The sequence below is a fragment of the Triticum aestivum genome, chromosome 5D (genome assembly GCF_018294505.1).
Source record: "Triticum aestivum cultivar Chinese Spring chromosome 5D, IWGSC CS RefSeq v2.1, whole genome shotgun sequence".
In the NCBI taxonomy this organism is placed as follows: domain Eukaryota; kingdom Viridiplantae; phylum Streptophyta; class Magnoliopsida; order Poales; family Poaceae; genus Triticum; species Triticum aestivum.
Window position 1 is genome coordinate 373,887,739 of NC_057808.1, and position 72,089 is coordinate 373,959,827.

At 46.5% G+C, this 72,089-nt stretch overlaps 3 protein-coding genes, 1 long non-coding RNA gene and 1 pseudogene across 5 annotated transcripts; 3 read left to right on the forward strand and 2 right to left on the reverse strand.

The window, feature by feature from the left end:
* Positions 1–16,810: 16,810 nt before the first annotated feature.
* LOC123120649 (uncharacterized) lies at positions 16,811–17,852 on the forward strand. The gene has a single exon (XM_044540647.1). The coding sequence runs from the start codon at positions 16,821–16,823 to the stop codon at positions 17,850–17,852; it is 1,032 nt and encodes a 343-aa protein (XP_044396582.1). The 5' UTR covers positions 16,811–16,820.
* A 2,591-nt stretch (positions 17,853–20,443) lies between these two features.
* LOC123120650 (uncharacterized) lies at positions 20,444–21,565 on the forward strand (annotated as a pseudogene).
* A 3,018-nt stretch (positions 21,566–24,583) lies between these two features.
* LOC123124993 (uncharacterized) lies at positions 24,584–26,215 on the forward strand. Its single transcript, XM_044545540.1, has 2 exons — positions 24,584–24,816; positions 24,909–26,215. Exon 2 carries the CDS (start codon positions 24,955–24,957, stop codon positions 26,083–26,085), a length of 1,131 nt encoding a protein of 376 aa, XP_044401475.1. The 5' UTR covers positions 24,584–24,816; positions 24,909–24,954; the 3' UTR covers positions 26,086–26,215.
* A 1,737-nt stretch (positions 26,216–27,952) lies between these two features.
* On the reverse strand, positions 27,953–30,524 carry LOC123124994 (uncharacterized). Its single transcript, XM_044545541.1, has 2 exons — positions 30,410–30,524; positions 27,953–29,194 (listed from the first exon to the last, which is right to left on the reverse strand). Exons 1-2 carry the CDS (start codon positions 30,509–30,511, stop codon positions 28,049–28,051), a joined length of 1,248 nt encoding a protein of 415 aa, XP_044401476.1. The 5' UTR covers positions 30,512–30,524; the 3' UTR covers positions 27,953–28,048.
* A 3,239-nt stretch (positions 30,525–33,763) lies between these two features.
* On the reverse strand, positions 33,764–38,688 carry LOC123121881 (uncharacterized). 2 transcript variants are annotated; one of them, XR_006459926.1, is made up of 6 exons: positions 38,193–38,688; positions 37,279–37,464; positions 36,645–36,885; positions 35,564–35,652; positions 35,370–35,481; positions 33,764–34,133 (listed from the first exon to the last, which is right to left on the reverse strand). It is a non-coding gene; the product is annotated as an uncharacterized lncRNA (long non-coding RNA). The 2 variants fall into 2 exon arrangements; XR_006459925.1 differs by having other exon boundaries at positions 38,420–38,676.
* Positions 38,689–72,089: the final 33,401 nt, after the last annotated feature.

Below are 72,089 nucleotides of genomic sequence, written 5' to 3' on the forward strand. Positions count from 1 at the left end.
TTACTAGAGTCAACAATCTAGTTCACATCACTATGTGATTAACACTCAATGAGTTCTGATTTGATCATGTTATGCTTGTGAGAGAGGTTATTAGTCAACGGGTCTGAACCTTTCAGATCCGTGTGTGCTTTACGAATATCTATGTCATCTTGTGGATGCTACCACGCGCCACTTGGAGCCATTTCAAGTAATTGCTCTACTATACGAATCCGGTTTACTACTCAGAGTCATCCGGATTAGTGTCAAGGTTCGCATCGACGTAACCCTTTACGACGAACCCCTTTCACCTCCATAATCGAGAAAATTCCTTAGTCCACTAGGTACTAAGGATAAGTTCGACCGCTGTCATGTGATCCTTTCCCGGATCACTATTGTACCCTCTTGACCAACTCATGGCAAGGCACACTACATGTGCGGTACACAGCATAGCATACTATAGAGCCTACGTCTAAAGCATAGGGGACGACCTTCGTCCTTTCTCTCTCTTCTGCTGTGGTCAGGTCTTGAGTCTTACTCAATACTCACACCTTGTAACACAGCCAAGAACTCCTTCTTTGCTGATCTATTTTGAACTCTTTCAAAATCATGTCAAGGTGTGCGTTCTTTGAAAGTATCATCAGGCGTCTTGATCTATCTCTATAGATCTTGATGCCCAATATGTAAGCAGCTTTATCCAGGTCTTCCTTTGAAAAACTCCTTTCAAACAACCCTTTATGCTTTCCAGAAATTTTACATCATTTCGGATCAACAATATGGCATTCACATATACTTATCAGAAATGTTGTAGCGCTCCCACTCACTTTATTGTAAATACAAGTTTCTAACAAACTTTGTATAAACCCAAAAACTTTGATCACTCCATCAAAGCGTATATTTTGACTCTGAGATGCTTGCTCTAGTCCATGGAAGGATCGCTGGAGCTAGCATACCTTTTAGCATCCTTAGGATCGACAAAACCTTTTTGATTGTATCACATACAACCTTTCCTTACGAAAACTGGTAAGGAAACTTGTTTTGACATCCATCTGCCAGATTTCATAAATGCAGCTAATGCTAACATGATTCCGACGGACTTAAGCATCGCTACGGATGAGAAAATCTCATCGTAGTCAACTCCTTGAACTTGTGAAAATACTCTTTGCCACAAGTCGAGCTTCATAGACGGTAACATTACCGTCCACACCATTGTCAACCTATGTAGTAGTCAATAAACGAGAGAATTGCACAAGAAGCGGCCGATAGCTGGGACCAAGCAGCGCAAGCAGTATTTGTGTTTTTGAGGTGTGAGCACTGCAGAGTTTTTTGATGTTTAGCCCAGATATTAATTTTTCTCCTCTGAACAACAACGAAAACATCGCTGCAGGTATTAACTGGGCGGGCTGTGGCCCGTCTAGCCCAGGCCAGATATCCAGCCCAGATATTAATTTTTTTTCAAGCTGAAAATGGCTAGCCCAGCTATACTTTTTTTTAGGAATACCCAGGCAAGGTCAAGTTGTTATTCTCCGCCCCGCTGGGCTGCAAATCTTTCCTAGGAGGGATGCATTAGGCTTAACAAGAAAATGGGCTTTAAGAAATAATAAATGAGATGTAATTATAAAAACTGGGCAGTAACTATAAAAAATGCACCAAACACGTGATTACTTTATAAAATATTATTTTTGGATATTGAAAATTTTAATTTCATTAATTGTTGCGAGCGCAATGTTTCGTTGGATTTTTACGTAATATAAATTTATATTAAAATTTTATTTAATCTGACTAGAAATTTCGGGATATAAATATTTCGGATCCCATCAAAATGTGGGAAATTTTATTGAATTCTGTTTTGAACGGTTGGTTGAAATGGGTTGTACTTTTAACAAACTGTAAATGGGCTGTAGTAAATTCCATTAGAATTCAAAAATGGGCTACACATTCTTACAAATCTCAAATGGGCTATAAGTTCTCTGCCACACACTTCTGGCCTTACTAAGTTGATGCGTCCCCTAAAAAAACAGAGTTGACGCGTATGCAAGGCTTTGTCAACTTATAGTCAACACACGGTTCTAGCAGTATTGGCCGTTGGATGTCCATCCAACTGATGCCGTGCTTCTTCTTCAATCTCGGATATTCTAGCTTCACCCGCCCAAAAAATGATTCCTCCCCCTGACATCTGGGGCGCACCGTTTCGGAAGCTGACCTGTGGGCCTACTAAGCTGATTTGCATGCATTCAAAAAAAAGTTGACGTACCAAGGGCTTTGTCAACTTAGTTAATATAAACGATTCTAGCTGCAGTGACCGTACGATGTCCATCCAACGACCGTCGTGCTTCTTCAACGTCTCGTCTTCTTGCTCCAGCCGCCCAAAGCAGGGCCGGTCGTGCCGCCTGCTCCTGCCTCCCGTGGCCGGCTGTGCTGCCGCGGAGGCCTCACCGCCCCCTACTACTCCCACCGCTGGCCAGGTCATCCCTCCACTCACCCACACCCCCTGTTATTCTGCGGCGACGGCAGCCTCATAGCGCAGCCGAACCAGTGAACGCTCGTGCTCCTCTCCGCGTGGGCATCCACTGCCGCATCTTGCCTGGCTCCGCGTCGTCCCCTTCCTAGGCCTCGCCGTCGTCCACTGCCGTAGTGCTCTCGGCGCGGCGTGGTCAATGTGGTCAACGACCGACTTCCATCGGAAGAGTACTATACGTGGAGAGGCTGACAGCTGGGTCCACGGCAGCCGCAAGGAAGTGCCTCCTTATTACGCGGAAAATAATTATTCCTCCACCTGACAGCGGGGACCCACCGGACGGGCCACTAGTATTTTGCGAAAAAATCGTTTCCCCCTGACTGCTGGGACCCACCGGATGGGCCACCGTATTTCGCGAAAAAACGTTCCCCCCGCTATCAGCTCGGACCCACCAGAAGTGCCTCCTTATTACGCATAAAAAAATGAATACTCCCCCGGCTAGCTGGGACCCATCTTGGTGGGAGGCTGACTTGTGGGCCTACTAAGTTGACGGGGACGAAGGGCTTTGTCAACTTAGTCAATATGAACGATTCTAGCTCCAGTGACCGTACGATGTCCATCCAACGGCCGTAGTGCTTCTTCAACCTCTGGTCTTCTTGCTCCAGCCGCCCAAAGCAGCGCCAGTCGTGCCGCATGCTCCTGCCTCCCGTGGCCGGCTGTGTTGCCGCAGAGGCCTCACCGCCCCTACTATTCCCACCGCTGGCCAGGCCCTGCGGCGACGGCAGCCTCACACCGCAGCCGAACCAGTGAACCCTCGTACTCCTCTCTGCGCGGGCTTCCACTGCCGCGTCTTCCCCGGCTCCGCGTCGCCCCTTCCTAGGCCTCGCCGTCGTCCACCGCCGTGGTGCTCTCCGCGCGGCGTGGTCAACGTGGTCAAGGAACGACTTCCATCGGAAGAGTACTGTACGTGGAGAGGCTGACAGCTGGGTCCACGGCCACAGCCCAGCTTTTTTGTGATTTGCCAAGTAAGTCGCTTTGTCAGGCCTGTTGGGCTGCAAATCTTTCAAGACGAGGAGAGCTTTCATTCGGCTAGCCGAGAAAATGGCCCATCAGTAATGAGAAATGAGAAGTACATTATTAAAACACATCAAACCGGCAATTAGTTTCAAATATCTTTTTTTTCATTTCAAGATTTTAAATTACATTAATTTTTATGCGTGGAGAATTTGTTGGATTTTATATTGATATACATTTATTTTTAAAATCAGTTTGAATGTGAGTCGAAATTTCGGGATTAAAAACAGTTCGGACCGCACCGAAATATGCAAAATTTCGTATAATTTTTTAACCGTGACCACAATATGGGCTGTAATGCTAACAAAAAAATATGGGCTCAAAAAAACCTTAATATTAGCAAATGGGCTGTAAATTATTAGAAATAATGGCAGATGGGCTGTATGCTGTTTTCCATAGATTTGAGGCTTTCCTAAAAAAAGGTTGACGCACAAGCACTGACTGTTGGATGTCCATCCAACGGCCGTCGTGCTTCTTCAATCTCTGCTCTTCCTGCTCCAAACAAGCGTCGGCGGGGCTGCCTGCTCCCTCCTCCCCGCGGCCGGCTGTGCTGCCGCGCAGGCCTCACCGCCCCACCGTACTCCCATCGCTGGCCTAGCCATCCCTCTACTCACCCACACCTGCTGTTATTCTCCGGCGACGGCAGACGAACCAGTAAACCCTCGTATAGTCGTACTCCCCTCCGCGTGGGAAACAACTGCCAAGTCTTCCCTGCCTTCGTGTCGTCCCCTTCCTAGGCCTCGCCGTCGTCCACCGCCGTGGTGCTCCTGGCGCGGTGTGGTCAATGTGGTCAACAACCTACTTCCATCGGAAGAGTACTGTGCGTGGAGACGCTGACAACTGGGTCCACGGCCGCAGCAAGGAAGTGCCTCCTTATTACGCGCAAAATAATTATTCCTCCACCTGACAGCGGGGACCCACCGGACGGGCCACCGTATTTCGCAAAAAAAAGTTTCCCCCTGACTTCTGGGACCCACCAGCTACACCTTCGCACGCAAGGAAGTGCATCCGGGCAAAAAAAACAAAACGATTCGCCCCCCTGACTGCTGGGACCCACCAGCTACATCTTCGCACGCAAGGAAGTGCCTGACAATCGGGACCCACCTGGTTGAAGCGTACGTAGCGTTGTCATTCTGGTCGCGAACGTGTACGTACATATATACTGGTGGATGTAGAGGCGCGCACGTGTCGTAGTAGAGGCGCGCACGTAGCATGTACACGTACGTACAGCGGCCAGGGTGCAAGAAACAAAATACGGACACGTATGTGTGCATACGGGCGGGGTCTTGAACGCCTACTCGCGCATACGTACGGCGAGGGCTCGTTGACATGGCTGGGTCGGAACGGAGAAACAGCGTCGTCGTCGTGTTCATGGGGAGGCAACGGAATGCGTCGTGTTCATGGGGAGGCAACGGAATGCGTCATGTTCATCGGGAGGCAACGGAACGCGTGGGAGCCAACCGGCTGGGTCGGAACGGAATGCGTGGTCGTGTTCATCGGGAGGGCTTGGACGGAACAGGCGATGGAAACGAGGCCTGGCGTACCGCATAACGGAGGAAACGGACCTCCTACATTCGGAACGGGGTCCTGTTGATCGGGAGGGGTGTGGCTTACCGCAAAACGGAGGAAACGGACCTCCTACGGTCGAAACGGGGGTCCTGTTGATCGAGAGGGGTGTGGCGTACCGCAAAACGGACGAAACGGACCTCCTACGGTCGAAACATGGGTCCTGTTGATCGGAAGGGGTGTGGCGTACCGCAAAACGGACGAAACGGACCTCCTATGGTCAAAACGGGGGTCCTGTTCATCGGGAGGGGTGTGGCGTATCGCAAAACGGGACTCCACGAGATACTGTTCATCTCCACCGTCGACCTCCTCCAGCCTCCACGGGCTACCGTCGACCTCCTCCAGCCTCCACGGGCTCCTGTTCATCCAGCCTCCAGCGCGCGCTACTCCATCGGCTACTGTTCAACCACCCCTCCACGGGCACCCCTCCACCATCTACTATTCATCCAGCCCTCCACACCACGGGGTCCTGTTCAACCACCCCTCCACGGGAACCCCTCCACCGTCTACTGTTCATCCAGCCCTCCACACCACGGGGTCCAGTTCAACCACCCCTCCACGGGCACCCCTCCACCGTCTACTGTTCATCCAGCCCTCCACCACACCACGGGGTCCTGTTCATCCAGAGGCAACGCCACCGCTCACTGTTCATCCAAACCCCCCGCAATGCTCACTGTTCATCCCAGAGGCAGCATCGATCGGCTTCAGTTAGCAGCAGTAGCGAAGGAATCGCTCGATTGGGTTCAGTTAACAGCCATCGATCGATCGCTCGGGTTCAGTAACACGTAGCTTGCAGTGCAATCGCTCGGGTTCAGTTAGAGCCCAACGCCTCGCTCGGGTTCAGTTAGAGCCAACGCCTCGCACACATGCGCGTACGTGTACGAGAGAAACGCGCATCGCTCGACCCCCGACCTCCCACCGTAACCGGGAACTCCCCGAAATTTTCCTCGCCCTCGCTTCTACCATGGTTTTTTCCGTCATGGACGGCCCAAAGAATGTCATGCAGCTGCGTCTCCGGCCCGCCCAGGACGAAAAGCCCATTTTCTGTCATGATTTTTTGTCATAGAAGTAGGAGCCCACCACATCTATGATGATACCGGGTTTTGTCACAATTATCGTCATAGAAGTGTCATATGCATGACAGAAAAAAATTTCGTTCGGCCCAAAATGTCACGGATGTGTCTTTTTTTTGTAGTGGGCGCGGACCGACATTACGCGTACGCTTACGCGAGACTGGTTCAACCGACGTGCTTTGCACACAGGTGGCTAGCGGGTGTCAGTTTCTCCAACTTTAGTTGAACCGAGTGTGGCTACGCCCGGTCCTTGCGAAGGTTAAAACAGCACCAACTTGACAAATTATCATTGTGGTTTTGATGCGTAGGTAAGAACGGTTCTTGCTAAGCCCGTAGCAGCCACGTAAAACTTGCAACAACAAAGTAGAGGACGTCTAACTTGTTTTTGGAGGGCATGTTGTGATGTGATATGGTCAAAGCATGATGCTAAATTTTATTGTATGAGATGATCATGTTTTGTAACCGAGTTATCGGCAACTGGCAGGAGCCATATGGTTGTCGCTTTATTGTATGCAATGCAATTGCCCTGTAATGCTTTACTTTATCACTAAGCGGTAGCGATAGTCGTAGAAGCATAAGATTGGCGAGACAACAACGATGCTACGATGGAGATCAAGGTGTCGCGCCGGTGACGATGGTGATCATGACGGTGCTTCGGAGATGGAGATCACAAGCACAAGATGATGATGGCCATATCATATCACTTATATTGATTGCATGTGATGTTTATCTTTTATGCATCTTATCTTGCTTTGATTGACGGTAGCATTATAAGATGATCTCTCACTACATTTCAAGATAAAAGTGTTCTCCCTGAGTATGAACCGTTGCCAAAGTTCGTCGTGCCCAGACACCACGTGATGATCGGGTGTGATAAGCTCTACGTCCATCTACAACGGGTGAAAGCCAGTTTTGCACACGCAGAATACTCAGGTTAAACTTGACGAGCCTAGCATATGCAGATATAGCCTCGGAACACTGAGACCGAAAGGTCGAGCGTGAATCATATAGTAGATATGATCAACATAGTGATGTTCACCATTGAAAGCTACTCCATTTCACGTGATGATCGGTTATGGTTTAGTTGATATGGATCACGTGATCACTTAGAGGATTAGAGGGATGTCTATCTAAGTGGGAGTTCTTAAGTAATATGATTAATTGAAATTTAATTTATCATGAACTTAGTCCTGGTAGTATTAGCATATCTATGTTGTAGATCAATAGCTCGTGTTTAGCTCCCCTGTTTTATTTTGATATGTTCCTAGAGAAAACTGAGTTGAAAGATGTTAGTAGCAATGATGCGGATTGGATCCGTGATCTGAGGATTATCCTCATTGCTGCACAGAAGAATTATGTCCTTGATGCACCGCTAGGTGACAGACCTATTACAGGAGCAGATGCAGACGTTATGAACGTTTGACAAAAGCTCGGTATGATGACTACTTGATAGTTTAGTGCACCATGCTTTACGACTTAGAACCGGGACTTCAAAAATGTTTTGAAACGCCACAGAACATATAAGATGTTCGAAGAGTTGAAATTGGTATTTCATACTCATGCCCGTGTTGAGAGGTATTTGACCTCTGACAATATTTTGCCTACAAGATGGAGGAGAATTGCTCAGCTAGTGAGCATGTGCTCAGAATGTCTGAGTACTACAATCACTTGAATCAAGTGGGAGTTAATCTTCCAGATAAGATAGTGATTGACAGAGTTCTCTAGTCACTATCACCAAGTTACTAGAACTTCGTGATGAACTATAATATGCAAGGGATAACGGAAACGATTCCCAAGCTCTTCGTGATGCTGAAATCGACGAAGGTAGAAATCAAGAAAAACATCAAGTGTTGATGGTTGACAAGACCACTAGTTTCAAGAAAAGGGCAAAGGGAAGAAGGGGAACTTCAAGAAGAACGGCAAGCGAGTTGCTGCTCAAGTGAAGAAGCCCAAGTCTGGACCTAAGCCTGAGACAGAGTGATTCTACTGCAAAGGAACTGGTCACTGGAAGCGGAACTGCCCCAAGTATTTGGCGGATAAGAAGGATGGAAAAGTGAACAAAGGTATATTTGATATACATGTTATTGATGTGTACTTTACTAGTGTTTATAGCAACCCCTAAGTATTTGATACTAGTTTGCTATGATTAGTAACTCGAAACGAGAGTTGCAGAATAAACAGAGACTAGTTAAGGGTGTAGTGACGATGTGTGTTGGAAGTGGTTCCAACATTGATATGATCATCATCGCAGACTCCCTATACTTTCGGGATTAGTGTTGAACCTAAATAAGTGTTATTTGGTGTTTGCATTGAGCATGAATATGATTTGATCATGTTTATTGCAATATGATTATTCATTTAAGTTAGAGAACAATTGTTGTTCTGTTTACATGAACAAAACCTTCTATGGTCATACACACCAACGAAAATGGTTTGTTGGATCTCGATCGTAGAGATACACATATTCATAATATTGAAGCCAAAAAGATGCAAAGTTAATAATGATAGTGCAACTTATTTGTGGCACTGCCGTTTAGGTCACATTGGTGTAAAACGCATGAAGAAACTCCATGCTGATGGGATTTTGGAATCACTTGATTATGAATTACTTGATTCTTGCGAACCATGTCTCTTGGGCAAGATGACTAAAACGCCGTTCTCCGGAACAATGAAGCAAGCAACAGATTTGTTGGAAATCATACATACTAATGTATGTGGTCCGATAAGTGTTGAGGCTCGCGGCGGGTATCTTTATTTTCTGACCTTCACAGATGATTTGAGCAGATATGGGTATATCTACTTGATGAAACATAAGTCGGAAACATTTGAAAAGTTCAAAGAATTTCAGAGTGAAGTGGAAAATCATCGTGACAAGAGAATAAGGTTTCTACGATCTGATCGCGGAGACGAATATTTGAGTTACGAGTTTGGTCTTCAATTAAAACAATGTGGAATAGTTTCACAAATTCATGCCACCTGGAACACTACAGCATAACAGTGTATCCGAACATCATAACCGTATTTTATTGGATATAGTGCAATCTATGATGTCTCTTACCAATTTACCACTATCGTTTTTGGGTGATGCATTAGAGACAGCTGCATTCACGTTAAATAGGGCACCATCTAAATCCGTTGAGACGACACCATATGAACTATGGTTTGGCAAGAAACCAAAGTTGTCGTTTCTTAAAGTTTGGGATTGCAATGCTTATAAGAAAAAGTTTCATCCTGATAAGCTCAAACCCAAATCGGAGAAATGTGTCTTCATAGGATACCCAAAGGAGACAGTTGGGTACACCTTCTATCACAGATCCGAAGGCAAGATATTCATTGCTAAATTTGGATCCTTTCTAGAGAAGGAGTTTCTCTCGAAAGAAGTGAGTGGGAGGAAAGTAGAACTTGATGAGCTAACTGTACCTGCTCCCTTATTGGAAAGTAGTTCATCACAGAAACCAGTTCCTGTGAGTCCTACACCAATTATTAAGGAAGCTAATGATGATGATCATGTAACTTCAGATCAAGTTACTACCGAACCTCGTAGGTCAACCAGAGTGAGATCCACACCAGAGTGGTACGGTAATCCTATTCTGGAGGTCATGTTACTTGACCATGACGAACCTACGAACTATCAGGAAGCGATGATGAGCCCAGATTCCGCGAAATGGTTTGAGGCCATGAAATCTGAGATGGGATCCATGTATGAGAACAAAGTATGGACTTTGATTGACTTGCCCAAATGATCGGCGAGCCATTGAGATTAAATGGATCTTCAAGAGGAAGACGGACGCTGATAGTAGTGCTACTATCTACAAAGCTAGAATTGTCGCAAAAGGTTTTCGACAAATTCAAGGTGTTGACTACGATGAGAGTTTCTCACTCGTATCTATGCTTAAGTCTGTCCGAATCATGTTAGCAATTGCCGCATTTTATGAAATCTGGCAAATGGATAAACAGAACTGCATTCCTTAATGGATTTATTAAAGAAGAGTTGTATATGATGCAACCAGAAGGTTTTGTCGATCCTAAAGGTGTTAACAAAATGTGCAAGCTACAGCGATCCATCTATGGACTGGTGCAAGCATCTCGGAGTAGGAATATACGCTTTGATGAGTTGATCAAAGCATATAGTTTTATACAGACTTGCGGTGAAGCCTGTATTTACAAGAAAGTGAGTGGGAGCACTACAACATTTCTAATAAGTATATGTGAATGACATATTGTTGATCGGAAATAATGTAGAATTATTCTGCAAAGCATAAAGGAGTGTTTGAAAGGAGTTTTTTCAAAGAAAGACCTCGGTGAAGCTGCTTACATATTGAGCATCAAGATCTATAGAGATAGATCAAGACGCTTGATAAGTTTTTTCAATGAGTACATACCTTGACAAGATTTTGAAGTAGTTCAAAATGGAACAGTCAAAGAAAGAGTTCTTGCGTGTGTTACAAGGTGTGAAATTGAGTAAGACTCAAAACACGACCACGGCAGAAGATAGAAAGAGAATGAAAGTCATTCCCTATGCCTCAGCCATAGGTTCTATGAAGTATGCCATGCTATGTACCAGATCTATTGTATACCCTACACTGATTTTCGCAAGGGAGTACAATAGTGATCTAGGAGTAGATCACTTGACAGCGGTCAAAATTATCCTTAGTGGAATAAGGATATGTTTCTCGGTTATGGAGGTGATAAAGAGTTCGTTGTAAAGAGTTACGTCGATGCAAGCTTTGACACCGATCTAGATGACTCCGAGTCTCAATCTGGATACATATTGAAAGTGGGAGCATTTAGCTAGAGTAGCTCCGTGCAGAGCATTGTAGACATAGAATATTTGCAAAATACATACGGCTTTGAATATGACAGACCCGTTGACTAAGCTTCTCTCACAAGCAAAACATGATCACACCTTAGTACTCTTTGGGTGTTAATCACATCGCGATGTGAACTAGATTATTGACTCTAGTAAACCCTTTGGGTGTTGGTCACATGACGATGTGAACTATGGGTGTTAATCACATGGTGATGTGAACTATTGGTGTTAAATCACATGGCGATGTGAACTAGATTATTGACTCTAGTGCAAGTGGGAGACTGAAGGAAATATGCCCTAGAGGCAATAGTAAAGTTATTATTTATTTCCTTATTCTCATGATAAATTTTTATTATTCATGCTAGAATTGTATTAACCGGAAACGTAATACATGTGTGAATACATAGACAAACAGAGTGTCACTAGTATGCCTCTACTTGACTAGCTCGTTGATCAAAGATGGTTATGTTTCCTAGCCATAGACATGAGTTGTCACTTGATTAACGGGATCACATCATTAGGAGAATGATGTGATTGACTTGACCCATTCCGTTAGCTTAGCACTTGATTCTTTAGTATGTCGCTATTGCTTTCTTCATGACTTATACATGTTCCTATGACTATGAGATTATGCAACTCCCGTTTACCGGAGGAACACTTTGTGTGCTACCAAACGTCACAACGTAACTGGGTGATTATAAAGGTGCTCTACAGGTGTCTCCGAAGGTACTTGTTGGGTTGGCGTATTTCGAGATTAGGATTTGTCACTCCGATTGTCGGAGAGGTATCTCTGGGCCCACTCGGTAATGCACATCACTTAAGCCTTGCAAGCATTGCAACTAATGAGTTAGTTGCGGGATGATGTATTACGGAACGAGTAAAGAGACTTGCCGGTAACGAGATTGAACTAGGTATTGAGATATCGACGATCGAATCTCGGGCAAGTAACATACCGATGACAAAGGGAACAACATATGTGTTATGCGGTCTGACCGATAAAGATCTTCACAGAATATGTGGGAGCCAATATGAGCATCCAGGTTCCGCTATTGGTTATTCACCGGAGACGTGTCTCGGTCATGTCTACATAGTTCTCGAACCCGTAGGGTCCGCACACTTAACGTTTCGGTGACAGTTATATTATGAGTTTATATGTTTTGATGTACCGAAGGTTGTTCGGAGTCCCGGATGTGATCACGGACATGACGAGGAGTCTCGAAATGGTCGAGACATGAAGATTGATATATTGGAAGCCTATATTTGGATATCGGAAGTGTTCCGGGTGAAATCGGGATTTTACCGAAGTACCGGAGGGGTTACCGGAACCCCCCGGGGGTTAATGGGCCATAGTGGGCCTTAGTGGAGAAGAGGAGAGGCGGCCAGGGCAAGGGCCACGCGCCCCTCCCCCTAGTCCGAATAGGACAAGGAGAGGGGGGCGGCGCCCCCCCCCTTTCCTTCTTCTCCTCCACCTCTTTCCCCCTCTTCTCCTAATCCAACAAGGAAAAGGGAGGGAGTCCTACTCCCAGTGGGAGTAGGACTCCTCCTGGCGCACCCCCTCCTGGCCGGCCACACCTCCCCCCTTGCTCCTTTATATACGGGGGCAGGGGCACCCTAGAGACATAACAATTGATCGTTTGATCTTTTAGCCGTGTGCGGTGCCCCCCTCCACCATAGTCCACCTCGATAATACTGTAGCGGTGCTTAGGCGAAGCCCTGCGTCGGTATAACATCATCATCGTCACCACGCCGTCGTGTTGACGAAACTCTCCCTCAACACTTGGCTGGATCGGAGTTCGAGGGACGTCATCGGGCTGAACGTGTGCTGAACTCGGAGGTGTCGTACGTTTGTTACTTGATCGGTCGGATCGTGAAGACGTACGACTATATCAACCGTGTTGTGCTAACGCTTCCGCTTTCGGTCTACGAGGGTACGTGGACAACACTCTCCCCTCTCGTTGCTATGCATCACCATGATCTTGCGTGTGCGTAGGAATTTTTTGAAATTACTACGTTCCCCAACACATTCATAGTGGAACATGGTCACTGACGCCTCTACACTTTTATTCACGAAGACTTTATTGGACCTTCAAACATAGAGGACTGTAGGACAACAATAAATTTCTCCTAAGTGGATGGTTTAATGTTCATCAATCATGGGAGACATAGATTGAAAGTAGTCCCTCTGAAACAACCCTGCGAACAAATAAAAGTATTCTCTTGTGTTTCCAACACACCCTATACAATTGCCAGTTGTATAGATGCACTAGGTTGATAAAGATATTAATAATTTGTGTGATAGATTGGTAGTTTGGGTGGTAACAATATTTTTTTATTTTTGGAATAAATAAGGGAGCAAGATAAACAGTAGCAAACATGAGTAACAGTGTCTAGAAATAAGGCTTAGGGCTCATACTTTTACTATGGCCAACTCCCAACATAACTAACATAGTTAAACAACATGATATACCCTTAAAAAATGCAGTAAAGACTCACTCCAAAGTTCCCTCTTTTGTCGGATCAAAATAGGATGAAATCGCGTAGGTGCGCAAATATTCAACCACCTCAAAGCCCTCTATCTAATGTTAATCTATTGAACCACCGCAAATGCCCTCAAAAAATGCAGTAAAGAATCACTCTAGAGTTCCCTCTTTTGTCGGATCAAAGTAGAATGAAATCGCATAGGTGCGCAAATTGTCAACCACCTCAATGTCATCATAGGCAACCCTAGAAATTATATTATGGCAACACGAAATGATCTTTAACGTTCTAACCTATTATCCATAAAGTTACCCCCTGTGTCACTACGGGTCTCGTGAAGTTATATTAGACATGTATCATGTAATCTCAATGATTACCAAAAGATTCAATCCAACGTAAAGAATCCCATCAATGAGCAATATTCAATTCAGCAAAAACATAAATATGAGGGAGATACATCACATGATTCAAATCCATTAATAATGCCCATGATCACAATCACCATAAAAAAATTCTGATCAAGAGAAAGATATATCACATGACTACTAGTACATATTGATGGAGTCCTCGGCCTCTAAGGAAGACTACTCACACATCACCATGAGAAGGGAGAGAGAGTTGACAATGATGACGGAGGCGTCCCCGACAACATTTCGGCGCCACCGGATTTCACTTTAAAATATGTGTATTTTAGTGATGTGCAGATGTGAAACATGAATTCTAATGAAAAAAGGTGAAACTGATTTATCTTACAAAATATGCGAAACAAATTACTTCACTTCAAAAAGAAAGTGAAACGACTCACATCTTACAAAATATAAGAAACCAAATTCTTACAAAATCTATGAAGCAGGTTGTAATAAAAGTGTTTTCACACATTTGGAAAAACTTATTCCACTAATTTTCAATATTTCAATCATTTAATAAAATTTACACCTTTGAAAATACTGATTTCACTAAAAAAAAAACTTCAGTGTTAAAAAAACATGTTTCGCTTATTTGAAAAGAATAATATCAGTCAAATCAAAAACATATTTCTCTCGTTGGTCTTGTTCTAAGCAGTTCTCCAAACTGAAATAGATTGAATGAAATAAGTTGATTGAAACGTTGAAATTTTAATATGTTTGAATCCAAGATTGATCTTGCTCTAAGGCCCTGTTTGGTTCGGCTGTGGATTTCTAAAAGCAGTTGTGAAAAATCTGCTGCGGAAAATCTGATGTGAAAAAGATGTAGGTCATTTGGCAAACCAGCTGATATAGCTTTTTCAGATTTTGGCCCGCAGCGGAATCAGATTTTGTAAAGCTCGTCCTGGCTGCTTCCACTTTTGGTTCAGATTTTGGCAGCGGATTTCTGGAATCGGATTCTGCTGGGTTCGTCCTTTGGTTCAGATTCTGCTGCGCGGCAGCGGAATCCGTCGATAAAAGCTGAACCAAACAGGGCCTAAAGGTCTTGATGCCAAAAGTTCAATATATAGATTATTTCAAAAATAAATTATAATCTAAAAGATATGGATGATCGAAATTGTTAAAAAAACAGAGTTTGTTTTCTCCATGGCTTCATGTACGTGTGAGATATAGAGGAGAGAGAGGGGACCATACATCCGCCAGGTATTTGGTAGGGCCCATTGAGTGATTTGACTCAAACCAGATACGAAAGGTGCACTGTGAATACACGGTTATACAAAGCTTGCGGGTGTCTCCTTGCTCGAATCATAAAGCATGCGGATGACAGGAGATGTACCGCAACGTACCTTTGGCGTTAAAAGAGGTTTGCACCTGGTTAAGTTAATGGAGGTTCGTTGATTTATAAAAAAGCACTAAGTGCATCTCATCGATCCCTTAAAATTTAAGAGTATATGACCTCCTATCCTCTACAGGAGTATATTTGCTCTGGTAAATAAAAGTTGTTTCTAGTCGGTCTCGTAAACTTAACTCCTTACAAAAATTGAACATAATTTCGGTCCAAATTTGATTCAAAATAGTTCATCAAACTTGATTCAAATTTGATTCAGCGACTAGCATAAACTATTTTACATAACACTAAATAAAATCTGCACTAAGATTGGATTAAAACTAAACAAACCGGTTGCTAGCGGTGATCTCAGCCATCATCTTATCCCATCCTCATTGGTATACCTGGCCATGAGATACCCGGCCCAGCCGGCCTGACCCGACTCGGCCCAAAAAAGCCCGACCCGACCCAAACCCGATCTTGCCCGTGGGCTAGGCTTGGGCTTGCCCTTTTGCATTTTAGGGAAGGGGCCCGACTTGAGGCCCGAGGTCCGGCGCGCTTTTTCATTGTCGGACCGGGCTTGGGCTTAAAAACTAGGCCCGACGGTCGGGCTGGGCCAGGCCTGGGCCTAGTTTTTCTGCCTCGGGCTTTGTTAGGCCGAGCCCCAAGCCCGACCTGGCCCGAGGATGGCCAAGTATACTCATCGGTGATGGGGCCGCCACCGCCCTCGTCCGCTCTGTCACCACCGCCCTGGCCCGCTCCGTCGCCGCCACTATCTCTGTCGTCGTCGTCACAGGAGGAAAGGTTAATGATCGCCGCTTCCCCCAACTTGTAGAGCTCGTTCTACTGGCGCTCCTCCTCGACGCGCTCCGGGTACAGGCGGTAGAGCATCGCCATGTACTCCTCATCGGCGCGCTCGGGAGGGGAAGTTCAGCCGCGCGTTTGCGCTGTGGAGGCACATCCACATGATGTCATACGCCCGTGCCACCGAGTGGTAGGAACTTATCCAAATCCGTTGGTGGGTTCCACGGCCGGTGATCTCCCCTACCCACTTCCGCCACGCCGAGGTAGCTCCTCTTCAGCGTCGGCGATTGTGGAGGGTCAAGGAACTGGGAGGAGGATGCACCGTCGTGACCTCGGGCTCGGGACTACACGTGGCGGCATAGATCGACGCTTCTGATTAGTGGAGGGGACCTACGCGTTGGATCCGGTCATTTGGGTGGCGGGGCATCCCCGAAGAGGATGCGGAGGCGCGCCAGCGGGGATGTGCGGTGCCGGAATGGATAAGGTCGAGCATGGAAGTGGGGGAGTTTTTACCGCAACGATGGTGTCGAGTATATTTAAGAGTCGGGCCATGGAGTAAAAAAGATCGGTTATGTGCAATTTAGAGGAGTAAAATCGAATTATACTCCTGTTTGGAGGGATCGGTTAGAGATGCTCCAACGAGCTTATAAAATAGAGCATTGTCGCCACTTAGCGTAAATCACAACGCAGGATTTGATTGAGCAAGTTCTTGTTTTTACCAGGCCTAGACCGGCTCATACACAAAATGTAGTCACGGTCTCACGGGCCACCACACTCGTCCAAATATGCAAAGTCAAGCAAGCACATCAGAGAAAACCAGACAAGGCGCCTTGGCGCTGCCGGCACGGACATGACGATGAGCTGGTCCGACCTGCCGGCCGACCTCGTAGCGGCGGTCGCCGACAGGATCGGCGACCACGCCGATTTCGCCTGCTTCCACTCCGTGTGCCCGTCCTGGCACTCGGCGTCGGCGGCGCACGGCGCCCGCCGCAGCGCTCCCCTGCTCCTCCTGCCTGCCGAAAACCACTTCCGCGTCGACCGCCGCCTCTGGTCGCTCGCGGATGACCGGATCGTGAGGATCCCCGTGCCCGCCGCCAGCGGCTTCTTCCTCTTCGCCTCGCCGGACGGCTGGACGCTCGCCGTGGACCGCTACTTCTCGGTCGGCTTACCCGGGCTGCCGCCCTCGTTCCGCAACGACCCTGTCGTTCGTCGCGACATGGTGTGGGATCGGTCGCCACACGCCGTCATGATCGCCCTGCGGAGCACCAAGATGCCGTGCTTCTGCCGGCCGGGGGACCAGTCGTGGAGCCCGGTGGAGTGCCTGGAGGAGCTCAGCCAGGTCAGCAGCATCACCTACTGCGACGGCGCGTTCTATCTCTTCGATGCGGGGACCCGCAAGACGGTCTGCCTGGACAGCGAAACCTTCGCCGTGTCTGCCGTGATCGAGCCGCCGCCGGCGCAGCTGATGCGCGAGCCCACGCTCGCCGTGTCGTCCGCCGAGCTCATCATGATCGGCCGGACGCATGTCTTGCCCCCGGGAGGATTCGACGGCCCGGTGAAGCTCCGCAGGGCGAGGGCCTTCCGTTGGGACCGCAGGAACCCCACGAGCTGGGCGGCGGTCGAAGACATCGGCAACCGCGCCGTGTTCGTGGACAGCTTCCGGGGGTTCTACGTCGAGGCCAACGGATTCAACGGGGTGCGGCGGAACTGTGTGTATGTCGCGAGCTCGCACCCGTCCGCGAAACGCGACGGGAGGTGCGCCGTCTCCGTGCTGGACCTCGCTGGCCTCGCCATCGAGCATCTCTCGGTCGGGAACCTAAGCAGCTGCCGGTCCAGTAGATTCTGGCAACGGCCTTCGTGGTGCATGCCAAATCTCTGCTGATCCAAGTCCAACTACGCGCGTTGAGGTGTACTGTGTGAGATCTTAATTTGGATTCGGGAAACTCCCTTCTCTCCCGCGAGCGCGTTGCCCCGCGGGCGGCCGGCCGCCCAACCTTCTCCCCCGTGCACCTCCCCCTTCCCCTTCCTCCCTGCCGCCGTCACTGGCGCCCGCTGCGGGCCTCGCCCGGGAGACGCTGGCGGCGGCGGCCCCCTAGCCTTTCCCCTCTCAGATGTCCACCCGTGCGGGACGGGGAGACCCCGGGCGGTGTCTCTAGGCGGCGGCGGTCCAGCGCGGCGGCGGGGGTTCCTGGCGCAAGCGGGGGCGGGCTTCTGGACGGCGGCGTCGCCGTTGGCGACGGGGCGACGCAGCGGCGCGGTCTGGCGGTGCCCGCTCGGCCCAGATCTGGGCCCTTCGGGCCCCATCTGGGCCTAGGCGGGCCGGCGGCGGGGTGGGTCTGCTTCGTGACTTCCGGGAGGCGGGGGAGAGGGGATGAGTGGCAGGGTGCTGGCGGCGCCATCGCCGGTTTGCTGCAGCATGGCGGCGGGGCTTAGCGGGCCCTTTTCAGGCCTGGCCGGGCCAGAGGTGGCCTGGCATGCCCTGCGACCGCGTCCGGACGGCTACCGCGACGGTGCCGGAGGTTCTTGCCTCCCGCACGACGGCTGTGGAGGTGGTTCCCTCCCGTTCGGCTTCGGTGTTGCTTCTCCCTCCGCGGGCGCTTCTCTTCGGTTCTCTTGGCCTCGTGTTGGTGTTTGCAGTGAGGCGGCATGGGTGGCGACGCAACCGCGATGGCGCATGGTGATGGGCGGCGGTCTGGCTGGTTGGCTCCGGTCCGTTGGGCGGTGGGGTTGGAGTGCGGGAGAAATCCTTGCCGGTTCTTCGGCTCCAATGCGGTGACACTTGCGGGTGCCACCATGCCTTCCTAGAGGGTGTCGGTGATATCCATCCCCCACCACCCCCCGCGTGCCGGGGGAAACCCTAGGACATGTCCGGGCAGCAGCGTCGTCGGCGCCACATTCTTTCTTGGAGGTGCGGGTTGGTACGCGGCGGTTCGGAGCCTCGGGTTGTGGTGGTTTGTTTCTGGAGGGCGTAGCGGTGGCGGGTCATCCGCGCTTTGTCGAGTTGCCGTTGTTGGCATTTGCTTCTTTTTCTTTTTCTTTTGGGCTTGATGTGCTGTTCGTCCCAACGATCCTTGTATCGGTGTTGGTTGCTTTGGAATACAAAGCGGAGGAAACCCTCTTTCGGTAATTTGGATTCGTACTAGGGTAATATGAGCTCTTAATCTGAAGAACAGTCCAAGATTAAGCCAAGATTGTGCTTTACGCTAGTCAGTTTGCCTAGCTTTATTTTTTTTAAACGAAGGCAAAAGCTTTGCTTTTTCATTAATTAAGAAGAAGATAGTTGATCAGTTAATTATGAAAAATCAGGTAAAAACCGATATAAGCAGGGCGAAGCCCTCTCCAAATCATGATGCAGCTGGAGCCACATCCACACTAGCCTACAACATGGCAAACACAATAGAAGATACCCAGCACCACACACCTCAAGTGGACTACTCGCAAAATAAGAAACAACAGAGCGAGAAATACATCCTTACGACTAACTTCTTGCAGGGGTTGTCACAATTTCCAGGGAGGCATCCATCACTTGCTTGATATTCTAGATCTTTACTCTAATTGACAAGACGATTCAAACCTTGGGCGATTGAATGAACAACAAGGAGACCTTTGATCAGCTCGCCCTGTTGCCAAAGTGCAACATTTTTCAACAGCCCGCGCGTTATCAGAGCTAGATGTAGCAAGGTTGAAGTCATCAACCTTGACATTGGAGACCATCTTGTGGTGACATGAGGGCGAATGTCGGCATAACACCGGGCACGACCGCACGAGCACGCCCCACACCCTTCCATCAACCACCAGAGTGCGGATTCGGTTGAGGACGAACTGAAGTTGGGCATGTCGGATCCTCTTGATGGTGATAGGCATCACCAGATATTTCATGGAGAAACCAACCCTACCTAGCATCACAGAAGCTTCAAAGTACATCGTCGAGTCTGATGTCGTCGAACCTAATTGGCGAGGCAGTGGACTTCTACAAGTTGGCATGTAGGCCTGAAGCACCCCTAAAGGCTGCGAGGATGTTGAGGGTCATGTCAATCTCCTCGCACACCGGGTTGGTGAAAATGACGGTGTCATCTACATAGAGGCTCACCCGTAATATGACGTCGCGATTGACGGTGTCGGCAGCAGGCCCTTGGCTGTTGCCACCTGAATAATGTGATGCAGCAGATCAATCGCGATGATGAAGAGATGGTGAGAGGGGGTGCTGCTGGATCACCGGGGCGGGCGACCCCCTCTCTTTCTTTTGGCACCCCATTGCTTTAGTATTGCAGGCGTTTGATATTTTTTCCATAAAAATACATAAGGTCGTGAAAAGGACCGGTGGCCCATTTTGCATCCCTCCCAAAATCTGAAGTCAGACGAGCATAGAGCCATAGACACGGTGTACTGTGATGTCTAAACCACTCTCCTCCTTGGACGTTCGATAAATCCATACCTAGAAGACGCCTTGGCACTGCCGGCACGGACATGACGATGAGCTGGTCCGACCTGCCGGCCGACCTCGTAGCGGCGATCGTCGACAGGATCAGCGGGCACGCCGACCTGGCGCGCTTCCGCTCCGTGTGCCCGTCGGCGGTGCACGCCGCCCGCCACCGCGTGCCGCTGCTCCTGCTGCCTTCCGAAATGACTTCCCGATAGGAGACCCGTGTCGACCGCCGCGTGTGGTCACTCGCCGACGACACCATCGCGAGCATCCCGGCGCCGGCCGCTCGCGGGAACAACTTCCACTTCGCTTCACCGCGGGGCTGGACGCTGGCCGTGACCAGCGACTTCTCGGCCACGCTACTGCACCCCTTCACCGGCGCCTCGGCCAGCCTACCCACGCTGCCACCCTCGCTCTGCTTCGAATTCATCGTCCGCGACATGGCGTGGGATCGGTCGCCGCACGGCGTCATGATCGGGGTCGAGCGGTCGGCGCCGACGACCAGGGAGTACCTGTGCGCCTTCTTCTGCCGGCCGGGCGACAGGTCGTGGAGCCCGGTGGAGTGCTCGGAGCTGGACCAGGTCAGCAGCATCACCTACTGCGACTGCGACGGCGTGTTCTACCTCTTCGATGGGGAGACCCGCAAGACGGTCGGCCCGTACAGCGAGACCTTCGCCGTGGCCTCCGTGATCCAGCCGCCGGAGATGCTCGTGCCGGAGCACCTGCGCAGGGGAGCCCCGTGGGACCGGCGCAAAGTCGAGTCCACGCTCATCGTGTCCTCCTCCGATTTCCTCGTGATCGTCAGGACGCACCTCCTGCACCCGGGCGAAACGGTCGGCTCGAGGGAGCTCTTCAAGGCCTTCCGCTGGGACCGCCGCCGCGGGAACCCCACGGGGTGGGCCGAGGTCGACGACATCGACGACCGCGCCGTGTTCGTGAACGGCTTCCGCGGCTTCTGCGTCGAGGCCAACAGGGTCAACGGGGTACGGAGGAACTGCATGTACGCGGCGAGCTCGTACCAGGACGGGAGTTACACCAAGGGAAGGTACGCCGTCTCCGTGCTCGACCTCGCCGGCCTCACCACCGACCGCCTCTCCCTCGGTAACTTGGGCAACTGCCGGTGCCGTCCATTCTGGCATTGGCCTTCCTGGTGCATGCCGAATCTGCACTGATCCAAATCCAACACGCACGCGTATTGAGGTTGCAGAAAATGGAAGCTGTTGGTTCGGACCCGTATTTGGATGATAGAAATGATCGAATATTAATTGGTACTACTACATGTTCATGTTTGCTAGTATCCGAGGAACCCAATATTAAGCTAAGATTGTGCCTTGCAGGAATGCAAATAAGCGTTATGTGGGCCATGACAGGAAAGAACAAGTAACATTAAGGATGTCAAAAAAACGTCCTACAAGGTTTTGATTGTCATTAGATAAGGACGTCGATAACTGTCACACGTGTGGCATCTAGGGAGTATCTGCCGTACGCCCCGTGTGGCATCGACACAGGCCCGGCCGCACCCCGCCACAGCCCGCACGTTCGGTGTGCGGCGCGATCGCCCGCATGAGCACGTCCGGGCGAGCGACCACGCGGCCCGCACGACCCGTCTCGGCCGTCGCCCCTCCCCGTCTCCGAGCCACACGCCCCGCGTGGCAGTAACCACGCGTCCCGCCGCGATTGCTATGGTCCGGACCCTCTTCCATGTACGTGTAACTGCAGTTGCCATGTCGCTGAACTGCAGTTGCCATGTCGGACAACTGCAGTTGCCATGTCACTGAACTACAGTTGCCATGTCGGACAACTACAGTTGCCATGGTTGCTCAACTGCAGTTGCCATCTCAGGTCAAGTGTCGGATGCCATTTTTGGGCAACTGCAGTTGTTGCCATGTATGGTCTGGTCTACTACAGTTGCCATGATTTGAAAACTTTAGGAGTTGCCACCTACTAACACTAGACAGTTGCCATGTAGCACTACAAAACATGGCAAAAAACATGTCCGGGTAAAAGAGAGTTGCCATCTACTTACAAGCACACTAGGGCAGTTGCCATGTACTCTACAAAAACACATGGCAACTGATAGCTTTTGGTGTGTGGGAGAGGAGACGGGCATGTGGACTACGGTGGTATCTTTAGAAGTTGCCACCTACTAACACTAGACAGTTGCCATGTAGCGCTACAAAAATAGACGTGGCAACAATAACATGTTCGGGGTAAAAGAGAGTTGCCATATGCTTACAATCACGAATAGGGCGGTTGCCATGTAACCTGCAAAAAACATGGCAAATGACAACTTGGGTGTGGGAGAGTGGGAAAATGGGCAGTCGTGGGAGATGGGGGACAGAAGTCGTGCGAGGCGTGCGGGCGCGACGGCAGTTCCACCGCACGCCCCGAGTCGCAACCGCTGACCTCGGAGGGAAAACAGCGTGCGGGCGAACACCCTCATACGCCACACACGCGAGTTGTCCTACGTGGCACACAAAATCAGCCCTCTCGTGCCAAGATTCGTGCAAAAGGCACTGGGTGACGATCGAGGCGTGTGGGCGAGTTGGCTAACGCCCACACGTGTGGGCGTTAGTGTTTTCGTTAGATAAAAGGGACAATTACATTCGAGCTCCTAGTTGTGTCACACTCGTCTGATTTACCTTTAAATTCTAAAATCCCTCGTTTGTGTCCAAGCTCTTTCCCTCCTCTTATGTTTTTGCCCTTTGACCGTTTGACCGTCACTTTGAAAACTTGATAATGAATTTATACCAACTTAGAAAATGCAAATAAGGTATCAAAATGTTTGAAAAAAAAACATCACTATATGTGCATGTCAGTTGTATTCACGAAAAAAGTGTTGGAAAGTCCGCATCTCAGTTTGACCTCATATGATGTCAGCATGAACTGTAAAATCCAAAAATATTGAAAACAAATTAAAAAAAAGTCTAATTTTTTTGGGTAGCAAACATTGACAAATGTTTTGAGTGATTGTCAAATTTCATCAGTGAATCATATTCATGGAAGTCATGGCGAAAAAACAAAATTGATGCTCCAAAACATAAGCATTTTGTTCGCTAGATGAGTAGCATACGGCCCCATGTTATTCCGTGCAACTGCACCCGCCCAGCTCTGCCCCGTTTCCGACAGAAAGGTTGCGTCAGTGTTCAGTTTCTACATGCAAATCAGTGAAGAAGCCAAGGGAATCGCAGTTTGGGTTGGACTGAAATCATTGTTGAGGTTGTACATGGGACCAATCATCTGAGAGGAAACGATATCTACCGATTGGAATGGTTCTGGTTAGTCAGTGAGATAAAGGAAGCAATGCTGGCATTCATCTCTCTTCAAATCAAGTCAGTCAAGAGACAGCAGAATAGCCTAGCACATTTACTAGCTGCAAGAGCAAGACGCCTGGGGGACTGCAGGATGACCACGGACGTGCCGGTAGCGCTACGCCCGCTGATGCTATCTGAATACACAAAGTGATGTAGTTTTGTGGAGTTTGGGTAGTCATCCTAAAAAGAACATTTTGGAGTGCTGATTTTTTTGTCACGACTTCCACAAATGCCATTCCTTAATGAAACTTTATAAGAGCTCAAACCATTCATCAATGTTTGCCACAAAAATAATTTAGACTTTTTTTGCATTTTTATCAATTTTTTTGGATTTTTCTGTTCATGTTGAGGTCATATGAGCTCAAATTGAGATGGAAAAATAAAGAAAGAAAAGAAAACTCGACCTGCAAATAGTGAAAACCGGATAAAAAAAACAACACAGAAAAAACAGGCCCAAACTACGAAGAAACAAATAAGCGTGCTTTTTCTATTCCGCGCTTATAAAGTCGGTTACTTCGCTAATCGTAGGCAGCGCACATCCCTGCTTTGAACTGTCGCGACGAATGGGCCGGCCCATATAATGCGAGAGATAGAACACTCGGTGATCAGAGACCAGTTCACCGATTTGACAGTGGACCGGTTAACAACAACGGTTTTATCAGATGTCCGGTTTTGGGAAGCTTTTGACTACTCCCTCTATTCCTAAATATAAGTCTTTCAAGAGGTTACGCTATGGACTGCATACGGAGCAAAATGAGTGAACCTACACTCTAAAATATGTCTATATACATCTGTATGTAGTTTGTAGTGCAATATGTAGTTTGTATGCCGATGGGCCGCTTACTTCTGCCCACCCGAGCGAGAAAGCTGGCGCAGGCTGTAGTTTCTGCTCGTATCGTTCGATGGCTGATGGACGGTGCAGCGCGAAGGACGTCCCTCGGCAGTAGAACTTCCTAAGTCAGAGGATCTCGTTCCTCCGCCTCCGCCGCCGCCGCCTTTCATCCTGCTAGGCACATCAGGGCTTCCAGAATTGATTCGCGTTCGGTGGGTCTTAGCTAGAGGTAAAATTTGGAATTGGAGGCATACGGGATTTGATTCCGCTACTTCAGGTAAGAACTTGCAACAACTTTCTACTGAGATTAATCCAGATATATTTGGTTTCAACAACTTTTAGATGTGTATAACTCGTATCTCTTGATAGTCAGGATACTCGACTACTGCCTCGCCCGGTTAATTTGGCGAGGACGATGAATCGTGCGTTCGCCAACGTCATAGTGCGCGATTACGGCAGTAAATTTTACTCGCTGCTCCGGGTCAACCTCAAGCAGCATCTCTTCCACCGCTCAGCAGCAGCAGCAGAAAAGGCGAGTAACAAGAAGGGACTGCCATCGGCGATCCCGAGCTTGGAGCCTCTGCCCGAGCACAAGATCAACTTCTCGACGCCGCCAAAGATGGAGGGCGCAACGTACTTGCACTTCTTCTCCCTGCTGAAAGGGCAGGCAGAGGGCCGTGTCATGTTCGCCGACCCTTGCGCCAATCCCGTGATGTACGACATTGACATGGACGCCGTCATCGCCATGCCCGAGACTAACTTCAGCAAACAGAGGGACTCAATCTCCTTGTCCATGACTAGGCCTGGGAGCCAAGACGACGACGAACAGCACTATGTCTTGAGCAAAGAACCGAGCAATGTCTTGTTTGAGGTCTTGGAGTACGGGAGGAACGGCTCCGCCAGGGGGGGTCCATCCGCTGGGACTGAACGGAGGTGGCACTGGCAACATCTGCCCTCGCCGCCGATGCGTGGACCGTACCTGCCTAGCCTCCACAGGAGAGAGGTCATCCACCCCTCCGCGGCGGCGGTGGTCGATGAGACGACTTTGTGTGTGTCGTCTGTGGAAACCGGAGCCTATGCCTTTGACACGGTGAAAGGTGAGTGGAGGAAGGCTGGAAGCTGGGCGCTGCCCTTCCATGGCGCGGCGGAGTACGTCCCTGAACTCGGCCTCTGGTTTGGCGTCAATGCTGCCGTCGGCAACACCCACCACTGTCTGGGTGCCTTCGACCTGTCTTCCTGGCCACCCGTGGAGCACCGCACCTGGAACTATCTTGATCCGCTGTCCGACAAGTGGTTGACATGGCAGAGGCACCTACTCAACCTTGGCTCAGGCAAGTTCTGCATCGCCACCAGCTTTCAAAATATCGAGTGGCACACACCATGTAATGCAGCAGGCTACCCTTTACACGGGCTAGATGATGAGATGGTGGTCAATGACCTTATCATCTTGACGGGCGTCGAGGTTGTGCGTTGTGGCGACAGGCTCAAGATGATCAACCACAAGTCTAAACACCTTGAAGGCATTGAAATCCACTGCGTGCTCTGACCCAAAACTCGTCTGTTTCTTCGGGACTAGATGTGTGCGGGGTTCATTTCTTCTTGGATCGTAGTGAAATTATATGTGCAAGGGGTTCATTTCTTCTCGGATCGTAATGAAATTATATGCTTCTCTTTCATGGCCATGAAGGAAACTTTGCAGGATGCGCATCTGTCCTGATTGTTTTCTCGTTGGAGTTTAGATCACTGTAGATACTCCCTCGTATATAAGATTCTCAATTCTAGACCTGTTTGATTTTTGTGAATTTTTTTTGCAACCTGAATCGACCAATAACGGAGCAAGGTGAGTTCTCAGCTCAAACACACAGGATATATGTTAGTCATGTTTCGCCCGCAGCTGTGCCGACCATCCTTGCATCAGCAAAGTTAATACTTCACATCTAATTTCATTGATCTATCACACCTGTCTCCGTTTCATGTATGTCGTCGTTCTACTTGTATCTTATTATTGAGCAAGACTAGGCTCACTCCAAATCCTACAGGCGTGTCTTGCTATGATGAGGCCCTGCACAGGTAAGTTGTCTGCAAAATGAAGATAGCAAGTGTCCTGGGATTCCTGTAAATTATCACTCTGGAGATGTAAATTATGTGAACACTGTATTACCGCTCCGGAACCAACGGCCCATACACGTATAGTAGAGGATATTAACTAGCTAAAACAGGTAATGAACAAAAAACAGTTCTATTAATTGCCTATACGCCACACACTGAACAACGTATAGATACTACAATAATGAACAAGAACGATAAGAGTCAAGGACCAAACTTATCACCAGAAGGATTCATAGCGGCCGGAGGCCTCATAACACGATGAAAACATGAACGCGGAAGAACCGGCGAGATAAACTCACCAAATAACAAGTGCATCAAAGCAGGATAATTAATACTCGCTCGGTCAGGGTTTATTGACCCCCCCTGTACTGTAGTGTCAAACTTTAAGCATAAATAGTTAATTAATAAAATATAAACAAGTTTATGTCACAAATTATATGGTGGGAATACTCTTTGGAGCAGCGAGCATACCAATCTACCAGGACAATCTTAATCCTAGTGAGAAGGCTATATAGTCTAAATCCCTGCTCAAAGTGGGACACACCAATCTGGACAGGTGCAACAGTAATAACATAAATTTCAGAGTAGAAGGCAACTATGAGGCTGAACCGAGTAAGCTAGTACTCCCTCTGTAAAGAAATATAAGGGCGTTTAGATCACTACTAGTAGTAAACAAATCCACAAATAAAGTTGGCAACAATCCTACAAAACCAGATCTATGCTCAACAACAATCTGGAAAAGTGTATACGAATCAACAATAATAACACGGATTTCAGAGTAGAATCGACAGGGCTGAACCATGAATAAGTTAAGTACAGAAATAAATTCAGAATCTGGAACCTAATGCAACCAGCTACGCATACTTAGATGGAGCAAGCCAACGACAGTCACCAGATCAACTCAATAATCAATGCATAACCGCGGGGGCACAATCTATGTAGAATCAACACTACGACACGCAAACTTTGCAACGAAACGAGCGGGATAAACCAAAACAGTTCACGGGCACAAAGAATTCAGTCACGGGTGTGGTCTGCTGGGGCCAAGGCGGGCGCGCATTCTCCACTTGAGATAAAGGTAGAAGGAGAAAGGACGGAGAAATCCTCAAGATGAAGTTTTACTAGTTGACTCAAGCGCAGGGGTAAAAAAAACTAAAAATATATGCTAGAATTTAAGCAGATAGCATGACCAACAAATTTAATTTCTAAATTTTACCAAAAGAATAATATTTCATAAAGAAAGATGCACAGCATGCATGATGTTTTCATTTCTTCTTGCAGCCATCAATTGCCTATTTCAACCATGGAGTTAAAAGGTAAGCAAATATTTTCATTCATATCAGAAAAGAAAAAACATGGAAGGATCCATCCAATAACAGTGAAACATAGATAAGTTTTCCTCAGAGCACACAGTGGATTCTATTGTCCTCCAAGCTGTAACATTCAGACTTGTGCTTGACGATCTGGAAACCATTGACATTGTGCACCACCTCCACGCCAGTCAAGACAGTAAGCTCATTGACCGCACCATTAAGTCGTGTGCACGAGGTGTGCCTCAAGAGATTTCGAAAGCTGGTGGCGATGCAGAACTTGCCTGAGCCCATGTTTAGCAGGTGCCTCTGCCGCGGCAACCACTCATCGGGCAGGACGCTGAGATAGTTCCAGGAGTGCCGCACCACCGGTCGCCTGGAGGAATCGAAGTCAAAAGCACGCAGGCAATGGTTGGGGTTGCCAATGACATCGTCGAGGCCAAACCAAAGGTCAAACTCAGGGACATACTCCGCCGCACCGTGGATGGGCAGCACCCAGCTGCCAGCCTGCCTCCACTCGCGCGTTGCCGTGTCAAAGAAGGCGCAGGCTCCAGCATCCACAGATGAGACACATATTGTGGCGGCATCCAACACAGCCGCTGCAGAGGGAGGACAAACTTTGCTGTTGCTGCCAGGCAGGCACGGCCGAAACGGTGGCGGGCAGGGTAGAGGTCGCCAGTACCAAGATGAGTCGTTCAGATCAGTTGTCCTGGTATAGTTCAAGACCTCGAACAAGGCATTGTCCTCTCCTTTTCCTATGACATAGAGCTCGTGGTTGTCCTGGCCATAGCTCCGCCGAGTGATGGACAGGGCGATTGAGTCACTCTGCTTACAGAAGTTGGCTTGTGGCATGCCAAAGACGAAGTCCGTGCTAGTGTCGTACATCATCGTGTGGACGTTAGGACTGACGAACATGACAGAGCCCTCACCCTGCCCTCTCAGCAGGGAGAAGAAATGCCTGGTAGTTAAGTCGGCCATGTTAGGCAGTGATGAGAAGTTGATGTTCGTCTTGGGCAGACTCTGCTTGGGGCTCCCTTTCAACATGGTGGATAACCATCCCTTCTTATTCACTTCTGCCTTTTCGGCAGCTTCTGTTGAAGGGTAGAAGAGATGCTCCATGAGGTTGATCCGGCGCAGGGAATACACTCCCTTTGGATAATTGTGTACTATCATATTTGCAAACTGACGATTTGTCATCCTCGAGAAATTAACACACTCAGTAGTCGAATATTGTGGCTATCAAAAGGAAAAAGTTAGTGCAGTAGCATTAACACTTGGCGAAAACTAAAATAGAAAGATCAAATGGTTTCGAAGGAAGGAGAAGAATCGAAAGCTCAGGCTGCGTTTGGCAGCTCAGTGTTTTTGAAGTATTTGGAGAATACTATGGTTTTCTCAGAAACCATAGTTCGTGTGGATTTGTGACATCACAGGTGCGCTCGGACCCGCTGCACTTGTGCAGTACGTTGACCTGTGGTGTCGGCTTCGTCACATAGTCCTACCCCCAGGCCCTGGCCGCCTCATTTGGAGGTGGACGGAGTCCGGTGCCTGCTCTGCTGCGTCTTGCTACACCGCCATGTTTCACGGTTCTGTCGAGGACGGCGTTTTACCTGGAGGACAAGGGCTCCCCTGCGTGTCAAGATCTTCATTTGGCTGGCTCTGCTTGACCATTGCTGGACCGCTGAGCGGCTGGCTAGGCACGGCCTCCCTCATGCTCAACTTTGCCTATTCTATGATCAGGAGCCCGAGAGCATGCACCACCTCCTCGTAGGCTGCTCTTTCTTGAGGCAGCTATGGCATGAGCTCCTCTCTTTGTGCCGATGCATCTCTGGGCCTCCGCAGCTCGACAACCGATTCCAGGATTGGTGCCTCACCTCGTGCGCCGCTGCGCCATCGCCGTCCCGCAAAGGCCTTTCTTCCTTGCTGCTTCTTGGCGCCTGGCTTCTCTGGAAGCACCGGAACACCATCGTGTTTGACGGCAAGGCCCCCTTCAGAAACAGTGGCTTGGCCAACATCTTACGCGAGTAGCCCACATGAAAGATACGCAAGCTCTTGCGTATTCGCGAAAAAAAAACATCGAGGTGTTTGGATTCAACAAACTCCATAATTTTATAAACCGCAGTATCTCCAGTACCATGGTTTTTTTGTAGTAGTATTTAAGAAAAAGGTCTTGACCACTTTTTTCTAAACTGAAAAGAAAAAGCTGTGGTTTCTAGAAATTCATTGCCTACGCAATTGAATATTGAGGTTTTAGATTAGTATGGTTTTGAGAAACTATGTTGCCAAGCTAAATCTAATCTAATTCTGTGTGCCACCCGTTCAACTTTCACATCTAGGGCCGTTGTCGGTATGAGAATTAATCCTACACAAGCGTTTCCCAGCGGTAGGAGCTGTGAGACACGGGCGCAGATCTTACAAACGAAAGGTTAGGCCAGGAGAGGTTCGGATGAATACCTGAAGCTGGCGCCCGGATCTGACAAGCCGGCGCCTGGAAAGTGGGGTAGAAAGGCGGCGGAGGAGGGGAGGCAAGATTTCGAAGGGATAACTGCTGAACATCAGCACACGACTGTTCCCCATGGGTCGAACGATTTTTAGTTCGCTCAGAAAGCCCCACCCAGCGCGAACTGTATGTAAACCCAGCCCACATCAGTGATCGTGCCTAGTTGGGCCACACCCAGTTTTCCTGTGACACGCATCTCCATCGTATTGTCATCGCCTTATACGTCAAACAGGGCTAAAAAATTTAAATAATACATTTTCTATTAATTTACAGAAATAATACATGGTTTAGATATATTTCACAAAAAATGCCCTTGTTCAGGCGACTGCCCAGTCATCTTCAGGGAGGATGACTGGACACTAATCATCTACCAGTAAGACGATTAGTTCCAGTCGTCTTGACGCCGTATTATTTGTGAAATATGTCTAAACCGTGTATTATTTCTGTAAATTAATAAAAAAATGTATTATTTAAAAAAATAGCTCAAACAGGTGATTCGTGATATTTAGAGTGGGAGCCGAAGAAACAACGGAGCAATAATTAGCAAGATTAAGTTACAAGCATCTTTACTTGATTGTACTTTTTCTTTTGAAAGTTGTGTCTTCAATGTCGAAGCACATAGTCTAGTCAAGTTCTCACTGTCGTTAGGTCTGAGATGTCACGTTTGGTTTGGCCAATTCCATGATCCGAACTCAATCCCATATATCTGTGATGTTTGATGAATAAAGCCCGGTTTTACCCCTAAAAAAACATAACTTCAAAACACCTAAAAAACATATAAAAACATTATTTTCTAAAGAAAAAGCTACAAACATATAAAAAAGGTTACCATCGACAAAATGATGAACTTGCCATGGTTGCGTTAAATAGTTACCATCCATGGCCTAGTTTAGAAATTCTGATGTCATAAAATCATGGCAAAATCTACACATTTCTTGTGTCCTAAATCATGGAAAATTTAGAGAAGTACTTTCTATTTGGTCAGATGGAAATGTAGCATTTTGTCATTCAAAAGCTAGGCAAAATTTGGAAAAACATTTATGGTGTGACAAGGCAGATCGTAGAAAAAACTCATGGCAAGTTTAGATAAAAATGTCGCATGGAAAATTTGGACAACTAAATTGCCTTAATCATGGAAATTTAAGAGAAAAAAATATTGTGACAAGGCAAGTCTAGGATTTTTGTTATACAAAACACGGCAAGCTTTTTGCTAAAATATGTAATTGTCACATGGCAAATTTAAAATTGTACATCATGGCAAACTATATTGTTTGTATCTAATTCTGGAAAAATCATGGACATGGCAACTTTTGAAATAATTGTTTCTACACATCATGGCAACTTTAGAAAAAGAATTGTCTAACGCATGGCAATTTTAGAAAAAAAATGTTTGTGAAGCAAATTATGATTCTTTTAATATTACATACTTAAAAATGTAATTTTTCCATGCCTTATGAACAATAAAAGAAAGTGTATTCTAACATGTGGCAATTTTAGAAAAATGTTTGCAAAGGTCACACGTCAAATTATGATTTTTTTTAATACTGCCATACTTTTAAAAAATGAATTTGCCTTGCTGTATGAACACGAACAAGGTGGGAGGGGTATTTTGTACCTAAGTTTGCCATATCCGACACCAAAATAAAGTAGCCATGATGTTTGAAACTAAGTTGCCATTCATCAAAATCTAGATTTGCCATGCATGAGAAATTAAGTTTGCCACAACTTTAAACAAATAAAAGGTAGATATTTACTTAAGTTGATGTCCATGAAAACCTATACTTGCCATGCATGGCAAACTAAAGTGGACATCATCTATATATACAAAAAAAAGAAGTTCCCATGATGTTTGTACCTAAGAGCAACTCTAGCAGACCCCGCATCCCACCGGCCCGCAAAACGCGTTTGCAGCTCGCGCAAAACCGCTTTTGCGCGCTGGCTCGGGCTGGCATAGATGCAGACCCCCAAACGGATCCGTAAAAAAGTATATTCGCGGCCGGCCTCCAGTCCGGCCGCTGCCGCACCTTCCTCCAGCCGGCCACGCCGGCCGCGCCCTGTCGCCCGCAAGCCATGCCCCGTTGCCCGTCGGCCGTGCCCCGCCCTTGCTGGCCGCGCCCCATCACCGTGCCGGCCGCGCCCAGCCTCGCCGGCCACGCCCCGTTGCCTCCGTCGTTCGCGCTCAGCTTGCCGGCCACGCCCCGTCGCCTCCGTCGTCCGCGCCTTGCTCTATTGCCAGCCGAGTCGTGCCCCTTTGCCTGCCGCGTCGGGAGGATTCCGGCGGCCAGGCTGAGGTCATGGGAGGCCACGACGATGTCGAGCTCGTCCAATTCGAACCGGAGGCGATCGATTGCGGCGTCTAGCGGCCTTTTCCGATGTGCGGTGATGAATTCCGGCGAGTTTAGGGCGGATTCCGGCAAACTCCGCGGCGGCGTGTTTGCTCCGACGAGGTTTGACCGGTATACGGGCCCCCCTATATTCGGCCTTCCAACCTCCAAAGATAAGGGTTTCGGGTGTGCATTTGCGGTGGCCCTTAAAAAAATTTACGGGTTGGACTACTTTTATGGTTTCTGTTCTGGCAACTTTTTTTTACCCAAAACTATAAAACGCAAAAAAATTACGGATTTGACCACTTATGCGGGGTCTGCTAGAGATGCTCTAATAAGTTGTTGTCCATGAAACCCTATATTTGCCCTGCATGACAAATTAAAGTTGTCATCACTTATACAGAAAAAAGAAGTAGCCACGATGTTTGCACCTAAATAAGTTGCCATCCACTAAAACCTAGACTTGCCAAGTTTTTTTAAGGGAAAGCCCAAGGCTTTCTACATACTATTACACCTGGCTTGATCACACCTCACTAGTTCCACTTGCTGAGAGGGGACTTTGTCTGTCAGTAGCATGTCTCCATTGTCCCATGCATGGGCAGCCAAAGCATGAGCAACCCTATTGCAGGTTCTAGCCGTTATTATCACCATAGAGTCAAGGAAAGCAGCTCTGTTCTCCTGTACTAGATCGGGACCGCGCCTTGGCGCGAGGGTGCCGATCCCAACGTTTTGATCAAATAGGTACATGAATCCAGATTTAGCATATGTGTTCATACATGATAATAATAAAGTGAAGAAGAAAATAGAGAAGTTTATAGCTAATAGGAAGTGCGCTAGCTATCTGCCTTAGGTGCTGATCAAACACCTAGTATTTCAAAAGAGGTACCAGCAAGCAGAACAACAGCTTGCATCCAACGCAATGTAATTAATAAGTGTTTCTAATATATGTAGCTTCAACATTGATAAGATAATGAGCAATTGTACAAAAAAAAATGCCAAACGGCAAGGAAAGGATAATTATTAGAGGTAGTCTATACAAATGTTGTAGCAATGTTAGTTAGCATCATAAGTAAACTCTTGAGCTTTACAAAATACAACGAAACAGTTCATACCAGCAAGTAAAAAACAGGAGCCATCATTCTACATCAGTACATAAGTTCAAAATAAAGCCAGGTAGTTCATACCTTAAATTGTAAAAATAGGTGTTACAGCAGTTGGAAACAATGCTATGGAAACATAGATAGTGCTAGCAATCAACAAATATGTACTGTGCTTGTAGATGATCATTTCGGAGAACTCCTACTTCCTCTCTCGATGTACTATTCATGCTCCTCCTGGCGAGTAGACTTCGTATCTAATCGTTGAACAAAGACTTAAGCAGATCAGCACAAACCAAGCAGACCATCTTGCAAAAGTTAGGAAATTTGCACCTTGTCATGCACCAAATACCAACATGATTTCCACTTGAATGTAAAATTTAGACTTAGCATTGCCATTCCAGTTTGGAAATACCATCGATCTCTCACGGTTCTGAGCTTCTAATTATTATTATTTTCACAAAGCTACCACCTAAATAACAATTCAGACAATGAACTCTAACATCATGTGAAAGTACATGAGATGACAAAATAATAAAATGATTGATCCATGTATGTTAGGAGCTAGGCGCAAATGAATATTGCCAGACCTGCAAACAAAACAACTTGAGAAGCACCACTATTTGAAACCACAAAAGGCATCCAGAAATATAGACAGGAAGCTCCAAAATCCTGAAACAACACACCCAGAAATGGAAGTGCAAAATTCACCCGATCGTTTACAATATACTATTTCTTAGAACATGACAAATGCTTCTCATATTTAGTTTGTTACCACACATAAATTCGAACTTCGGTTATTCTATTCAGGCATACAACCAAGAGCTGAAAGAAGTAAACCCTATAGGATGAAAATATTGCAGATTCGAAAGCACATCCCATATTTTTTCATACGAATCATAGACATGAACTTTAACTATTTTATTTAAGCGTATGAACAGGATAAATCTATGGCCGAAATAAGCCTAAAAAATCAACAGCCTGAGACACCGCATATTAAAATCTTCCCCTTGTTTATCTTTGAGATACTGACTCACACAATATTTCCTCCCTATTTTTGCAGTATCAAAGTAAAAGATGGAACTAATTATGAATTACTACAGTGAGTTACAATTCCAGTATACACACACATACGCAAGACTTATTCCCTGAGTATGGAATGCATACGAATGAAAAGTACTCAAGGCCAGTTATTTTCGGCTTAGGCTTCTCCCGAAAGGGAGACTAAAATCACTTGATCTGTACATGGGCAATAGTTCATTTTCTTGACTGTTGCATGATTCTTCTTATTAACCCAGTCAAGCAAGCACACTGACAAAGAATTTTGTATGAATATCCTCAAAAGCATTCTGCATAAGCAGGTTCATTTGTCAACATATTTTCTTTTGGTCTTGCAAGCAAATATCTAAAATGTTCGTCTATTCAAAAAGGGTTCCTACAAACTTTAAAAATCCCAAGACTTTTACAAAGCAAGTTGGTAACTTCCGGCTAACCTTGATAAGTGGATGCATCTTGTTTTTGGAGGATGCAGGCCCAGGTGAACCTTGGTCGAGAATCTCATTGGCATCCATGGCGGCCAGAGCTTTTGCTTGTCCAGAGAAGGGGCTGCATGGGAAAAGAGGGATTGAACTCAGTGGCAAGAGAAAAGAAAGAATCACAAGTGATAAGTATGGCTCGAGGTACCAACCTTCCGCGTGACGATGTCTCCTCTGATGCCGCCGCTGAATGCTTGACCTTGGGTAGAAGGGGATGTTAGCTACTTGGCTTGAACCTATCCTGTAGAAAAAACACGGTATAGCTTTACATAACTGAATACATGATAAGTACATATGGGGTAGCCTTACATCACTGAATCAATAGTTCACACATTCAAACACATACTACAGAGAATCTTCCTTACATACCATATTGGGCAAAAGAGAATATTAAGTATGATGGCAACTAATTATATTCAGCCACAAAACCATAAGATGATATTAACTACACATGTATCCCTTGGGTTTCCTGCTTGGCTCGTAAAGAATACAACGAAGCACAATTTAGACAACTACCATGCTTTTCAATTTCGATGGGACCTTAACTAAAGATGTAAAGTGAGACAGATCAAAGATGCAGGAGCACATTAAAAGAACATAAATAAGCAACAATATACTAATAAACATTTATACCATAATGAAAATAACTCAAAGTAGGGAACACGACAACACCCATAGTCATGTACAAATGGGTAATATTCAGAAATTGCTGTATCTGTAAATGGGTATCTTTAGTGCTTTAATTAGGTATGACCAATCCTACCTGTATTTTTTTGTAAAAAATATCATGTTGCTGCAAAACTTTTAAGAGACAACCTAACCATAGCACAAAGTAAAATAAGGGTTATTTTCTTGTCATCCTTGTATGAAGCAATGTTGTTCAACTAAAGCATGAGTGCCATATAATTTATCAGATTTGAGATTTACTGTGTCGTGCAACCAGAGCATATTGTCTCAGCAACTTATTTATTAGTTTCTATAATCTATAGTATGTATATATACAAAACTACACGTGGGTTGAGCTAATTAATTCATGTAGCCCCACCACCTTAAGCAGTTTGGCAAAGTGGTTCTCTCGTATCAGCAAAGAAGAGCGGAAGTTTGAAACAAAGCCTTAAATAGTCTGCTTGTAAAGTTTTCAACATATATATCTTTAAGCATAAGTGTTATCAAAATTTAACAGAAAACCGCAACAACATATCCATACAATTATATCGTAACAGATCAACAAACCTGGCATCGAGACAAGAAGTCTACAATATCGTTCTCGAGGTCATCGCCAAGCGTTTCATCCAGCAACGCGAGTCCATGAACCATCCAATAGCATAATAACCAAGGTCGACTGGAATGAAAACTGTCAAGCAAAATAATAACCAGGGACGACACTCGAGTTAATTTTACATTGGAGAAGCAATACTCGGCATCGAGCCCTTTCGTCAAATACTCGACATGCTGATTGCACCACAGCTCTAGCCTGTAGCAGAAGAGAAAACACGATCAAAGCTCAGTATAAGCAGGTGGAGAACATCATAGGCTCAAGCCAGTGCTTGTGAAAATTAGAAGGCACACTCATTGAAAATTAGAAGTCACAATGATATACGACACCTAATTGACAGCACTAAGCTTCTATGAGCAAACATTTTGGTACCACAATCAAGCAATTCCTACCCCCATCTGCTAAATAGGTGGATTTACCAGTGAGCTTCCGGTTTCGAGCAAGAGCCAAGCAAACTATCTGATCTCCGCAGGAACCACCAAACCCTCAAGCCCATCTCTCACACCCGAACCCGCCACTCCCAAACACGCAAACAACAGGCTAGTAGCTAAAGAGAAGTACTGATATGGAGCGTGCATGGGGGCCCCTTACATGATAGACTTGGCGTTGGGCGCGGCGTCGAAGAGGACGCAGTAGATGTCGGCTACTCACGCCTCCACCTTCATCTGCTCCACCTGTGTCACGGTGAACCCGACAGCTCCGGGGCCGCATCTGTGGCCGTGACAAATGACCCACATAGCTTTCAACGCAAATGAAAGTAACCCTCAGAGTACAGACCTGATGAAAATTGGTGAAGAGAATCAGCTACCAGAAGTATAGTAAAAAGCCCAGCTCAAATATCTGTTAGTTAAATCACTATGAAGAGACGTTGGGACTAAAATGAGAGGACTTTGCAAGGTAACATGACAACAATGAGGGTGTTGTAGGGTAACATAACAGGGACGGTTAAATTTTCTACATAAAGTTGATTACAATGATGGTATTCAAATTCAGCAATCTGTGTGCCAATGAACTCTCTGTATGCTCTAATCTTACGGAAACAAGAAGTTTAGCCTCAGAGAGACGCAAAATTCCTGGAGTCTACATTACAGGAAACATAGGTGCTTATCAATTTAAAATATTCCAACGCTCCAGGCACTCCTTCCTTTACCAAAATAGGGGTTAGCCCCACCCCTTCCTATCATTCTTCTATTTGGAGTAATTCGAACATCCCTAATCATCCAACAATTCGAATTTGAAACCGGATACCCTAACTACAATTAGAAATCATTGGCTGTCACAAATTGCACACTTTTGTTTGTCAGAAAGAGCAATTAGCAGCAAGCTAACCAGAGCATTGCTTCGGCACAAACGCTACCGCACTACTGGGAATCAAACGAGGCAAATCCCAGCCAGGCGCCCGCCCAGGGCCTCATGTCTATAGGGGACCAAACTATGGGTCACTTCCTCCGAGCTGAGCTTATCCGGAAGGTAGCCGGGCGGCGAGCTGTAGGACGAGGTCTAACCTGGGCGGAGGCCGGGGACGAGCTGGGCGGCAGGGAGACGCGGTGGACGGGCCCGGCTGCGTCGATCTGCTGGCGCGGGAGATGCGGCAGAGTACGCGAGCGAGGATGACCGGGAGACGGCGGCGCGCGGGAGGCAAGGGCGAGCAGCAGCGGTGGCGGCGGCGGCCGGCGGGGTAGGGTTGGAGGGGGAGAGAGAGGTGAGGGCAAGCTGTAGGACGAGGTCTAACCTGGGCGGAGGCCGGGGACGAGCTGGGCGGCGGGGAGACGCGGTGGACGGGCCCGGCTGCGTCGATCTGCTGGCGCGGGAGATGCGGCAGAGTACGCGAGCGAGGACGACCGGGAGATGGTAGTGCGCGGGAGGCAAGGGCGAGCAACAGCGGTGGCGGCGGCGGCCGGCGGGGTAGGGTTTGGAGGGGGAGAGAGAGGTGAGGGCGCGGCGCGTGTGCGGGAGGAGCGGGCGCGAGTGCGGGAGTGCACGAGGGGGCGGCGGCTAGGTTATCTCCACGGGGAGCTGCTGCCTTTTATACGCCTACGTGTGAAATGACGCAAATACCCTCGGCGGGGCACTGTAATTGCAGGCGGTGGTATGAACGAGATGGTAACTATTTATTGTAGCAGTAATTTTTTTTAATCCAACGGCTGATATCGATCAGGAGCGAGATCGAACGGTCCACAACACATCAAACAATCGATCCGACGGCCGAGAGTCACTGAGCTCTGAGAACATTCATGTTCTCCCTAGATACTTATTCATGGATTCTAGATATCTGTGACAATTTGCTGAAGCGACAAAATGTTCCAAGGCACCAGCCTCCGGTCGCTTCGCTAGTGTGGCGCAGTCGGTTTCAATAAGCACTCTGCCTCTGAACTTTGTTTTCAACGCCGACAAGCCGGCCACAAACTGCCAGGGCTTCAGCTTCAACAGGATCTGTGCAGGGGCCAACTTGCATGCACCCCGATAAGGCCACGGTCCCTGTCAAATCTCTCACCACCCAGCCAGTTGTGCATGTACCCTCCTCTTTTTTGAATGAAGCATCAGTATTCAATTTCCACGGGCCACTTCCAGGGGGCTCCCAGTGATTTGGTTTTGTGATTTGCTCATCCCCCGGTACTGGTTCCTATAATAGGGTATCTTTGCCATGCCTGCACTCCTTCACTCCTGTGCACTGCATGTGCCTTAATTCTTATCTCTACTCTTATAAAAAGCCGAGTTGATGATGATGGTGTGCCTGCCATCTTAAAATATAAAACGTCCAATCTATATTTGACGGATAGAAAGCAAACTATGGCAATTTTGTAAAAAGATACCTGCACCTCTCTCCACATTTGCAGGTAAGGCCTTCTCTCGTTTATTTTTATCTCCCACAACTTCATTGTTGAGCAATTAAAAAAGAAAGCCTCTGAATAATCTGGCATGATGGCCGTTGCCGGCGTCGTCCATCCCCATGCCACACTCCGACACTCCGACCACCAATCACCACCACGCCCCACTCCTCCTCACCTTATTTCTCCTTTTTCTTGAGATATCATTCGTTTTTACACATGGGATTACTCCCGCATGGGTCAATCACAACAAGTGTTCTATGAAAAAAACATCTTAATGTTTCGTGCAATGCACGGGCATCTTGCTAGTTCATACTTAACTAGGAGATCCACCGAGACCGAAATTGATGCTTTTCCTCCCTGATGTACACAATTATTCCAAGGTGGCAAGCTCGCCAGATCAGCAAGAGGATCCGGGCCCTCGTAATCTCATCGCATGCGCCTAACAAAACAAGGAGCCAATAATTTCTTGTGTAGCGGAAACTGTTCTCTCACGGGAGGTGCCAGACTTTGCGAATTTCAGACCTAAGTGTTCTTGCTTTGGTACAAGCAATTACCGCATGATACTCATTCTCATCCTCTACCCCACGAATGGGTTCTATGCATTTTGTTTTGTTTTGTCGCAAGTGACTCCGTGGCGATCCTCCACCCTGCCACCTTAACCTTTTGAGGAACATTTGACTTTCATATTAGGTTCCAAATACTCCTTTCATCAGCTGCGCACGAGGAGCTGGACGCCGGGGGGTTATCTCTTTGTTTGATTTGTGTTGCCAGCTGCCGGTAAGCACTTTTCACCGAGAAAAATCATGATCCCCCCGCATGCCATGCAATGCAGTCCTCTGCTTTTCTAGTAGGGAGTTTTATTCTGCAAATTTCATTCGCGTCAAAGGCTGGAAACATTTGGTTAATCAACTCAACGTTCCATTCATTCCTATCAATGTGAATGAGCCGGTTCACCCAGCGTAATCTAGAGCGCCTGGTGACCTTTGCCGCCTTAAGCCCTGTTTGCCTCGGTATCCAATTGTCCCTCTCAATGCGGATTTTCCTCCCATCACCTACTCTCCAAATGAGACCCTCTTTCAATAGCTCAAGTCTGAATTCAATACCCCTCCAAGCCCGGGAAGCATCCGATGCAAACACGGTGTCAAGGATATCACGGTTAGGGATATACTTGGACTTGAGCACTCTGGCACACAGGCCGGGCATTCTTTCAACGCGGTTGTATCACCTCGATATATCAATGGCATGAAATGTTCTTTATTGAAAGAAAAAAAAACATAAGTTTCAGTAATGCAAACACACTTTTCCGCAAGTAGAGAACAAAAGCAAACTGATGCAATGTAGAACCATGAGATCTTACTTTTCTTACAGAGCAAACATTTACAAAATTCCATGTCCAGTACATCAAAACGGTCAAAAGCCTATTGCCACCACTACTTAATTAAATTTCAACCTTGTTAAGGTCACCCTGGTTTGTTTCATACCTCAGAATCTGCATGCTGTCTACATGCTCTGAAACAACTAGGAATGTCAACGAGACACCTAACAAACAAGGATACACAGAATTACAAAGAAAGAGTAATAATAAGGAACAAGAGATACCTTTTGGAATAAAACTCATAATGATATCCTATCTTCAATATGAGTCCGGCATCAATCTTATTCTGCGAAATGTCTCTGGCACCATCACTACTAAGGGTGCGTTTGGATGCGCTCTGGTTGGCCGTACCAAATCATTTTTTATTTTGAAAAGGAGGTCATCCCCAGGCCTCTGCATCAGAGAGATGCATACGGCCACTTTATTAAAACAAGTCCAACACAAACAAATAGTTTGGTCTGCAAAGTACGGCTCACAGAAGGAGCCAAAACGAAAAAACAAGATAAGCTCAAAGCCACAACCGGCTGGACGAAAAGATACTAAAGACATATCCTATCATGCGACCGCCATCCAAACCGGTTGAATATAACCCGCGCTATCATCTCCCACCGGTTGCACCCTGTAGCCAGCTGTTGCCTGGAGCTCATAGGAGTGAGTAACGACCACGTACGGATGCATGCCGTAGCCCTAAAGATAACCTACAAGAAATTAACAATAGTTACTCTTTTAAAAGTCAAATCATTCCTGCAGTTCCATATAGCCCAAATAAGTGCGCATATTCCAATCCGAATACTTGACGCAACATGAGGAGGCACTCCATTTAGCCATGTCCCAGCACGCCAAAATATTGGCACACTATCCAGCCACCCTCATCTCACCCTGAAGTTGGCGAAAAACTAAACTGCAGGAGCGCATGCAGCCTGGGCGTACCAAGAAATTGGTTACCAACCAAACAGGCGGCCTGCGTTCGGTCAACGCAAAATTTTCAGCGTGGCGTCCATAGGATCCAATCAAAACAGCCTCTAACGTGTGACTCGACCATCGCCAGTTTGTCGGGCAATTTTAATACAATAGAAATCTGAACTTTGATAATTGGTTTAAGATAATTGCCAATTAACAATACTGCACGACGAGCTGAATTAGGCCACATATCTTCCACAGCTCTTGGAGAAAAATGACTCCCAGAATTTTATCCAAGTCCAAGTAGAGAAGGGCCAATGCATGCCCTCTCTTAACAATGGTGTACAAACACGGTCTCTAAATTTGATTTAATGGCGCTCTATAGAAGATAACCTTTTCTTGTTGCAGCTTGTATGCTTAACATATAGGAATTCAGCTATGGAAGCCCAACTGTAGAAAGATAAAGCCATAGAGTTAGTAACTCATAGCTGAATAAGAAAGAATCTCACTGGAAATTGTTTTACTGTCTTAAATCGGGCAATTGTTTGTCAAGAAACTGTTTTGATGGTTGAGGCTTCACATGCGTTTTTAATCAGCGGATCATCTTTTTTCTTCGTGAGAGTGATACTTGTTTTATGAATATATTCAGTTCACAGGACAATGCTTTTGCTCCTCGCAATAGGGGCGAGGTATTATCAAAACAAATCACATGCATTTCCAACCTTTAACTAAGCACGACAGGCTGAATTGGGTCACCTTCATTTCCGCAATTTCAGAAGCATCCAAGTGCTCAGCTTGATCATAAGCGCCATCGTTATCAATCTGCCTGCATTTCGTACGATTGCAACAAAACTTTCAGCAATGTCTGGTTGGAGAGATAGAATGGGGCAAATTTAATCCAGCTCACCTCTTAATTAGAAATGGTGAAATAGAATGATAGCACAAACAGTTAACAAGTACTCGCAAGCGTAACAAAATCGACACCCCTGCTAATTCTCAGCTAGCTGATTTATAATTCAATAATCATAACATGCACAAATATCGTTTTACATCAAGATTAGACAAACTAACACAGCATTACATAGATGGCATGAGTAGTAGCATTCTTTGGGATGATCTGCATATCAACGGCTTCATACACGTGAGGACAAGCACGGGCAGCAGGGCATTTGCACCTTCGGGCGACAGGCGGAACGAGCTCCAGATGGCTGCCGGCGACCTGTCGACGGGAATGCCTGTGAGGACGAGCTCCAGGCAGCGGTGACCATAGGCATGAAGAGTACTCAGGTACTCGCGCAGCCGCACGACTAACCGAGACCCTCTGCCGTTGCTCCTCCTGCGCCGCCGCCCACAGCCGCACGACGAACCGAGCCCCTCTGCCGCTGCTCCTTCGCCGCCGCTGCTAGCCGGCTCCGCTACTGCTGCCGAAGAAAGCAGAGGAGCGCTATTGCTGCAGCTACTTGCCTTCCTCCGTCCTGCCGCTCCAGCGACAGCAGCGGCTGCCCGTGGGGAAAAAGGGCGGGAGAGCTTGCGCATGCATGTCGAAGCCGGCCGGCAGCGGCATCCTGGCTTACGGAGACCTGAGGGGCGCGATGGGGCAAATTTGACAATTTTGACCTATAATCGAAATAAATTCACAGAATGAACTGAGTGCGAAACTATTTCACACCCCTAACCTTTTTATGTAGCGCCCGCCACGCCGGCGCCACACCCTACTGTGCAGCGCCTAGCTCCGCGGCGTTGCACCTCTGTCCATCGTGGCAGCCCACGGGCCCGCACCCAGCAGTGCAACGCTTCCGAGCTAGGCGCTGCACCTGTAATGTGCAGCGCCTAGCCGCTAGGCGTTGCACGTGTAATGTGCAGCGCCTAGCCGCTAGGCGCTGCACTGTGACTTATCCAGCCACTTGGCTGGGCCCCCTCCCCCACCCCCCCCCCCACCACACACTCTCTCACTCTCTCCCCGAGCTTTGCCCCCTCTCCCACTCTCCCCCCATCTCAAATCTTCTTCCAAATCTTGCAAATTTGAAGAATTTGTCCGTGGATTTCGAAGTCAAACCCTCCCTCAAGGTAATAATCTCCGATCCCCTTGTTTTGATCGAAGTAAAGTTCTCCCATTGCTCATTTGTTGGTAGCTTGGGGAAACCCTAGTTTAGTTTGGATCTAGAGATTTGCATGGAGATGTGAGATGTTTGTTTGCCAATTTCTATGATTAGGCTTTGTTAGTATGCTAGGGTTATTCTTATGGGTGTTCTTATGTTGGTACTAGGGTTAGGTTTAGGGCTAGGGTTATGGTTAGGGTTAGGTTTAGGGTTAGGGTTATGGTTAGGGTTAGGGTTTTTGTTTCATATATATATTAGGGTTTGTATTCGGTGTTAATCCATGGATTAGTACTCATGGAAGCAATGTTACCTTGTGTTCATTGCTTATAGGGATGGGAAGAACATGTGTGTTTGTTCATCATGGGGACAAAGACGCCTTTTTGAAAGGCAATAAAGAACTGGATCCGGATGAGCTTGACATTGTGTTTGATAGTAGTCCTAGCTATGCGGAGCTCTTGCAACAAGTTAGGAAAGATTTGAATTGGATGGACCCTAGTGATATCATTGAGTTGGAGGGAAGGCATAATGTTGGTTTTGGAATGCACATCCGTTGGAAGACAATGCGTGTAAACTCGGAGCAACGTTGGGTTGCATACAAGGAGACGGTGGCCGAATCACTAGACAAGGCTCTTGAGTTATTTGCAACGAAGAAGGTTGAGTCAAGTTTGCATTTGGACTTGAACCGGAACCCCTCCCCTTTGGTTGCTAGTAGCCCCCCACCCTTGAAGCAAGATGAAATTGTTGAACCTCTTTTGACCCAAGTAGTGAGGCCAACATTGAGCCCATGTAGAAACAACCAAGATGAATCTTTGCAAGAGGACAACGATGAGTATGCGGACGATGACAATGAAGTTGATCTCCATGACAACAATGTGGATGATCTCGACAAATATCATTTGCAAGAGACAATGGACCATTCCATCCCTTTTTCCTGTGCATATGCATCGGACTCGGATGACGATGGTCCCGATGAACAAGTTGATGCGGAGGGGTTCACGGTGAAGGAGGTCGAAGCTTTCGAGAAGGTATTTGGTCGGGATCATCGGACTACATTGTTCAAGGATGTTAGTCTCGCGGATGAAGCCGTGGTAGATGGTGGCCAATGTGTAGCTCTTGGGGTTAGGCCAAGCTCTCACCGTGATTTGGTAGACGACAAGAACCGGATTGCTAAAGGTTCTAAGTTCGACAGCTTGTTGGATTTGAAGATGTGGCTCGACAACTACTCGGTTACGCATTATCGTCCACACAAGGTGGTGCACTCGGACGTCAATGTGCGCTACACGGTTGCATGTGCATGTGAAGATGAAAAGGAGGTCCAACTTGGACTTACAAGAGGCCGTGGTGGTGGTAGAGGTCGTGGAAAGGAGGTCCAACAAGGAGTGGCAAGACGCCGTGGCGGTTGTCCGTGGATTGTGCGTGCAAGACCATGGAAAGGAGGTCCTACTTGGCATGTAGTGAGTTGTGTGCCAACTCACATGTTCCAAGGCAAAAGGGTGGATGGAAAGATTGTGTCCCAAGACCACAAACAACTCACGTCCGAGTTCATCGCTTACAGGCTCTCGAACTCAATATCCACACTTCCAACAATGAGCGTCCAACATGTCATTGACCTTGTGAAAGCCATCTTTCATTACAAGGTGAAATATGGCAAGGCATGGAAGGCGAAGCAAGCCGCATTTAAGATGTTGTATGGTACATGGGAGGAAGCATACAACCGAATCCCTAGGTTGTTGTTAGCCATGGCCGCGACAAACCCGGGCATGGTTCATGTGGTCGAGCCTCATGGGCACCAAACAACGGTTCATGAAGGAAGGAAAGTCAGAGTATTTGGCCGTGCGTTTTGGGCGTTCGAGCAATGTGTGAGGGCTTTCGAACATTGTAGGCCGGTCATCGCAATTGATGGCACGTTCTTGACCGGACAATACAAGGGCACCTTGTTGGTTGCGATAGCAAGTGATGCCAATAACCGGGTGTTGCCATTGGCATTTGCTTTGGTTGAGGTGGAAAACAATGACAACTGGGAGTGGTTTCTGCATCTTTTGAGGACGAAGGTGTTACCCGCTCAAAGGGAAATTTGTGTCATATCGGATCAGAATCAAGGAATTCTTAACGCCGTGGAGATTGACATTCCCGGGCATGCTCCGTTGCACCATCGATGGTGCATGAGGCACTTTTGTTCGAACTTCTATAGGGCATGTGGCCTTAAGGAGTTGGCCGATGATCTTCAAGATTGTTGTCTCGCTTTCTCCGATAAGCGTTTCGCCACTTTGTACAACAAATTGCTCGCACACAAAAAACTTGATCCCGGGGGTCAAGACTTTCTCAATAGGCACATTCAATACCGGAACAAGTGGGCACGTGCTTTTGATGAAGATGGCCGGAGATACGGTCAAATGACAAGCAATATGGCCGAATGCTTCAATAGGGTGCTCAAAGGTGCACGTGGATTACCCGTGACGGCAATAGTTCAATACACATTTGACAAGATGAATGCGTACTTTGTAAAGTACTCGATGGAAACCGATGCACAGATAGCGGGTGAGAACCCACGGAAGTACAAGTACAAGTTCCCACCCAAAGTTGATGAATGGTTGCTATTTCAATCACGGAAGGCGGACTCAGAAGAAGCTATATTATATGACAATGAGGAGTGGAAGTACGAAGTGAAAGAGCCAGGAGGAACCACAAACGATGGCCGGCAACATGGAGGTCGGGCTTTCAAGGTGTCATTAACACAATGTGATTGCACTTGCGGGAGGCCATTGTTGCTTCATCTCCCATGCTCACATTTGTATGCCGCCGGCCGCGTTAGGAATGTGGACATCAATCACCCACGCACCGTGAGGGAGTCCCAGTTCTCAATCATGACGGTCAAGAAAACATGGGCTCCCCGCTTTCACCCATACTTTGACCAATCACAATGGCCGGAGTAGCATGGAGTTCAACTATGGCCGGATCCGGAGTTGAAGGTTGTTAAACGGGGTAGACGTAAGACAAAGCTTCTTAGAGGCGACATGAACAGATGGGGCCATGGTGGGCGCCGCGAAGCGGGCAACGACCAATTCCAAGAGCCTCGTGAGAGCTCCCGTTGTGGGGAGTGCAAAGGTCATGGCCACAACAAAAGAAAATGTACGAAACCAAGGAAAATGTCCAAGAAAAATGATGCAAGCACAAGCCAACATGGAGCTACACAAGGGAGCCAACCAAGTGGTAGCCAACCTAGTGGTCGCCAACCTAGTGGTCGCCAACCTAGTGGTCGCCAACCTAGTGGTAGCCAACCTAGTGGTAGCCAACCAAGTGGTAGCCAACAAGTGCGAAGCCAACCAAGTGGTAGCCAACCTAGTGGTAGCCAACCTAGTGGTAGCCAACAAGTGCCAAGGCAACCAAGTGGTACCCAACAAGTGCCTAGCCAACCAAGTGTTAGCCAACCTAGTGGTAGCCAACAAGTGCCAAGGCAACCAAGTGGTAGCCAACAAGTGCCTAGCCAACCAAGAGGTCGGCAACTTGGACTTACAAGAGGCCGTGGTGGTGGTAGAGGTGGTGGTGGTGGTCTCGGCCGTGGTGGTGGAAGAGCTCGACGTGGTGGTCATGGCCGTGGTGATGGTCTCGGCCTTGGTGATGGTCTTGGCCTTGGTGGTGGACTTGGCCGTGGTGATGGACAAGCGCAAGTTCGTTATAGAGGAATGTTTGGATACCTAGATGGACCGTTTCCGTATGTTCCTCACTAACTATAATGTATCATATGTTCTTGTTTTTCCATATGTTCTTCTTTTTCATATTTGCTTCCATTTGTTCTTATTGTCCTTACTAACCATTATGTTCCACTCATTGTAGGTATGGCGGCTTCCCAACCCAACAAACCAACGATGAAGGAGGATGGCGAAGATGAGATGGCCGGATGGTGGGAGAAGGCGGCGAAGAAGCTTAGAGAGGAGGATGCAGCCAAGCTAAAGAAGAAGAAGGAAGAGGAGCTTGAGAAGGAGAGGAAGCGAAAACAGAGTGCGGCAAATGCGATGCGCGCTAGGGAGCAAGCGTTGAGGAGGCAAGTTGAGGAGGCACAGAAGAAGCGTCAACAGGATTTTGAAGAAAGAACCATGAAGCTTTGGGCAACTGCAGCTGAAAAAGAAGAGAGGGACAAGCAGATATTCATGGATCGGGTGGTTAAGGAGGCTCACCTCATAAGAAAAAGGGAGGAGGAAGAGGAAGAAGAGAGGAAGAAGAAGAAGGGAAAGGGGCCTTCCTCTACGCAATAGAGCTATGTCTCCTCTTCGATTTGGTTGTGAACTACTATGTCTCCTCTTCGATTTGGTTGTGAACTACTATGTGCCGTGAACTACTATGTCTCCTCTTCGATTTGGTTGTGAACTACTATGTGCCGTGAACTACTATGTCTCCTCCTCGATTTGGTTGTAAGAACTACTATGTGCGGTGAACTACTATGTGTCCTCCTTGATTTGGTTGTACGAACTACCATCTGTCGTGAAGTAGTATGTGTTATGAACTACCATGTGGCGCCTAGCTCCTGTTGCTCTCTGGATATCTAAAAAATTCACTACTATGTGTCCTCCTTAAAAAATTCACTAAGTCCAAGTCCAAGTGCCTCAAACTGTAAAGAACCTTCTGTTCTGGCTGCATAGCTACAGACCAATGCATCAACAAAAGATATGGAAAGACCGTGTGTGAGGATATAGTTAGCAATGCATCAACAAATGGATATATATCGTCATGCCATACCTCTTGGGTGACCCCACCCACATCCTCATCCATGAAAGGTTCACCATGGCTCTGCCCCGAAGCGGGATCTGATGGTGTCGCCGACCTAGACCGTTCTGGTGATACATACTCGGGGTCACGACAACCGAAAAGGTTTGATAGCCGCCTTAACTTTTGGCCCTGGCGCTGCAACATGTACAAGTGAATGAGACATGGAACGTACCAACAAATGTTAAGTGCTAGTTTGAAGGAGATGTGAACCTTAATGAATTCTCGAAGTGCACCTTCCCCATCGCTTTTGCCAGCCGGGGTTGTTTCCAGAATAGTCTCGGTCTCGTCAGCTGCTTTCTTGATCTGGGCACGCTATGAACAGAAACGGTATCAAAGTGTTAGGCAAGCGAAGATGTGAAAAATGCGAATGGAAAAGCAAAAAGGGCTAACCACAAAGTTCATCATTGGAGCTGAAGGGATCACCGAGTTGCCTTTCCTGACTAATGCGTTGTACTGGTGCTGGGCTACCTCATCAAAAACGGTGGGTTCTTCCAGAATCTGCTCAGCATACACCGGCTGGCATACCTCCACGCGGGTACTTGCAAGAAACCATGCGAGATAGTTGTTGAACGCGATCGGGTAGTGCTCACGAAGCTGGGCTCGTTTTCCAGCCCTTGCTTGCTCCACACTAAGAGCGAATTGCACGACATACTTCCTGTGATGGCTGGCCCAATCCTTGATCTTCCGCTGCTTTTTCCTATCCAACCTGCAAGTTAGAAACAAGATATTAGCATCATCGAAACCGTCGAGAAGCTGCTAAGTGCTCAAGGTTAATTATTGTTGGTAATCGTAGCATAATTTAAAATTTTCCTACGCTCACCAAGATGCATCTATGGAGTCTACTAGCAACGAAGGGAAAGGAGTGGATCTACATACCATTGTAGATCGCGAGCGGAAGCGTTCCAATGAACGTGGATGACGGAGTCGTACTCGCCGTGATCCAAATCACCGATGACCGAGTGCCGAACGGACGGCACCTCCGCGTTCAACACACGTACGGTGCAGCAACGTCTCCTCCTTCTTGATCCAGCAAGGGGGAAGGAGAGGTTGATGGAGATCCAACAGCACGACGGCGTGGTGGTGGATGTAGCGGGTCTCCGGCAGGGCTTCGCCGAGCTTCTGCGAGAGAGAGAGAGGTGTTGCAGGGGAGGAGGGAGGCGCCCAAGGCTTAGATGTTGCTGCCCTCCCTTCCCCCCACTATATATAGGGCCAAGGGAGAGGGGGGGGGCAGCCTTGCCCCTTCCTCCAAGGAAGGGTGCGGCCAGGGGGGAGTCCTTCCCCCCCAAGGCACCTCGGAGGTGCCTTCCCCCTTTAGGACTCTCCCTTTTCTCTTATCTCTTGCGCATGGGCCTCTTGGGGCTGGTGCCCTTGGGCCATATAGGCCAAGGCGCACCCCTTACAGCCCATGTGGCCCCCCGGGGCTGGTGGACCCCCAGACCCCTTTCGGCACTCCCGGTACAATACCGATAAAGCGCGAAACTTTTCCGGCGACCAAAATAAGACTTCCCATATATAAATCTTTACCTCCGGACCATTCCGGAACCTCTCGTGATGTCCGGGATCTCATCCGGGACTCCGAACAACTTTCGGGTTTCCGCATACATATATCTCTACAACCCTAGCGTCACCGGACCTTAAGTGTGTAGACCCTACGGGTTCGGGAGACATGCAGACATGACCGAGATGCCTCTCCGGTCAATAACCAACAGCGGGATCTGGATACCCATGTTGGCTCCCACATGTTCCACGATGATATCATCGGATGAACCACGGTGTCGAGGATTCAATCAATCCGTATGCAATTCCCTTTGTCAATCGGTATGTTACTTGCCCGAGATTCGATCGTCGGTATCCCAATACCTTGTTCAATCTCGTTACCGGCAAGTCTCTTTACTCGTACCGCAATGCATGATCCCGTGACTAACGCTTTAGTCACATTGAGCTCATTATGATGATGCATTACCGAGTGGGCCCAGAGATACCTCTCCGTCACACGGAGTGACAAATCCCAGTCTCGATCCGTGCCAACCCAACAGACACTTTCGGAGATACCCGTAATGCACCTTTATAGTCACCCAATTACGTTGTGACGTTTGGCACACCCAAAGCACTCCTACGGTATCCGGGAGTTGCACGATCTCATGGTCTAAGGAAAAGATACTTGACATTGGAAAAGCTCTAGCAAACGAAACTACACGATCTTTTATGCTATGCTTAGGATTGGGTCTTGTCCATCACATCATTCTCCTAATGATGTGATCCCGTTATCAACGACATCCAATGTCCATGGTCAGGAAACCGTAACCATCTATTGATCAACGAGCTAGTCAACTAGAGGCTCACTAGGGACATGGTGTTGTCTATGTATTCACACATGTATTACGATTTCCGGACAATACAATTATAGCATGAATAATGGACAATTACCATGAACAAAGAAATATAATAATAACCATTTATTATTGCCTCTAGGGCATATTTCCAACAGTCTCCCACTTGCACTAGAGTCAATAATCTAGTTCACATCACCATGTGATTAACACTCACTGGTCACATCACCATGTGACCAACATCTAAAGAGTTTACTAGAGTCAACAATCTAGTTCACATCACTATGTGATTATCACTCAATGTGTTCTGGTTTGGTCATGTTATGCTTGTGAGAGAGGTTATTAGTCAACGGGTCTGAACCTTTCAGAACCGTGTGCTTTACGAATATCTATGTCATCTTGTGGATGCTACCACGCGCTATTTGGAGCCATTTCAAATAATTGCTCTACTATACGAATCCGGTTTACTACTCAGAGTCATCCGGATTAGTGTCAAAGTTCGCATCGACGTAACCCTTTACGACGAACTCCTTTCCACCTCCATAATCGAGAAAATTCCTTAATCCACTAGGTGCTAAGGATAAGTTCGACCGCTGTCATGAGATCCTTTCCCGGATCACCATTGTACCCTCTTGACCAACTCATGGCAAAGCACACTACATGTGCGGTACACAACATAGCATACTATAGAGCCTATGTCTAAAGCATAGGGGACGACCTTCGTCCTTTCTCTATCTTCCGCTGTGGTCAGGTCTTGAGTCTCACTCAATACTCACACCTTGTAACACAGCCAAGAACTCCTTCTTTGCTGATCTATTTTGAACTCTTTCAAAATCATGTCAAGGTGTGCTGTCTTTTGAAAGTATCATCAGGCGTCTTGATCTATCTCTATGGATCTTGATGCCCAATATGTAAGCAGCTTTATCCAGGTCTTCCTTTGAAAAACTCCTTTCAAACAACCCTTTATGCTTTCCAGAAATTTTACATCATTTTGGATCAACAATATGTCATTCACATATACTTATCAGAAATGTTGTAGCGCTCCCACTCACTTTATTGTAAATACAAGTTTCCAACAAACTTTGTATAAACCCAAAAACTTTGATCACTCCATCAAAGCGTATATTCTGACTCCGAGATGCTTGCTCTAATCCATGGAAGGATCGCTGGAGCTAGCATACCTTTTAGCATCCTTAGGATCGACAAAACCTTTCTGATTGTATCACATACAACCTTTCCTTACGAAAACTGGTAAGGAAACTTGTTTTGACATCCATCTGCCAGATTTCATAAATGCAGCTAATGCTAACATGATTCCGACGGACCTAAGCATCGCTACGGATGAGAAAAACTCATCGTAGTCAACTCCTTGAACTTGTGAAAATACTCTTTGCCACAAGTCGAGCTTCATAGACGGTAACATTACCGTCCATGTCCGTCTTCTTCTTAAAGATCCATTTATCTCAATGGCTTGCCGATCATCGGGCAAGTTCACCAAAGTCCATGCTTTGTTCTGATACATGGATTTTATCTCGGATTTCATGGCCTCGAGCCATTCGTCGGAATATGGGCCCACCATCGCTTCTCCATAGCTCGTAGGTTCATTGTTGCCTAGCAACATGACTTCCAAGACAGGATCACGCATTACTCTGAAGTAGTGCGCATCCTCGTCGTCCTACGAGGTTTGGTAGTGACTTGATCCGAAGTTTCATGATCACTATCATAAGCTTCCACTTCAATTGGTGTAGGTGCCACAGGAACAACTTCCTGTGCCCTGCTACACACTAGTTGAAGCGACGGTTCAATAACCTTATCAAGTCTCCACCATCCTCCCACTCAATTCTTTCGAGAGAAACTTTTCCTCGAGAAAGGACTCGTTTCTAGAAGCAATTACTTTTGCTTCCAGATAGGAGGTATACCCAACTGTTTTTGGGTATTCTATGAAGATGCATTTATCCGCTTTGGGTTCGAGCTTATCAGCCTGAAACTTTTTCACATAAGCATCGCAGCCCCAAACTTTTAAGAAACGACAACTTAGGTTTCTATAAACGGTGTCGTCTCAACGGAATTGCGTGGTGCCCCTTTTAAAGTGAATGCGGTTGTCTCTAATGCCTAACCAATAAATGATAGTGGTAATTTGATAAGAAACATCATGGTATGCACCATATCCAATAGGGTGCAGTTATTATGTTCGGACACACCATCACACTATGGTGTTCCAGGCGGTATTAATTGTGAAACACTTTCCACAATGTCTCAATTGTGTGCCAAACTCGTATCTCAGATACTCATCTCTATGATCATATCACAGACATTTTATCCTCTTGTTACGACGATCTTCAACTTCACTCTGAAATTACTTGAACCTTTCAATAATTCAGACTAGTGTTTCATCAAGTAAATACACTCAGCATCTACTCAAATCATCTGTGAAGTAAGAACATAACGATGTCCACTGCATGCCTCAGCACTCATTGGACTGCATACATCAAAATGTATTACTTCCAATAAGTTGCTCTCTTGTTCCATCTTACTGAAAACGAGGCCTTTCAGTCATCTTGCCCATGTGATATGATTTGCATGTCTCAAGTGATTCAAAATCAAGTGAGTCCAAACGATCCATCTGCATGGAGTTTCTTCATGCATATATACCAATAGACATGGTTCGCATGTCTCATTCATTTCAAAAACGAGTGAGTCCAAAGATCCATCTACATGGAGCTTCTTCATGCGTTCTATACCAATATGACTCAAGTGGCAGTGCCACAAGTATGTGGTACTATCATTACTATCTTATATCTTTTTGGCATGAACATGTGTATCACTACGATCGAGATTCATTTTAGGTGCAAGACCATTGAAGGTATTATTCAAATAAACAGAGTAACCATTATTCTTCTTAAATGAATAACCGTTTTGCGGTAAACATAATCCAATCATGTTCAACGCAAACACCAAATCTCGATAGTAGAGGGAGCATGCGATGCTTGATCACATCAACCTTGGAAACACTTCCAATACATATCGTCATCTCACCTTTAGCTAGTCTCCATTTATTCCGCAGCTTTTATTTCGAGTTACTAACACTTAGCAACCGAACCAGTATCTAATACCCTGGTGCTGCTAGGAGTACTAGTAAAGTACACATTCATATAACGTATATCCAATATACTTCTGTCGACCTTGCCTGCCTTCTCATCTACCAAATATCTAGGGTATTACTGCTTCAGTGACCGTTCCTCTCATAGAAGCACTTAGTCTCGGGTTTGGGTTCAACCTTGGGATTCTACACTAGAGCAGCAAACGACTTGCTGTTTCATGAAGTATCCCTTTTGCCCTTGCCCTTCTTAAACTAGTGGTTTTACTAACCATCAACAATTGATGCTCCTTCTTGATTTCTACTCTCGCGGTGTCAAACATCGCGAATAGCTCAAGGATCATCATAACTATCCTTGATATGTTATAGTTCATCACGAAGCTCTACTAGCTTGGTGGCAATGACTATGGGGAACTATCACTATCTCATCTGGGAGATTAACTCCCACTCGATTCAAGCGATTGTGGCACTCAGACAATCTGAGCACATGCTCAACGATTGAGCTTTTCTCCCTTAGTTTGCAGGCTTAAGAACTTGTCAGAGGTCTCATACCTCTTGACGTGGGCACTAGTCTGAAATCCCAATTTCAGTCTTCGGAACATCTCACATGTTCTGCGACGTTTCAAGAACGTCTTTGGTGCCACAATTCTAAACCGCACTGAACTATCACGTAGTCATCAAAACGTGTATGTCAGATGTTTCGTAACATCTACAGACGACGCTGAGGTTCAGCACACCGAGCGGTGCATTAAGGACATAAGCCTTCTGTGCAGCAATGAGGACAATCCTCAGTTTACGGACCCAGTCCGCATAATTGCTACTACCAACTTTCAACTAAATTTTCTCTAGGAACATATCTTAATCAGTAGAACTAAAGCGCAAGCTATGACATAATTTGCAAATACCTATTTGACTATGTTCATGATAATGAAGTTCATCTGATTATGAACTCCCACTCAGATAGACATCCCTCTGGTCATCTAAGTGAAACATGATCCGAGTTTAACTAGGCCGTGTCCGATCATCACGTGAGACGGACTAGTCAAGATCGGTGAACATCTCCATGTTGATCGTATCTTCTATACGACTCATGCTCGACCTTTCGGTCCTCCGTGTTCCGAGGCCATGTCTGTACATGCTAGGCTCGTCAAGTCAACCTAAGTGTATTGCATGTGTTCCGAGGCCATGTCTGTACATGCTAGGCTCATCAACACCCGTTGTATTCGAACGTTAGAATCTATCACACCCGATCATCACGTGGTGCTTCGAAACAACGAACCTTCGCAACGGTGCACAGTTAGGGTGAACACTTTCTTGAAATTATTATAAGGGATCATCTTACTTACTACCGTCGTTCTAAGCAAATAAGATGCAAAAACATGATAAACATCACATGCAATCAAATAGTGACATGATATGGCCAATATCATCATGCTCCTTTGATCTCCATCTTCGGGGCACCATGATCATCTTCGTCACCGGCATGACACCATGATCTCCATCATTGTGTCTTCATGAAGTCGTCACGCCAACGATTACTTCTACTTCTATGGCTAACTCGTTTAGCAACAAAGTAAAGTAATTTACATGGCGTTATTCAATGACACGCAGGTCATACAAAATAATAAAGACAACTCCTATGGCTCCTGCCGGTTGTCATACTCATCGACATGCAAGTCGTGATTCCTATTACAAGAATATGATCAATCTCATACATCACATATATCATTCATCACATCTTCTGGCCATATCACATCACATAGCACTTGCTGCAAAAACAAGTTAGACGTCCTCTAATTGTTGTTGCAAGTTTTTTTACGTGGTTTGTAGGTTTCTAGCAAGAACGTTTCTTACCTACGTATGACCACAACGTGATTTGCCAATTTCTATTTACCCTTCATAAGGACCCTTTTCATCGAATCTGTTCCGACTAAAGTAGGAGAGACAGACACCCGCTAGCCACCTTATGCATCTAGTGCATGTCAGTCGGTGGAACCTGTCTCACGTAAGCGTACGTGTAAGGTCGGTCCGGGCCGCTTCATCCTACAATGCCGCCGAAACAAGAAACGACTAGTAGCGGCAAGAAGAATTGGCAAACTCAACGCCCACAACTGCTTTGTGTTCTACTCGTGCATAGTAACTACGCATAGACCTGGCTCATGATGCCACTGTTGGTAATCGTAGCATAATTTAAAATTTTCCTACGCTCACCAAGATGCATCTATGGAGTCTACTAGCAACGAAGGGAAAGGAGTGGATCTACATACCATTGTAGATCGCGAGCGGAAGCGTTCCAATGAACGTGGATGACGGAGTCGTACTCGCCGTGATCCAAATCACCGATGACCGAGTGCCGAACGGACGGCACCTCCGCGTTCAACACACGTACGGTGCAGCAACGTCTCCTCCTTCTTGATCCAGCAAGGGGGAAGGAGAGGTTGATGGAGATCCAACAGCACGACGGCGTGGTGGTGGATGTAGCGGGTCTCCGGCAGGGCTTCGCCGAGCTTCTGCGAGAGAGAGAGAGGTGTTGCAGGGGAGGAGGGAGGCGCCCAAGGCTTAGATGTTGCTGCCCTCCCTTCCCCCCACTATATATAGGGCCAAGGGAGAGGGGGGGCGCAGCCTTGCCCCTTCCTCCAAGGAAGGGTGCGGCCAGGGGGGAGTCCTTCCCCCCCAAGGCACCTCGGAGGTGCCTTCCCCCTTTAGGACTCTCCCTTTTCTCTTATCTCTTGCGCATGGGCCTCTTGGGGCTGGTGCCCTTGGGCCATATAGGCCAAGGCGCACCCCTTACAGCCCATGTGGCCCCCCGGGGCTGGTGGACCCCCAGACCCCTTTCGGCACTCCCGGTACAATACCGATAAAGCGCGAAACTTTTCCGGCGACCAAAATAAGACTTCCCATATATAAATCTTTACCTCCGGACCATTCCGGAACCTCTTGTGATGTCCGGGATCTCATCCGGGACTCCGAACAACTTTCGGGTTTCCGCATACATATATCTCTACAACCCTAGCGTCACCGGACCTTAAGTGTGTAGACCCTACGGGTTCGGGAGACATGCAGACATGACCGAGACGCCTCTCCGGTCAATAACCAACAGCGGGATCTGGATACCCATGTTGGCTCCCACATGTTCCACGATGATATCATCGGATGAACCACGGTGTCGAGGATTCAATCAATCCGTATGCAATTCCCTTTGTCAATCGGTATGTTACTTGCCCGAGATTCGATCGTCGGTATCCCAATACCTTGTTCAATCTCGTTACCGGCAAGTCTCTTTACTCGTACCGCAATGCATGATCCCGTGACTAACGCTTTAGTCACATTGAGCTCATTATGATGATGCATTACCGAGTGGGCCCAGAGATACCTCTCCGTCACACGGAGTGACAAATCCCAGTCTCGATCCGTGCCAACCCAACAGACACTTTCGGAGATACCCGTAATGCACCTTTATAGTCACCCAGTTACGTTGTGACGTTTGGCACACCCAAAGCACTCCTACGGTATCCGGGAGTTGCACGATCTCATGGTCTAAGGAAAAGATATTTGACATTGGAAAAGCTCTAGCAAACGAAACTACACGATCTTTTATGCTATGCTTAGGATTGGGTCTTGTCCATCACATCATTCTCCTAATGATGTGATCCCGTTATCAACGACATCCAATGTCCATGGTCAGGAAACCGTAACCATCTATTGATCAACGAGCTAGTCAACTAGAGGCTCACTAGGGACATGGTGTTGTCTATGTATTCACACATGTATTACGATTTCCGGACAATACAATTATAGCATGAATAATGGACAATTACCATGAACAAAGAAATATAATAATAACCATTTATTATTGCCTCTAGGGCATATTTCCAACAATTATATCTTACGCGTGTAGCAACTTGTCCGTGTCCTCCCACTCCGGCGGGTGTGGCTGGAACAAACCGAATTGGCGGAACACCCGATGTGGCAGGTGAAGCTCAACCGCCCAGTTGCATATCAGTGGGCACCGCATATGCCAGAGATCCCTATCCCTAATGCACATCGGATTAAGCCTGAACTCGATAGGGTTACCAAAACTCTCTCCTTTTCCATACGGCTCCCATTCCACCTGCAAAATGGGATTGAATGCAAAATTGATATCGAGTGAAGATACAAGCATGATAATCACTTATGCAAGGTCGGTTCACCTGCTCAGGCGTGATCGCGTCCAGCTCGCTCTTGTACAACTTGTACATTACAGAGGGATCATCCGTCGTCTCATTTAACACATCCCACTTGTAAGCCCAAGTGGGGAGCCATAGTGGGTCGTCTTTATCGTCCCAATCCGCGTACTTCACGGTCTTAGGTCGTCCAACCGGCAAACGCTCCCAGCTCCATATGGAAAGTGCAAGCAGACAACCACCAATACCTCCAGTGTGCCTACAACTGGCATCGTCCAACTGCACATAAAAAAGAACATGGTCAAATTTGCCGCAAGAGCGCATTGACAATGTATCAATGAAGTGAAAAGGAAACAACTTCATACCTGTCGATACAAGTAAGCTAGTGTCGCCGAACCCCAACTCCATTTGCTATCGAAGACGGTCAATGCCTTCAGCCACATCCATGGAGCATTCTTGCCTGTGCCATCAGCAAACATTGTCCTCGATACCACGTACCACATGTAGACACGAGCATAAGTCTTCACCATGTCCTCATTAGCATCATCGGGGCAATGAGCAAAGTGCGATGATATCCACGTGAAAGTAGCGCCCGCTGCGACTCTTTCCTTCTTCTTATCTTCCCTCTCTGGCTCCCGAGGCTCCGGAGGAACCATACCGATAAGGGCTTGCATCTGCGCGCGCCACCCTTCAGAATCGGTGTTCATACATAAAGGATTGCCATCGATAGGAAGACCGGTGATCATAGCGATATCCTGCAGCGTCACGGTCATCTCCCCGGTCCGAAGATGGAAAGTGTGTGTCTCCGGCCTCCAATGATCAATAAGCGCGGTGAGTGCTGCAGCATTGTTGGGTGGCGTCGACCGGCGGACCAACTCAATGAAAGGGAGAAGTCCTGCCTCCCTAACATAAGGTGTGTACCGCTCATCATAGCTCATCCCTCCAAGGCTGATCCCGTGAGACCGAATCTTCAGAGGTGCAAGCTCCTACAAACAAACAAATCATAACATTACATATGGGCATTTGTGTTTGAACAAACATACGAAATTCATAACACCGGCCACTTTCAGTATTACCCGCTGCTGCACCGACATAGCGTACGACCGGTGTTGATGGTCCCAGTGATCATCGAGAAGCCAAACCATCCTAACAATTTCAACAAAGCATTCTTGTCAACACGATTATCTTTTCAATTCAAAAAAACTAAAGTAGGCCTACTACATGCAAGATCCAAAGCATATGGTGCTTCCCCCTACTTGGGCCTACTTCATACAAATAACATCTACTTCTCCATACAAATAACATGTCAATCTACTTCTCCATACAAAAAACATGTCAATCTATGTATCCAAACTATATAAATAACATGTCAACCTATCTATCCAAACCACATTCTAATCTAACAAGGGTTCCCCAAATCTAATATACGCAAGATTCAAACAAAAGTTGCCCAAATCTAATACATGCAAGATTCAAACAAGGGTTCCCCAAATCTTCAAAATATAATATTTTCTATGGATAGAAAGAAGGGGATCGGAGGAGAGTACCTTCTACGATGGATTGGTGAACAAATGCACGGACCAAATCGTCGGATCGGAAGGATTTGGGAGAGGGGATTGAGAGGGGGAGTGCAGATGGCCGCCGCCCTTTTTTCTGTAACTGCCAATGGGGAGGGTGGGGGAGGAGATGGCTGGCGCGTTTGCATATAAGTCACAGTGCAGCGCCTAGCGGCTAGGCGCTGCACATTACACGTGCAACGCCTAGCGGCTAGGCGCTGCACATTACAGGTGCAGCGCCTAGCTCGGAGGCGTTGCACTGCTGGGTGCGGGCCCGTGGGCTGCCACAGTGGACAGTGGTGCAACGCCCCGGAGCTAGGCGCTGCACAGTAGGGTGTGGCGCCGGCGTGGCGGGCACTACACAAAAGGGTCAGGGGAGTGAAATAGTTTCGCAACCAGTTCATTCTGTGATTTGATTTCGATTATAGGTCAAAATTGTCAAATTTGCCGCGTGATGGAGGCGCTGCGACCTTTGAGGCTTTGACTCATTGAGACTGATACGCCATTTTTCATTTTCTTGTCTAGATAGCCTGTGTCAGCTCTTGCGGTTGCCTATAATTATCGAGTAGGTCCAGTGTACATCTAAAGTTTGCAAGGAAATTTGAAAAATAATAATGATAATGGGACAATATAGATGTTTTTTCAATTACATTGGGACAATATAGATCTACCACGCTATAAAAACTCGAGTCCAAATTCCTTGCTGAACTTGATAAACAAATAAAACAAAATGGAATGTGAATAGTATCACATTGGAACCCACCACAGATTGGGTGGCTTTACCCTCAGCCCACCGGAGGTAAACCCTTATTTGAAATCCTATATGTGTCATCAAGGGATGCTATTCTTTTGATGGAGGCAAAATGTTTAGATTGATTTCGAGACGTCCGTGATGAATTTATCAATTAACACATTTGCTCAGCTTTGTGGAAGAAACCTAACACGAGCTAATCTAACCTTTTTGGATGAAACCAAAAACGAGCTGATCTCAAAATCTATTTATATAGATATGTAGGATCTCAAAGTTTTGTTAGAAATAATCCGAGGCATGTAGTCGATAATTCAAGGGCCAATCAATCACACGAGGCACCACACCGAGATTTGATAACGAGGTTCTCCGAGCTCGTCTACATCCTAGGGCATGACTACGGGCACTCCTCCCCGTGTCACCGTCATAATACCGCACACCGGCCACCCGGACACTGGCACACGCTGCCGGCTTCTCCTAGTGCCTGTGCTAAAGATTTTTTTCTCAACATTCTTTTTTTCTCAAACAAGCATATAACATATTTCTTCACATGGAGTGACATTGTAATCCTCTGTTTTCTCTACCCTAAATGTTAAACACGTCATTAACTAGTTTAGATGGTTAGGTGCCTTGTGGTGGAACCAGCCCATCAAAGTCAAGTTCCGGTGCTTGTATTTTTTTATTTATTTTAGACTTTTCAGTGATGTTTTTTCGGTGAAGGGACACTTACATGGCAATGATGAATTTGAGATCACTGCGGAAGTTGCTTGAAAGCAAGTTCCTCCCCGTGTGCAGATATATATTCAGATATTATACCGTGGATGCTCACGTTTGGGAAATGCATATGCTTGCCGTCTCACTGTGTGTTCATTTTGACTAGTGTGCTGTCTGCATGGGTATACGGTATACCGTATACGGTATGTCGGTATACCTAACAGGCTAACACTATCGAGATAGCAGTGCAAAATTATACTCCGCAGCCCGTATTTTTGTACTTTTTTTTGCATGGTCGTATGTTTGTACTAACTATCTTGTGAAAGCGTGCAAAAACGTATACGTACGAAGGAAACTATCACACAACGGACGCAGGGAGCAGTACGTACGCACCCTTGGACGCCGTGCATGCCGCGGCCGGCAGCAGCGAGGCGACGCTGACGACGTGCCAGTCCGGGCCCGGGCCGCTCGTCGTCGTCCTCTCCGCCGCATCAGGAGCCGACGCGCCGACGCAGACCAGGGCGGCGGCGATAAGGATAACTACCGAGGCCCTGAACGGAGCGCCACGACGCGACGCGTCGGAAGCCATTGGAGCCACCTGGAGCTTCTAGCTTATCGGTCACGGGCACAAGGCACGACATGCATGATTCAGCCGAACCTATGGTCTATGCCGTACAATTTTACATTCTATTATATGTGAATGTGTGACATGCATGTCAGCTGCATTTTTTGATTAACCATACATGGATCCTTGTAAATAGTGTCTAGAAATCAATGATGTCGAGCATATGTTCGGCTGAACCATGGTTCCGTACAACATTTTCGCACAAGGCACAACACAAGTGCACGAGGGCCGGCTTCCTAGCCGCTCTGGGTGTCATCTGAGCGCGCGACCGTGCGCCCGACTTGACACGATCGGATACCGCACGCCGCGTGCTTATATATGGCGTTGACTAGCTAGCCAAGCTAGCCGTAGCCGTGCACCGGCCTCCACCCATGCAATGCCCGTGCGTGCGTGGAAAAAACCGGTTGGCGTCGAAGTCAGCAGGCACCACCCGGCCCAGCCCGGCCCGGCCCGTACGTGGAAAAGTTCGGTGGTGTGCCACCGCCAGCCAGCCAGAGCACGGGCCGGCCGGCACACCATGCCTCTACGTACTCAAAGACCAGAGCACGGCGAGCTGGGTCACGCGATCGCACGCGCCGACGTGTAAATTACTCCCTCCGTCTCATAATATAAAACCGTTTTTGACACTACATTCGTCGAGATGTGCAGCCTTTTCCCTCACACTCGTCCTTCCTTTCGCCCCGATTTGGGTTCGGATCTACGGTGGTGTGCGTTGCTTTCGCCCACTACGGTTGAGACAGAGCCGACAGCGTGCAGTGGCGATGCACTGACGGACGGGAGGTGCATGTGTTATCATTCATGCGTGATGATGTTGAGATCGTTGCAAAGGAAAGAGACGGCGGTTTTTGAGTGTGCGGCGTCAGCTAGCCAGCAGTCAAACTAGATGTATATACACGTGGTACGTGTCATGTTTTTTATTTGATGGTACACATGCCCAGACGATCTCTTGATGCGAATGGCATGGCCTGATGCGCGAACTGCAAAGAGCAGAGGGATACAGCAAACCGAGCACATGCATGCTAGCTTGCCGTTTCTTTGTTCAGACACGCACGCGCGCACGACAACGGAATAAAGGAGCATGTACTTTTTTTAGGGGGGCCCTTTTTTAGTATCAACGTTACCTCTATTATATTCACTAGTAAGGTATGCGTGCATTACACGCATGAGATTTGGTAACCAAATTATAAATAAATACCACACTATAAAATGTAAGTTTTGAATCATATATGCATGATGTAGATGTTCGTTTAATTCTTATTGTCCATCTCATTCAAAAAGTCAATTAGTTTTATAAAAAAAATCTATTTTAAGATTTATGGAATTGTGCATTGTAAAGCATAAAGTAAAAACAATAGTGACAATTCATTTAGAAAAAAAATTGGGCAATTAAGATATGGAAGATTCCAGAACAAAGGAGAACTGCTGCTTTTATTTTGAGGTTTGTGCATTATGCTTAAGTTCAACCATGGAGTCTTCTAGATTGTACATGTGGCATAATCTGCTGGAATGTAGATGATATCCAACGGCCAGTACTGCTCGGATTTGCCATGTCTGTACCGTCAGATTGACTTCATCCAATGACCAACTTTCAAAATTATTCGCACACTATATAGGGGTATATATATAGCAAAACGGTCTGTGCATTACAACAAGAGAAAAAAAAATCATAATCTTCAATTGCGATGACCACATTTTGCTGCATCACCGAGATATGCTATCCCTCATTTTCATGAAATCGTGAACAATTTTTTAAAAATCATGAATTTTTTTTAAACTCATGAACATATCTGAGATTGTGAACATTTTTCATATTGGAGAATATTTTTTTACAGATTTTCGAACATTTTCTAAAATCATGAACATTTTATACTATTTGCAAACATTTTTTTTAATTTTGAACATTTTCTAGAATATTTTTCTAGAATAGCCGAACATTTCTAGAATCGATGAACATTTTTTTGGAGATTGTTTGGAGGAACAGTTTTTGAAATTCATGAACATTTTTTTAGATTTAACAAAAACTTTTTGAAATGCATGATAATTTTTGAATCTGCAAACATTTTATTAGTCATAACTTATTTTGTAATTCACGACTAGTTTTTGAATTTTTAATATATTTTCAATTAATGAAAAAATTGAATTGACAAAATTTTATTCAATTTCATGAACATTTTTAATACACGAACTTCAAAAAAATCATGAACATGTTTTGATTTCCCGAACATTTGTTTTCGAATTTGCGCATATTTTTTGAATATGCGAACGTTTTCTAAAAGTCATGAACATTTTCTGAATGCACAAACATTTATGAATTATTAAACATTATATTTCAAAATTATCATTTTTTAAAAAATATCGGAACATTGAGAATGGCATGACCTGATGCGTGCACTGCAAAGAGTAGAGGGATACAACAAACCGAGCACTCGCATGCTAGCTTGTCGTTTCTTTGTTCAGACACGCACGCGCGCACGACAACGGAATAAAGGAGCATGTAATTTATTTGAGGGGACCCTATTTTTAGTATCAATGTTACCTCTATTACATTCATAGCAAAACGGCCCGTGCGTTGCAACGTGAGAAAAAGAAATCATAATCTCCAATGACGATGACCACATTTTGCTGCATCACTGAGATATACTATCACTTTCATTTTCGTGAAATAGTGAACAATTTTTGAAAATCATGAAAAAAAATTCAAACTCATGAACGTTTTTACAGGTTTCCAAACATTTTCTAAAATCATGAACATTTTATACTATTTGCAAACATTTTTTAAATTTTGAAAATTTTCTAGATTATTTTCTAGAATAGACGAACATTTTTTTAGAGATTGTTTGGTTGAACAATTTTTGAAATTCATGAATATTTTTTGGATTTAATGAAAACTTTTTGAAATGCTTGATCATTTTTGAATCAGCAAACATTTTGTGAATCAATAAACTATTTTATAAGTCACAAGCAATTTTTGAATTTTCAGGATATTTTTCAATTCATGCACATTTTTTTAAATGCCACAATTTTATTCAATTTCATGAACATTTTTAATACACGAACTTAAAAAAATCATGAACATGTTTTGATTTCCCGAATATTTGTTTTCAAATTTGCGAATATTTTTTGAATATGCGATCTTTTTTCAGTTGTGAACATTTTCTGAATCCACAAACATTTATGAATTATTAAACATTATATTTCAAAATTATCATTTTTTAACAAAAATCGGAACTTTTAGAATGGCATGACCTGGTGTGTGCACTACAAAGAGCAGAGGGATACAACAAACCGAGTACTCACATGGTAGCTTGCCGTTTCTTTGTTCAGACACGCATGCGCGCACGACAACAAAATAAAGGAGCATGTGCTTCTTTGGGGGCAGTGGGGGGGGGGGGGGGAGCTTTTTTTTAGTATCATCGTTACCTCTATTATATTCATATAGCAAACGGACTGTACATTGCAACGGAGAAAAAAATCATACTCTTCAATGGCGATGACTACCCTTTGCTGCATCACCAAGATACGCTATCACTCTCATTTTCACGAAATCACGAACAATTTTTGATAATCATAAATATTTTTTTAAACTTGTGAACACATCTGAAATCATGAACATTATTCATATTCATGAGCATTTTTACAGATTTTTGAACATTTTCCAAAATCATGAAGATTTTATACTATTTGCAAACATTTTTATAATTGTGAACATTATCTGGAATATTTTTCTTGAACATGCAAACATTTCTAGAATCAACGAACATTTTTTTGGTGATTGTTTGGTGGAACAATTTTTGAAATTCATGAACATTTTTTTGATTTAACGAAAACTTTTTGAAATACGTTATCATTTTTTGAATCGGCAAACATTTTATAAATCAATAAATTATTTTGTAATCACGATCAGGTTTTGAATATTTAGGATATTTTTCAATTCATGAAATTTTTTGAATTGCCAAAATTTTATTCAATTCCGTGAACATTTTTAATACACAAACTTTAAAAAAATCATGAATATGTTTTGATTTTCCAAACATTTGTTTTCAAATTTGTGAATAGTTTTTGAATATGCAAACTTTTTTTAAACATCATGAACATTTTCTGAATCGACAAATATTTATGAATTATTAAACATTTTATTTGAAAATTATCATTTTTTTTCAAATTTTCGGAACTTTTCGAGTGGCATGACCTGATGCGTGCACTGCAAAGAGCAGAGGGATACAACAAACCGAGCACTCGCATGCTAGCTTTCCATTTCTTTCTCCAGACACGCACGCGCGCACACGACAACGGAATAAAGGAGCATGTACATTTTTTAAGGGAGGCCTTTTTTTAGTATCAAAGTTACCTCTATTATATTCATATAAAAGGCAGGGAGGGGGGGGGGAGCTGTTTGGATGTACTTGTGGTTGTGTAGAAACAGTCTCTCGGCTACTGTGTGCATGTACTTTGGTTGTCTGCATCACGTAGCTAAGTAATTTTGTGACCGTTGTTTCAATGTCTACATGTGTGGTTTAGGATGAGATGGTGCAAATCATAACTGTTTGGTTTAGGATGAGCTCCCTCCTCAGCCAGTCATCTAGCTGATTCAAGCATCCACCGAGGGGGAGGTGTACGCCATTTCAGTTGGAACATGTCATTGATGTCTCTACACTTTTATTTTGAAGATTTTGTTGGGCCTTCAAACGTAGAAGATTGTAGGACAACAATAATTTTTTTCTTAAGTGGATGGTTTAATGTTTATCAATTTGTGGGAGGCATAGATTGAAAGTAGTCCCTCTGAAACAACCCTGTAAACAAATAAAAATATTCTCTTTTGTCCCCAGTATACCCGATACAATTGTCAGTTGTATAGATGCACTAGTTTGATAAAGAGATTAATAATTTGTGTGATCGATTGATAGTTTGGGTGGTAACAATATTTTTGTATTTTCGGAATAAATAAGGGAGCAAGATAAACACTAGCAAACATGAGTAAAATAGTGTCTCAATTCTTGGAAACAAGGCTTAGACTTCATACTTACTATGGCCAACTCCCAACATAACTAACATAGTTAAACAACATGATATATCCTTAAAAAATGCAATAAAGACTCACCCCAAAGTTCCCTCTTTTGTTGGATCAAAGTAGATGAAATCGCGTCGGCGTACAAATATCCAACCACCTCAAAGTCGTCTTTCTAATGTTAATCTATTGAACCACCGCAAATACCCTCAAAAAATGCAGTAAAGAATTACTCCGGAGTTCCCACTTTTGTCGAATCGAAGTAGAATGAAATTGCGTAGGTGCACAAATTGTCAACCACCTCAAAGCCGTCTTTCTAATCTTAATCTACTGAACCACCACAATGTCACCACGGGCAACCCTAGAAATTATATTATGGCAACACGAAATGATCTTTAACGTTCTAACCTATTATCCAAAAGTTACCCCCTCTGTCACTACGGGACATGTATTATCATGTAATCTCAGTCTCTACCTCATAATAAAGCCACTAGCACATATGCCCGTGCGTTGCAACGGAAGAAAAAAGTATCCCGCACTCTACCCCTAAGAAACACAACACATCTAAATTGATAAATATCAGACAAATCCATCCTCAATTTCTTAGTATCCCTCTTTTGCAGCATAACTCAAACACACACAAAGCATGATGGCAGCTAAATCCATCAATTGATTCAGTTGCATATCTTTGAGCCCTTGATTAATAGTGTGCTATTGTTCTTAGATAGATTACCCATGTGCCTTCTTGACCTAAAACACAAGACAACGGCAATCTCCATTTATCAAAGAAAAAAAATGGCACTAAGCTAAAACTATAAATTTTCTCTGATACTAATTTTTTAGGTTTTAATATTATGTGAGTTTGCAAACCCAAATTGATTATCAAGTAACGCCAGTTCCTCATCCATTGACATATGTGTTGTCATTTGCTAACTTTGCCTATCAATATTAGACCCATCAATATTAGGCTAAGATTCATCAGCAGTAACAATCAAAAGAATTGGTTGCCTAATTTCTTTGTTTTGCAGGAAAACTTCTGATCTATTCATCTTCAATGAGAAACCTATGCAAAGTGTTAGTTGATACCAGATTCCTAAATCTGGATTGCTGACAATTGTACCATATTGTGCATGTACAACTTGAAATCAAGACAAACTATGGTAGTACAAAGAGCGCTCTTTTATGGTACCCTGTGATGAATATACAATGCCCATTCTCGAAATCCAAATGCGGTGAGCCATCTATACTGTTGTGATTGGCCTAGTAGTAGCACTCGCACTGGCCGCTCAGGGAGAGGAAATTTAGCTCGCCGGTTGGACCATCTCGACCTACACAACCTGTTCCTTCTCTTCTATTTTCCACACGGCCGCAACACCCGTGGGCTAGTGTCCCGGCGGCCACCTGGGTGCGCTCCATTTTCAGTCGTGCTTGTGGACACGACGACAAGGCCGAGTAGAGAACGCAGCGATGGCAAGCGGTGACGGCGAGAGATTGATAGACATGGGGATGCAGCAGCAAGGTCGGCCGGGGCGTGGTGGTGGTCTCAGCAAGCTTAAGTACGCGACAGCAACATCGACCTGCTAGAGGTTGCAGCGACGTCGATTCCAAGTCTCACGATGCCTTGTAGATTTTTCACGATAACTTTTAAATTATGGAAATTCCTATTCTACCCTGGGAAATCGACAGTGGGATTTTCATATACTGCTCCCCTCACACATAGCACTATAGGGAATCGTAAAAATGATGTTAAAAGAAGGAAAATACATGCAGGAAGGATAACTGAAATTTACAAAGACTGTAATCGATCCCCATAACATTGCCTGCCATAAAAAATAGCTAATTTGATCTGCCGTTGCTGAATACTTGTGCCATTGAAATCATGCTCTTTTACATTATTTTCCTTTCGCCGACCAACTTGAAATTCCCCTTCTGCTATAATACACATAACTATAGAAACTAATGATATTCAAAGTTTCCAGTCCCCGGAAGATTTACCGGGATACCTCAGAGTTGGGTCCAGGAAAAGAGATTGTGTGTGTACTTTGCATGAGTAAGTTCCTGCTGAAGGCCATCAATCTCTGCTTTCAACATAGGCCACTGTTGTTTATCTGATCTTTCCTCGCCCCACTCCTGCATGAGTGATGCAGCCTTTGTAGAGTTCTTTCCTAGAGCCTCTTGATTTCACCATGAAGATGCACATCTCGTCTCTCAAAGGCTCATTTGATGTTCAGATTCAAACTTGTCTTGTGAACGAGCTCGCTGATACAAGATTTCTTCTTGAATTAATCACTGCATGATCATGTTCAGGTATAGTATGAGATGTGGCCGGAGTTAATCGGCTAGCTAGGAGGCCTTCGTATAGAATAGATACGTTCCGGTGAGTTCTGTCAGCATCCAGCACGTCCCGACTTGCATGGGTAATTCCTGAACTGAAGAAGGATTTCAACATTAGCGACGGACGTCACCACCCTTGTGCGGCCGCCGTGACCAATTCCTTCAGCAGCCACCAATTGGCTCTCATCTACCTTACTCTGCCTCCAGCCATATTTCCTCCCCTTAGACCAGGTTCCCGAGCCTCTTCTTCTTTCCAAGGCGGTCACGATGACCTGGTAGCGCGCGAGCGCGACCACTTTTCTCTCCAGTCTCCATTGGCCTGCGACCTTGACAACCTCGGTGACCAGTTTCTACCCAGTTTCTTGCGGGGGTCAGTGCAGGATTGCAAGTGCCGCTACGGGAAGGAGGGGCCAGCCCGGTCGCCGCTGCCAGCACTTGAGGTGGGAGGTGAAGGCATGGAGGCCTAGCTTCCTAGGCAACATGCGGCGGGGCGCATCGCCGACCAGCCTCAATGGCGAACCTCTTCTCCCTCGACTGCTTTCGAGGCGGTAGTAGCCCTGGCCCAGTCGAGCTTGAGCGAGACGGTCCTCGTCGGCGAGCACCTCGTTTTAGCGATGGAGAGAAGTTGTCCGACCTCTGACGCCTCCTCGAAGCTGTGTTTCTAGTCCTTCCTCGTCTGCCTGGCAATTGCGACCGATCGGGATGTAGGGGACCTGACCTGCGATCGATCATGTGAAGGTCTGAGATCGTCATTGAATCGATGGGCTAACTTCGTGGTTCAACGTCCACGAGACAGCAATTGTATGAGGGGGAGAAAGTTTCCGATTGCAACTGTCCGAGCACGAAGAGGAACTCAATCTAGTTGTATTTGTATTCTGATTCATGGGTGACGTGGGAAAGAAGGAGGCTTCGCAGGTGACGGACGGTGAAATATTGAAAACTGGACAAAACAAGCGAAACCAGCGTGCGGCGCGGCGCGGCCTGCTGGCCGGGGCGGCACGTCACTGGAGCGCGCGGGCCGGTGGCGGCGCGGCGTTCTTCGCGGCGGATCTGAGGCGGCGGCCTCGCTGGTGCGGACGGCGCTCCTCCGGCGGCGGGGAGTGCTCGTCGGTGAGGTAGGCCGGATCCCCTCGGCTGCGCGGGTAGCGAGGTCCCGGTGGGCGCTGGTCACGGCGCGGGGAGGCCCCGGGCTCCCCTCGTCAGATCGGAGGCGATCTGGTCCGCTCGTGATGCATGACCTCCGGCCGGCCTGGATCTCCGGCGTGCACGCGCCGAATGACGTTGTGGCTGGTTCGGAGGTGGCGGCAAGGTGCTTGGCCGGGGGAAACCCTTGGCCGCCGGTGGCGGGCACGGCGTCGATGGCGTCCCGGACGCCATTCCCTCCTTGGTGGCGGCGCCGAGGCTAAACCTCCCCTGCTTCCCCCCTTCCCCTGCGCCCGGGTGAAAACCCTAGCCCCGGTGGTTAAGCGGCGGCGGCGCCACAGCGTCGTCACCTTCTTGAAGGCGCCGACTTGGGCATGGGGATGCTGGGCGTGCATGGCGAGCTTGTCTGGATCCTGGTGGCGGCCCGTCTGATCTTCCGCGTCGCAGCTCCGGGCATGTCTCGTGACTGCGGTGCTTATCTTCCGGCCGTGTCTCCGACGGCGACCTCGCCCTTCCTCACCTTGTACTTGCCGTGGTGGAGCGGTACTTCATCTCACTCTTTGATGGCGGCGGAGATCGGCGACATGGCGCTGTGGAGGCTCGGCGTTCGATGCGCTGAGATGGACTCGCGCAGGAGGAGGTAGCTGTCTGGCGTCATGGTGACGTCGATGGCAAAAGTGGCCTTCACAAGGTAGAAGACTCAATATAATCTGAAGACGGACCTGTGGAAGACGGCGGCGACGACACAAGAGTGCGTCTGACCGGATTGTGCCCCAGACCCGGTATGTGGCTCGGCTGGGGCTTCCGGCTTTTGATGTTAGGTTTAGGTGAGTGGTTTGGGTAGTGGCCCAGCTAGCATCCCTTCATCATATGGATAAGGGTAGCGGCATATGTTGCCAAGATGGTGAATTCAGGTATATTGTTTGTAATACTTTGTAAGGTCCTCGAAAATAATTAATAAAATGGCCGTATGCATCTCCCAGATGCAGAGGCCGGGGGTCATCCTCCTTTTCTAAAAAAAGAATATCTATTCCCTTTAATAGTAGGTATAGATTAGTGCTTCTAGTCGTCCATCTAAAAATTGCCTTAAAAGTTGCTATAAATTACCCACTATGCCACCCGTAAGTGAAGAAAACGATTTGGTTTTCTCCACATATTTGACATGTGCGCAAGTGCCGCAATGGTTAAGGACACAAGCTTCCACACATGAGACCAGGTTCGATCCTGGTAGTCTGCTCTTTTTCTCAACCTCGCCGTATGCGTTCATGGGCCAGCCCATGTGCGCGCCGTGACGCCCTGTTTTTTCATTTTGTTTTTTTGCTTACTGTTTTTTTCTCATTTCTGTTTTTATTTTTGCTTCTTTAAATTAATTCAGGATTTTAAAAAATTCTAAATTTTAAAAAGTTACGAGTTTGAAATAAAATTGACAAATCATAAAAAAACTTGATTTTGAAAACCATGCTCACAAAAGAAAAAAAAATCATAATTTTTTAAATGATTGTGTATTCAAATCATATTAGGGAATTTGAAAAGAGTCAAATTTTTAAAAATGTTCACAAAAATTCAAACAGATCCATTGAAATAGATCCATACATAATGAACAAAACAAACCGTCGTTTACATAGAGGATTTTAGGGATATGTAGAGGTCATTTTATAACTTTATTTAGTCCATCGTGCGTCGGGTACAAACAAGATTCCTTGTGTTCTGTACAGCGC

Excerpts from the sequence above, each read along its gene's own strand:
- LOC123124994 (XM_044545541.1), bottom strand. The coding sequence starts at position 30,511 with ATGTTCAGCAGTTATCCCTTCGAAATCTTGCCTCCCCTCCTCCGCCGC. Across the intron at positions 29,195-30,409 it reads GATCCGGGCGCCAGCTTCAG|CCACAATATTCGACTACTGA; the intron begins GTATTCATCCGA and ends TCCTTTTGATAG.
- LOC123124993 (XM_044545540.1), top strand. The coding sequence starts at position 24,955 with ATGAATCGTGCGTTCGCCAACGTCATAGTGCGCGATTACGGCAGTAAA.
- LOC123120649 (XM_044540647.1), top strand. The coding sequence starts at position 16,821 with ATGACGATGAGCTGGTCCGACCTGCCGGCCGACCTCGTAGCGGCGGTC.